The sequence below is a fragment of the Amblyomma maculatum genome, chromosome 4 (assembly GCF_055883805.1).
Source record: "Amblyomma maculatum isolate TAMU_Amacu chromosome 4, ASM5588380v1, whole genome shotgun sequence".
In the NCBI taxonomy this organism is placed as follows: Eukaryota; Metazoa; Arthropoda; class Arachnida; order Ixodida; family Ixodidae; genus Amblyomma; species Amblyomma maculatum.
Window position 1 is genome coordinate 119,240,463 of NC_139347.1, and position 72,089 is coordinate 119,312,551.

General features: G+C 46.0%; 2 protein-coding genes across 3 annotated transcripts; both read right to left on the reverse strand.

Moving 5' to 3' along the window:
• Positions 1 to 10,745: 10,745 nt before the first annotated feature.
• On the reverse strand, positions 10,746 to 34,664 carry Hmgcl (hydroxymethylglutaryl-CoA lyase). 2 transcript variants are annotated; one of them, XM_084602404.1, is made up of 9 exons: positions 34,438 to 34,664; positions 31,373 to 31,444; positions 25,445 to 25,552; positions 24,589 to 24,684; positions 20,917 to 20,975; positions 18,729 to 18,818; positions 17,146 to 17,320; positions 15,829 to 16,032; positions 10,746 to 11,741 (listed from the first exon to the last, which is right to left on the reverse strand). In XM_084602404.1, exons 1-9 carry the CDS (start codon positions 34,516 to 34,518, stop codon positions 11,640 to 11,642), a joined length of 987 nt encoding a protein of 328 aa, XP_084458530.1. In that variant the 5' UTR covers positions 34,519 to 34,664; the 3' UTR covers positions 10,746 to 11,639. The 2 variants fall into 2 exon arrangements, with proteins under 2 accessions (XP_084458530.1, XP_084458531.1); XM_084602405.1 differs by lacking the exon at positions 34,438 to 34,664 and adding an exon at positions 33,024 to 34,219.
• A 1,631-nt stretch (positions 34,665 to 36,295) lies between these two features.
• LOC146192240 (uncharacterized) lies at positions 36,296 to 43,902 on the reverse strand. The gene is made up of 2 exons (XM_084602403.1): positions 43,190 to 43,902; positions 36,296 to 41,361 (listed from the first exon to the last, which is right to left on the reverse strand). The coding sequence occupies exons 1-2, from the start codon at positions 43,754 to 43,756 to the stop codon at positions 40,927 to 40,929; spliced, it is 1,002 nt and encodes a 333-aa protein (XP_084458529.1). The 5' UTR covers positions 43,757 to 43,902; the 3' UTR covers positions 36,296 to 40,926.
• Positions 43,903 to 72,089: the final 28,187 nt, after the last annotated feature.

Consider the following 72,089-nt stretch of genomic DNA (forward strand, 5'->3'; position numbering starts at 1 on the left):
AAGCTGACGAGGATGATGACTAGGAAAGCGTCTGGCGAGTTCCTCCGGGGGAACCTCATGGCGAACATTGCCCAAGGCCTTGTCTATATCGACAGCCGGGAGATATGCAGAGCTTTAGGATGAGTTCTATTCAGAACTCGTCGCAAACGCCAAATACAGTCATGAGTCCCGAGGTTAGGGCGGAAGCCGACTTGGACTGGATGAAATCCAAGACTGACGTATTCGATGTAGTGACTAATTCGGGTACGCAACAGGCGCGCGATGAGTTTGAAGCCTACAAGGAGATCGCTACTCTGGGTTCGCAAGATGCAACTGCTACGGCGGACCATGGTCCCCCACCAAGTGTCCTACACCGGCAGTGCTGTGCGCTGCTACATCTTCAAGAACAAGGTGGAGGCCTGTCTTAAATGTCGCAAAACCGAACACTCAGAAGACGTTTGCCCGTCTCCCAAGCTCTCGACATGTCCTATCTGCAGAGTTCGCGACCCTAACGAAGACCACGAATATACCCCCACTTGTGTCGTTTGTTCTAGTCCTCACCAGACTGGTTCCCTCAAGTGCAAACGCCGCTACAAGTTGCCTCCCGCTGTAATGCAACGCAAGCTCCAGGTGACGAATTCAGGCATTCCGCCTACTTTTCATCAATCTCGCGGTCTCGGACCCGCCACGAAGGAGCTGGCATCACATCGACCAAAGATTAGAGAGATTTAGCTTACCGTGATCCGCGATCCGCCGCGGTGACCTTCTACCGTGCGTGGGCGGGGCGAACAAGCTCATTGGTCCCGACGCGGCAGGTCCATGTGCGGACATCCAGTATGTGGCGCCATCTATCCGCGTCGAGGGGGTTTGGGCATGCGCAGTGGAACGCGCGGTGGCGGTTCACGGTAGCGGATCGCGGATCACGGTAAGCTAAAACTCTCTATTATTCCGGCCGCGCCTCCTCCTCCTACCGGCGCTTCAGCCAGAACCGCTCCCTGTCCTTCCCACCCCTGTACTCCAAACTGCCTCGTCAACAAAGGTCCTCGTCCACAAATAATAAGGTGAGCTGGGCACTTCTCACTCTCCGCAATCTCAGTCTCATGATACAGAGCTGAAAGCCCTCCGTGATGAAATTACAGCCCTTAGAGCTAGTAATGCCCCGCGGGGTGGTGCAGTGGTAAGACGCCCGACTACTGTGCCCGAGTTCCCGGGTTCGAACCCGACGGCGGCTGCGTTTCGATGGAGGCGAAACGAAGAGGCGTCCGTGAGCTGTGCGATGTCAGCGTTGTGTTGTTGTGGCTGTAGGAAGAGGGAAAAGAAAATGCACGGGCCTGCTACTGTCTCTATGGCTGAGCCACCTCAACACCGTGTCGACTTTTACAAAGCTTGCTCATATCCTCCTCTCCCCAGCCATCTACGTCACGCTAGTCGTCCTTTTCTCCCGATACCGTTGGCGTTTGGACGGTACACCATCGCTCCTGTCGCATGGCGTTCCTTGGCGCGCATTCAAGTGTGGGATTGCAGATGGCAGGAACGCTAGACAAAATGAGACTGGTTGGTCGCTTCGATTTTGGTGGCTAGTGATGTCACTTTTCTGTCGACTAATCAGGTGCGCCGCTCGCCCGGACAGCTTTGTTCGACGACAGTATGAGCCAATAAAGTCTTTCTCCGAACGTTCCCGGAAACAGGTTCGAGCGAAAATGTTTGAGCAACTGAATATCAGCTTTTTTAGTCGTCGCTGCCTATACTCTCTTGGGTAGCTTTGATGCTGCACAGCTCCGCGTTGACGTTATTTTTTGGGTTGCTTTCCTACGCTCAAGTGTGCTTTCAATCGCGTGCACGCATTTTTGCATGTATCAGTACGTGCAAAATATTGAAGTGTGGCCAGCATCACCGGTGCTTTATACGAGGATATGGCGTTGCGCAGAAGGCTATACACTTGACGTGGTGTAACATGGGGTGGTGTTGTGTTCCTAGGTGTAGCGGGACCTATGACACTAGTCCCAAGGTGCATGTTCTCGCGTTTATAAAGGATGCCAGTAGGAATGAAGCGTTGTCCGTGTGTTTGTGCGTGCTTCTTATGTTGTGTGTTCTTACCTGCTCCGCTGTCTTCTTCCAAGAAATGAATCGTGGATTAGAGTCATCACCCCGCCGGGGTGGTGCAGTGGTAAGACGCCCGACTACTGTGCCGGAGTTCCCGGGTTCGAACCCGACCTCGGCGGCTGCGTTTCGATGGAGGCGAAACGAAGAGGCGTCGTGTGCTGTGCGATGTCAGCGCACGTTAAAGATCCCCAGGTGGTCGAAATTACTCCGCAGCCCTCCACTACGGCTCCTCTTTCTCTCTTTCCACTTTCATTCCCACCTTCCTCCCTTCCCTTACGGCGCGGTTCGGGTGTCCACAGAGCAAGTGTGACAGTTACTGCGCCTTTCCCTTCCTGTGAACCAATTTAACTTTATTTTATTAGAGTCATCCCGCGGAAGTATTTCACACCCAGCGTGCATTCAATGGTGAGAAACTGAAGCTTATGCCGTACTCCTCATGTCCCACGTGCTCGACCAGAAGGTCAGGTAGTGCTTAAATGATGTTTGACGTTTAGTAAATTTGACCAGGCTAGGGATAATGAACAGAAGTATGCAGTACTGGACTGCTTAATAACACGCAAATTATGTAATAGAGTGTCCATATACCGGCAATAAGTGACTACATATTTTTATGCGAAGCATATTAACGTAGGTTTCGGGCCTTCGCGCCACGTCCGGCGCTGGCCACCATTGACCCTGAAGTGGGGTCAAGTGACATGACGTCACGTGATGACGTCACACCGGCTGCAGACGGGGCCTCATATCGCGCCGTCGGTAGCCTCCCGGCGGTGGCCACCATTGACCTTGAAGTGAGATCACATGATGTGACGTCACGTGATGACGTCACACCGGCTGCAGATGGGGTCTCATATCGCGCCGTCAGACGTCGCCCGGCGGAGGCTTTAGCCTCCACGCTTCGGTAGCTTCGGCTCGCGCCGTCGCGCGCGACGCGGCGGCGGCGCCACCATCGCTGCATTACGTGATATGTGACGTCACGCCAGGGATGAAGCGGCGCGCGCCCGCCGTCGCGTCAGTCTCTGTGCCCGCAACCGCGCCAGCGTCTTTGCGCTGGGCGTGTATGCGTAAGTGACGTGCAAACCAAGAGTCATGCATTTACGGACCATAAGAGTGTGTTTGTAGGGCTGCAAAGAATAAAGTACGACGATTAACCTAAAACCACGTCTCCGTTACTTAGCCCCATCCACACTGAGGCAGCTGCTTAACATGATTCGCATCCACTGGGCTTAACCTTGATAAGCCTCCAATTTTTTTTATACATTGCGCAAGTTTGTGAACTTCCCTTCCAAGAAAAAGACCTAATGAAGAAGATATCACACACTGATGCAGCAACAGAAAAGACTTTGACAGTCGACAGTGGCAGGTTTCATCTGGTGTCCAATGACGTACCACCTATTTACCCGAACTGCACAGCTTGCTTGAACCAGTCCCAGCCCCGTAGGGCCACGCCGTTGTCCCCCACCGAAGTGGTGGCGGGTGAAATGACGGCCTGCAAGATACAAATCCGGTGGCAGGCTACCCTCGTAGGCATTTCATTTCTGCGAGATGCCGCCTTGGAAACCTGTAAAAATGGTCACACCAGAAACTCTAGTGCGGCATGTAGTGCGCGCCGCAACAAACGTTACTTTGAACAACTTTTGTAAAATGAGAAACGATCATATTCAAAGTGCAGCGCAAAAACAAATAATAATAAAGCTGAGGACAGAAAAATGAAGACGTTAAGCAAGAAATTAAATTGGCCGCTTCCAACTCTTCCTGTCAATAAAACCATTTGTATAAAACCATTTGTGACTCTATTTCAGAACGCTGTTTACAAGTCTAAAAGCTGCCTTAGATAATGGCGGTGCATGCCTCGGTGGTGCGAAAGAAAAATATACTCGAGTGTTAGTCAAGATCCTTGAATAATTACCGAACACAAAAAACCTGCAACAGACGCGCACCTGGGTGTCATTATAACAAGCAGCCGCGACAGATTCAACGCGAACGACAGGCGGCCGAAAGCAGCGTCCGGGGGGCCGGGGGCAACTGGCGTGACGTCACGGCCTCCGTGGAAAGGCCTTAGTCAAGAGGGTGTTGCACGTACCCACACAGGGGTCAGCTAAAAATTTGGCAGCAGAGTTTTATATGTATGTTTACATGCAGCAACGACGTAGCGCCGCTCACTTCTGTTTCGCACACCTGCTGCTTCTTAACATACCTGCCAAACTTGATTCAATTAAGGTACATATATCTCCAAATTGCCTGACACAAGGGCACAGCCTTCCAGTCTCGATATCGCATAGCGTACGTGGCTGGGAGCTTGCGGCTCTCGCGACCTTCACAGCCCAGCTAGCCCATCAGCCGTTTTTGTGCAGCCGGATCCAGCTGGACGCCTCGGTATCCCATTGCTCGATAGTTGGAGGGTGCGATATTCCCCACCGCACAGTTCTCCCAACAAAGAGGAAGCTGTCATTTGGAGACAATGGTTAATACCCAAACCTACAAACACAATGCACCCTACCATATACCCGGACAGATGTCCGTGGTGTGATGAAAAACCCATATTATATCACATCACATATGGGCCTGTCAAAATATAGACGTGCTCCCCAAAATTCGAAACCAGAGTGCGAAGCAATGGGAGACTCTGCTGTCCAGCGACCATTGCGAAGACCAAGGTCTGGTACAGCGAGCTCAACGGGCGGCAGTAGCCAGCGGATCCCTGGACTGAGGGCAACCGACACTTGTGTAGAAGTGGACGAGGTCGACGGAGAAGACTCTTGTGGATGCAACAAGCAGACATCTCTAAAGACGTGCCAAACACCGCCAAAATAATATAGGGCTAAGTAAAGTTTAACCTTCCTTCCTTAGTTGGAGGGTGGCTGGGGCCCTGAGCAAATGTGGAGCATATATGCTGGCAGTGGTTGATGAGACTGCCTAAGCAATTGCGCGGCTTCATCTGCGTAAGGCGGGGAGGAGGACAAACTTTATTTTCGTCGACAGTAAATATAGTAACTGGGTTATAACCACATCAAGTGGCCATGAGTTATGACGCTCGGAGGCTTCTATAGGGCTCTTGTCACGACCCAGATTTGAGTGCCCGAGTCGGAGCTGAACAACGCGGCCTCCTACTGATCTTGACTCGAGAGCTGCAAACCTGCGGGAGGGGGGTCCCGAGGGCACGGCCAGAGTATTGTGAGAGAGTGGCGTTTTGGCCGCATAGCATACAGGATGAGGAGTAGACAGTTCGTTTGAAGCTGCCTCCCCGAAACCTCTTGGTGTTTCGTAAGGAAATTATGCGCGGGGGAGGGGGATAAATAAGTCTACCTAAGCGGTAGTGCATCATGAAACGTAATCATACGATCTTTTGCCGTCCGCAGAACGGATGACGCCACAGTTCGGTCGACGAATCCTCGGGCGTAATTGTGGGCCGCCTCGTTCCTTGGGTGGGTTGAGTGCCTGGGACCCAGTTGAACTGGATCTGGCGTAGGTCGAATTGAGGTGGGATAGAACGATGGGGGAGACCCGGATGGGAGAAGCCATCACCAAGGCTTTGGCCGCCTCCTCGGCCTCTTCAGATGATCTGAACATGGAGCTTTAATCAAACCAGAAACTATGGGGTGAAATGTGTTAAAACCACGCTCAAGGCATAGACTTGGTTGGTTGGTTTGTGGGGTTTAACATCCCCAAGCAACTCAGGCTATGAGAGACGCCGTAGTGGAGGACTCCGGAAATTTTGACCACCTGAGGTTCTTTAACATGCACTGACATCGCACAGCATACGGACACCTTGCTTTTCACCTCCAGACTGGGAGTAGCATAGACTTGCATAGCAAGCATAGCATAGCATATATCAAGGCATAGACTTGGAGCATTCAGCAGTCCCCCCAAGACTACACACTGGTATCTGCTGATAGTGTTTGTGCAGCGCCGCGGTAGAGCTGGGTGGCAAAACACATGGACTTTTTTAAGGAGCGGATGAATTGTTCAAAAAAAATTGAATTGCTCTCGGGGTGGAGCGCATATAACTGAGGGAGTTTGTAGGGCTGAGACCTAGGGTGGAGAGGATATAGCCTTCCTGTAGTGGTGGCTGCATGATAGCCTTTCAAGTTGTGCTCAGCGAGTGGCTTCGAAAAGCTCGTCTTGGGTGTTGCGAGCCGCCATAAAGAGTAGATGAAAATTCGATATTTGTCTGGGGAGATTGAGGGCCGCTCTATGGTGGTAGTGGTAGTGGTGGTAATTTTATTTGATAGGGTTGCCTGATTAGTGAATTTACTGTTTTTCCTCCACCTTGGAAAGAAGCAAGCACGGAAGGGAGTACACCACTCGACTTCTTACGAACGCTTGTATAAGGCAGCGGAGGATGTATTCCCGCATTCCTCGGTGCCGGTTTGCAATTCGCCCTAATCAAGCTCATGGTTTAGTGGAGTGTGTTGATGGGCTTAGTAATAATTAGTTCACAGGAAAGAAGCTGTATCTGTCACACGTTTCTGTGGACACCTAACCCGCGCCGTAATGGAAGGAGCGTGGGTGTAAGCGGAAATAGAGAAAAGGGTGCTGTATAGTGAAAGGCTCCGCAGAAGGAGGGTGACTGCTGCTGGTCCTACGGGGCTGGGAATGGTAGGCCCCCGTCGTTTGCGGTGGGGACTCGCCTGCCACCGGCGGTTGTACTTGTTGTAGGCCGTCATTACACCCGGAACCGCTGCGATGATGAACGACGCCTGTTGCTGGCACGCGTCTTTCTCTCTTCTTTTTCTTTCATCTCTATTTTCTCCCCTGTCCGCACGAGGCAACAGAGGTGTCTCAGCTACAGAGCCAGTAGCTGGCCCGTGCATTTTCTTTTCCTTCTTCCTACAATTGCAACAACGACCACCTGGGGATCTTTAATGTGCACTGACATCGCACAACACACAGATGCCTCTTTGTTTCGCCTCCATCGAAACGCAGCCGCCGGCGGTCAGGATCGAACCCGGGTACTCCGGCACAGTAGTTGAGCTTATTAACACCTGCACCACCGCGGCGGGGCATGATGTACCTTAGTAATGGTGGCAGTATTCTTGCCGTTGTTCTGAATAATGACGCCCAGTATACACTTATCTACCCCAGGTGCTTACTGACCATCGAGTTGATGGAATGTTGAGAAGTGAACCTGTCTGTGCGGTACCTTGAAGGGTGTAAAGTAGCAATTCTGATTAAGTCGGTGAGCAGGCGAGACCCACTGCCGCGTGCATCGTGACGTCAGCACCCAACCTAGATGATTTCCACCATTTGGCCGTCATTGCCAGTGGATGTTCAAAGTGTAATGTCATCCACATAGAGCGAATGGGAGCAATAAACACATGTCGAAATCACCTTCACTCCTAAGCCAGGGAAACCTTTGGATCTCAAAAAATAACCTCCGACCGATCTCTGTTAACCTCCTGCTTAGGTAATCTTCCCGAACACGTGGTTTTGGAACACTTACAGGGACACATGCAAGAACAAGACCGTTTCCCCCACTCTATGATTGGACTCCACAGGAATCTTTTACCCGCGGCCTGGCGCCTCCTGGGTCGGTACTATATGATGGAGAAGACGAGAAGGAGCCCATGGTCAAAGGAAAAAACGACGAGTCGTCGAAGTTTTCTTGACTCCCAAGGAATGAGGACGATTGAGATATGGCTCTCAACCTCCGCATTCTGAAGAACCCGAGGACACCCCTAGCACAGAACATCTCGGTGTATATAGAGAGCCACCCAGTACAGAAACCCACGGAGATCAAGATCCTAGGGCAGTATATCCCGCAGGGGCGACAGAACACCACCACAATGAAGAAGCTTACAACATCCACCGAGCAAATCCTCCGGATGATACATCGTATCCGAAATAAACACCATGGCATGAAGGAAAGGGACACCATCCGCTTAGTGCAAGCTTTCGTGATCTCGCGGATAATGTACGGGACGGCATTCCTTAACCTCTCCAGGTCGGAAATTGAAAAGTTGGAGACACTCATCAGGAAAGCCTACAAGACGGCCCTGGGGCTACCGAACTCCACGCCAACGGCCAAGCTCATGGCTCTAGGAGTACATAATACCCTCGAAGAGATGTGGGAAGCACAATGGCTCTCACAATTTAATAGGCTCGCTCTTACAACACCCGGCAGAGAACTGCTCGAGAAGATCCATGTTAATCAGCCCTATACAATTGACCAAAGGGAAGAGGTCCCACGCGATGTGAGAAGACGCATCAACGTGTACCCCATTCCGCGAAATATGCATCCCGCATATAACATCGAGAGGAGGATAGCAAGAGGGGAAGCCCTGCAGAAGAAACGGGACAAGCAGACTAACACCCTTTACGTGGACGCAGCAGGACCACAGAATGGAGTCATGACTATTGTAGTCTCAACGCCTGCGGGGTCGATGGTGAACTGCGCCTCGGTGAAAACATCTAACCCCACTCACGCAGAGGAGGCAGCTATTGCATTAGCTGTAGCATTTAACCCCAACGCCTTTGTGCTCACTGATTCCCAGAACGCCTGTCGCAACTTCAATTACGGATTAATTCATAAGTCAGGGTTGTCATTGCTAACTAAGCACCCACGCAACCAAGCATCAATCATCTGGTTTCCCGGTCACCTGGAACTACCAGGAGGAAACGAAGCTGCTCACAGGCATGCCCGAGCTCTTCTATACCGGGCGTCTCCCCCTGATGACCATGAAGGGTGCCGTGACCTGATAGGTTTAGCAGTGTATGCTGACAATCTCGCGCCATACAGAACAGCCAGAAAGGAGTACCCAACACCACACAAATCCCTCAATAAGTTAGAAGAGAACATCCTTAGGAGACTACAAACCAACACATACCCAACACCAGCTAAATTACACCTGTGGTACCCTACACTATACTCTCCGCAGTGCCCACACTGTGGAGAGGTAGCTAACCTCTACCATATGGTGTGGGCATGACAATTTAATCCCTTAGTTGACCCCATTCCCAGCCCCTCGGAGGAGCAGTGGGAGGCTATTCTGCTCAGCGAGGATCCTGACCGTCAGCACTGGCTGGTGGGGAGGGCCAGCGCAGCAGCAGCAGCCAATGGACTACCGGACTAGGCGGCCCACCCACATGTTCTGACAATACTGAATAAATAAAGATGTTTTCAATCAATCAATCAATCGCCTGCAACCGGCGTTTGTACCTGCTGTAGGCCGTCATTGCGCCCGCCACCGCTTCGGTGGCGGACGGCAGCTGTTGCGACCACTTGCGACACGCGTCTTTTTATGCGAAGCATATTGCTAGAGGTAAACCACAGCCCTTCGCGACGGTTACACACCATGCAAAGAATGTGGAATGCTACGTCACACCACGTGATTTTCGAGATTACTGCAGAATCTGCACTGGAGAAATGCGTAAGCCTGAGCGTTGGTATGTTGTCCGCGGGATTCCGCAAGTGACAGATACATACACACTTAATTGGCTCTAATTAATTACCTAATTAGCCAACATCAACCATTTTGTCACTTGCACACCTTTCCTTGATGCTCTATTCGATGGTATCAATCTTTTTCTAACATATACCAACCAGTTCCTCTCTTATAGCTCTGACAAGGTCACGCCCATGCAAAACCCGCCTACATAGCCATTCAATGCTTATGCATTAAAGTGCTACTTACCGCGCATCCACTGGTGTGCAGTCAAGCTGTCGGGGTAGATCGGAGAAGAAAGCGTGTGGCGTGAACACCTAATGCCCCCCCCCGCGCTATATCTTTAGCAGTTTCAGATGAAAAGGCACAATGATCGAGTGGAAGAGGGTTATGCGCTTTTCTCGTACTGCCTTCCGACTTCCGACCGACGGAGTGAAGGGAAATGCACGGGGTGAAATTGGTTTGTAGGAAAGAGAAAGCGCAATATCCGTCATGCTGCTTCTAAGGTCACCTGAACCGCGCTTTAAGGAAAAGGAGGAAGGTTCAAAGTGGAAGTGGAAAACCACCTGGGGATTTTAACGTGCACGCTGAAGCACTGACATCATGAGCGTTTTTGCAGGCAGGTCTCAAACTTCCTGCCTGTCATGCTGTTTCCGTAGGCAGGTTGTTTAGTTTTGAAGCAAATGCTTCACTACACCATATCAAAAGAAATCAGCTGGGCATCTTGACCTTCAACGAGCCAGAGATTAGTGAATCTACATAGATTAGCCATGGTACCACCTATGCTACGCCACCACCACACCACCTTTGATGGCAAATACAGAATCACATGTTCCCTTTGTAGTAAACTGCGGTCTCAACTCGTCTCGCCAGTCTACTCACTGCAAAGCCATGTCTGCACATGTACAAACCTAGGCAATGGCAAAGGCATTCATGTGCTGTGCAGTTAAAGATTTTTCAGGTGGTCGAAATTACTGCCATGCCTTCCATTACCACCTTTCTTTCGTCCATACCTTCCTCCTTTCCTTGGCACTGTTCAGGTGTCCATCGATGAGTGTGACAATTACTGAACCTTTCTTTTTTTATTAACGAAGTTACATTTTATTATACAGCTTAATTTCTTGCCTCACTTTCCCAGGAGCCTTCATTACACTTTAAGAGATGCAGCTTCCCCTAGCAAAAGAAGAAAATGACAGGAGGGGGCGGGGGTACCTTGGCAGAGATTTGCACAAGGCATCTAATGTGGTAAGGCTGACCTTATAGTCATGAATACTCCACAAAAATTTTCAGGTAACAAGTTTTATTCATTAACAACTGCATTTCATAGCATACATACCACCTAAAGCTCCCTATACACAAGGCATACATAGGTGACATGATTGTCAATGCATGGACCATGTCCTCTTTTTGTAAGCATTACAAAAATGTGTAACAAAATGGCAGTCATGAATGCAATCTGACAGACAAAAAAATGCTCAGAGGAATGTTTGAGCTCCTAATTTTCTATGACCACTTCTCTATGGGCATTCTTTTTTACTCTGGAATTGCAGACAGTCTGGAAATTAAGTGTGATTCATGCAATGTTTACTGCATATGCCATAAACAATACTAAAGGAAATATGCAGTTTTGATATAGCAGAGTACAAAAAAAGTACAGTAAAAAAAAAAAAAAAAAACTGAATCTAAAAATATTTACTTTAGAAATAATTCCCTTTGCAATTTTTAACAAATATGAAATCTCAATATACAACATCTTTCTTTCCTTAGAGACGCTTAAGATATGCAAGTAAAAGCAGCATTCTATAAAAGTTTAAATAGACCACAAAGTCACCAAAATGACGTAGACTTGCAAGTGCAGTTGAAAAACCACTTCAACCGCTCAAACCACAAAAAATGGCACAAGTAATTGCTACACACCACATATGCACACAATTAACTTAAACAATAACTTATCGCGTGAGCATAAATATAGGCTACTTGAAAACAATAGCCATGTTATATATATATATAGTAGTTAGAGAAAGTGATGATGAGTATGGAGTCTGAAGCCAAGCTGACATAAGAACAGGTGCCCGTGAGGCTCTCATGCAGCGGCCAGTAGATGAAGCTGATGATGGCGATGATGGTGCAAGCGAGACTTTGGCTTCCAAGCGGAAAACTGAAATGATGCGTGACTCAGAGCCGGCTTATGGCACGTGACACCTTGGAGTTGTTTGGCCTGTTCAGTGCCTTGCAAATGAAGTCGCCCACACCGATCACCTTCTGAAGGTCGACACCCTGCAAACATGAAGAGGCAAGCTCCTTAGCTCTGCTGCATTCGCACACGTAATGCTGTCACACACATTTCCACTTTCATTTGGCAGCAATAGGTATTCGTGAGGCACAAATATGGATGCTGAAGTACCATTAGTGGAAACCAATAAAATGCTATGTTTACTTGAATGTAATGCTAGTATGCTGATTACAAAAATAAAATGATACCCCCAAGGGAATACAATTACTCAGTAACAAAATCTTTTGCGTCATGCATCAGCAAAACCATACCTCGCAATGAAATTGCAATCGTCCCATTTGGGCAAATACCAGTGGTTGAAAATGCAGAAGAAACCAAATGTTAGAATGTGAACTATGTGAACGAAGATTGTAAGCAACATGAATAAACTTATGCAAAATCAACACTGCACTGAACCCAGAGGATAACAGTTCAAGAAAGAAGCCCCGTTCAACAGCAGTCTCTAATTGCGCTGTTCACATGTGAACAAGTTGTCTACAGCTGTATATCATTTCAAAACCAGACACTTTACTGGCAAGGCGCCCGTGCGCTGTGCGATGTCAGCGCACATTAAAGAACCCCAGGTGATCGAAATTTCTGGAGTCCTCCACTGCGGCGTTTCTCATAGCCCGAGTTTCTTTGGGACGTTAAATCCCACAAATCAAAGAAAAAAAATTCAGTCTAATTCTTTGCTGCAATAGAATGTGTATAACACAGCTTCTGCTGTTGACCAGTCGGCCTACTAACAGAACGAAAAAAACTCTGGAGCAGCAGAGACTGAGACAGCAACATCATTAGCAGTGGTGTTTCACTTAGATAAAAAAAAAAGCTACATTGAACAGCTGGAACATTATCATGCAGAAGTGGACATTAGGTCACAACAGTAGCCTTTATGCATGAATTGCGTAGGCTCAAAATGATGAGTTTTACTTAATTACATGATAAATTTTTGGAGCAAAACCAAATATAGCTCTTTCCATTCCTGAATGATATTTGCCATAAAAAATACTTTGTTGCTGCAACGGTGATGGCTACCTATAGACACCTGTGGCAGCATTGTGAAGCTCTAATCATGAACTGGAATTGGTCACTGGTCAGTAGAGGACAAATATAAAAGAACAGCATAAATCTGGATACCACTCATAGCGTTTTGTGTACAGTCGAACCTAAATATATCGAACTCGAAGGGGACTGCAAATTAGTTTGACATAATGATAATTTGATATGCAGAAATCGGCTTGAGACGCTGCTTGTGATCACGAAAAATGATACCATATTTGTTGCGTAATCAATTCACTAGCATAATTAACACACCCTCCACTTTTCACACCCGGAATATAAAAAAAAAGAAAATGTTCATCGGTGGCGCGCCCCTCTGTTTCTACCGCCACATCCACAGCTCATTTATTGGAAGCGAGCCAAGATGCTGCACAATGATAACGTCGCAGCATGCTTATCTTTTGACTATACTTTTAATGTTAGCTCCTGGGGTGGTGGGGAGCGAACTTGGCAGAGTGCCCATGAAGGCTTGATTACACAAGCCTGGTTCAAATTATCCCGCCGCATTTTGGGCGGGTGGAGTCCACTGCCACAAAATCATTGGAAAGCATGATAGCTGCAAATGCCATTTCAAGCTAACAATGCTGAAAGCTGGTATAATGATCGCAGCTGACCACATGCTTTCATTGATTCATAGATGCAAGGAAGGACGACTCTCGGAAAAAAAAAATTAGAAGGATTCAACACTGCTGAACCAAATACTGAGCGAAAGCATTAGCTGCGGGTGACCGAGCGTTCTTCTTCTTTCCCAGCCCGCGCATAAAGACCCGCTTTAACCAAGCCGTATGAACGTGCCTTAGTGGCCTATAGGGGTAATGTGAATGACAGCCTGAGTCTGACATAACCATGTGAAACGAGAGACCCAAGTTGGCAGCTCCTGCCAGGGGACCACGGACACAACACACAGCGATGAGCATTTAGACATGGCGTAGTATTGCTTTCGCAACAAAAAAAGATCTGCCATTTCTTAACATCCCCAGCTGCCATAGCTTATGCTGCGTTGCACATTCAACACGACACACGACATGCATCGCACATCACCCACCATGCAAAGAGGGTTCACAACACACAGTGGAAAAAGTATCCGACGTTCTGTTTGCCACGGTTTGAGCTGGCTTGTCGGCACATGCATAGTGTGTGCTGCTGCGAATGAAGACTGGGAAAGCGAGCGGAAGGGGAGAGAGAAAGCTTGGCAGAAGAATGGGGCGCCCCCTTACACTTCACTCTATCACATTTTTTCACCTCTCCCGATTACTACAACTGCATTGGCTGCGTCTGCTCCGTACCAGCCATTACCAAAGTGGTTGCCTCTCGCTCCTTCCCGCACATGGCTTGTAAACGTCATGTGCTGGCAACGGCAAAAGATCACAGCAGATGCGCGCGCTTTTGGGGAAAAGGCACGGCGCTGCTCTAGACCAGCCGTCACTGAACTGTTCTCTCTCATTCCTTCCGCACTTGGCTTGAAAGCATAATGTAACAAATGGCCGAGGGTGATGCGACAGTCTTTGGAGAAGGCGCACCTTCCAGTGCGTGGTACAGAACTTGATATATCGAACGACTGGTAAAATTACAGTTCGATATATAAGACGCTGCTTTCCTACACTTTTAAGGTGAAAGCCTTTAATGGCTCATACTTTCGTTCGCAGGTGTCACACTTTGCGGTCACCCTGGGTCACGTGATGCCACTCAAGATGATGGCCACCATAGGTCAAGGTGGACAACACTGGGCCTATGTCCCCCAAAGGGCATGAGCCTTAAGGAGTGAGCCTTAATACGCTTTCGTTAAGTGGGAGGCAGTAGCTGGCAGCTGGCATGGCCGAGCACTGATGGGACGTAAGGCTTCCTGACATTACGTTTGGCAGGAGCTGCCAACTCGGGTTCCTCCTTTCATATGGGAAGGTGATATCAGAATCAGCCAGCCAGGACACTTGCATTCATGTTATCCCTAGGCCATGCAGGCACGTTCATACGGCTTGGTTAAAGTGGGGCTTTATATGTTGGCTGGTAGCTTACACTATTGCGTCATACCGATCGAGGCGTCCGTGCAGCCTTTCATTTGGTGCTTCCTCGAATGCCGCACCACACAGCTTACAGAAGCAGACGCAGTAAAACCAGGAACCAGCAAAGTTTCAAACAAAGGCTTTCCCTTATCACACTTTAGTGGTCCAAAGTGCCACACAATTTTAGCATGGGATTTTCAAGGCGACATTCCATGAGTTTGATATAACCAAAATTCGATATATCCGGGTTCAACTGTACTATGTTTGCGTGGATTCACAGTACATAATATACAGCAGTATTTCAGTGAAGCAATAACATAAAAGTTGTGCTAGAGGAGAACCACTGTGTGGGGTTCTGTTTTGTGAGCATATTACATAATCATGCACACTTTTCTGATTAGGTATCCAGTCACACCTCATTATTTCCTCTATTATTATTTCTTCTATTATTCTATTATTTCTGACACTGCTCCTTCTCACTTTGCACAGTCCTACGCATCCTAACATGGATTCCTCCTCTTTTACCTTGACATTTTTTCACAATCGCCCACTGAACGAACACAAAGGACAACTAAAAGCAAATTACATTCTTTAGAAAGCTTTTCATCACCTCTTTACGGCTACGTCAATGCATGTTCACCAAAAAAATATGCACTCAACACTGAGAAAATCAGACCTAGATAAAAGAACACCCTTACCGACAGCTCAAATCAGGGTCTGAGAACAACCCTGCAAATGGAAGCAAACAATAACGCAGCCTAGCTTCCACAATTCACAGCCCAAAAAGAGTGACCAGACGACACCACCAGAGTTTGCTCACAAAAACTACTGATCCTGGCTGCACATGCATCTTGTTTTGCTTTTTTTTTTTTTTTTCCTTTTCTACATCACAAGGGCTCCATTTCCAGAGAGAGCCTCATTGGTGTCATTACAAACCCACAACCTATCAACCAAGCCAAGTTCGATTTGTTCTCAGAGTCCCTTCAACTACCACTGCATTATACACTCCTGTGGCAATGGCCAGGTCACTCACCGTAGGAATGCCCATGCCATGCAGCATGTAGAGGACGTCTTCAGTGGCGACGTTTCCCGTGGCGCCGCGGGCGTAGGGGCAGCCGCCGAGGCCGGCCACGGAGCTGTCCACCACGGCAACGCCCATGGCGAGTGCTGTTAGGATGTTGGCGAGCGCCTGCCCATATGTGTCGTGGCAGTGTACAGCCAGGGCACTCGCTGGCACCTGCACAAGGACACACAAGGGTGCTCGTGAGCAAAAGCACTCCTGCTGCACAGACTACCTCAACACTACACACAAAAATACTAAATGAAGAACGACAGTGTTCACTAAGTAAAGTAGTCAGAAAGAAGGAAACATCAATGGAGGCACATGCAGATAAAGCAGCGCTCCCTGCTACGACATCCAGCAGCATGAGACGTGCACCATATACGCAGTTTGGGTTGCCCAAAGAGCACCTATGATGTTTACAGTTTTGGTTACAAATTACTGCAACGCAAGCAAATTTGACACAGAAAATATGTTAGTCAATTTGATTTTTCAGGCTCCAGTATGATTCGGGCTTGCCCAATAGTACTTCAGACTTAACGGAGGAAACGTCACACACCTCATATCAACATATACGTACTGATGACTGACCAAATGGAGTACAAAAGTTTTATTTTTCGGACTGAAATAACACCAATACTGCAGGGATTGCTTTTGATTCAGCGTTCGTTTCTTTTCTGCCCAACCCAGCCAAGGCGTCTCTCATAGCCCGAGTCGCTTTGGGACGTTAAACCCCACAAACCAAACCAACGCAGCCGAGAACAGGCTCCGCTGCCACAACCAACTGGGCTTTGCCACAGTGAAAGGCGCCATGGTGCCAGTCGAACAGACTGGCTTGGATATATCTGGCCACTTGTTCTTCATAGTTTCTGCTCGAGTTAATGCGCCCCTTTTGCACTCATTGAAGGTGCCATAGTCTCAACAAAGAGTGCACAAGCTAGCGTGCACAATCGCGTTAAAAACCCCTGCCGCCCCACCCTCTGGCCTGTGGATCAGGCCAGAGGGTGGGGATGGAACGGATATGAGACAGAAGCTAGAGGCACTCGCTTCTCATGGGCTCCTCTCTCGGTCTTCGTGACTGACTGCAGGTGAACGGTATCATATTGGGCCACTTTTTAAATAGCTGTCAAAAAAATAATACAGTGGGCCTTGCGTCAAATTACCCAAATGGTTGAGATCATACCTGGTTTGTCTCGAATCACCTGAACATGCACGATGTGATTCTTTCAATAATTGAACAGGAAGACATTTGACTCGCTATTGCGCATAAGAAGAGCACAATGGGCTTACTTCTTTGAGCACAGCTTGCAACATGGGTCGCATGGTGCCTGGTGTGCCAACACCAATGGTGTCGCCCAGGGAGATCTCGTAGCAGCCCGCCTGGTACAGCATGCCTGCCACCTTGGCCACCACATCGGGGGAGACGGCACCCTCGTAGGGGCAGCCCACCACACACGACACATACCTGGAACCGCAAAATAGGAGTCGCTCGTTAATCCAACCCTCATAGTTCTCAGCGAGGCCCTTGCACACAGAACGCCTTATTTTTTGGCCAATGCTCGCAGCGATGGATGATTACAGTCAAGCCGTCAGATGTCAACTTAGCTGCTTACAATGAGGCCTCAGTTGTCATTTTTACAAATCCCTCTCCATCTAATTATGACAACATCCCATGCATCATGTTGAATGGCCCTAGGATTGCCCAAGGCACGCAGCTTCAGCCCATTTCTTACGCTAACATTAACACAAGCCCTGCAGTAGTCCAACCTGCAAACAACATCCTCGGAGAAACACTAATAACAAGAGGAGCGACAAAAGTCCCTTGCAGACATCGAAGCAATCCGCCTTTTTCACAAAATGTGGCGCCCTCTGGGAGTGGTTGAAAATTCGTTTGCTACTGGTTGAAAACGTCCTTGGGAGATGCAGCCGCGAGCGAAACGATGGTGTGTGTTCTTGACAGCTACCGCCATCTGTAGTATACGCCTGTCACGAATATTAACTACAAATGGCCTCAGCGATCGGCGCAGCCAGAGCCAATAGCAGAGGCCAAGAACTGCGCATGCGCAGCTGGGGTTGGTGGTTTGTTCTCAGCCAGGGGAGAGGCGCACATGCGCAGAGCGACCTTGTGAAAAAGGCAGATTTAGGCAGCTAGGGTGGCAAGGTGGCCTTGCCTTACAGCTGAAAGTCTGCTTCCTAATCAAGAACAGGATCAAAAGTTCACTCCATGTCCTAGTTAAGTGCAAAACAGCATTGCATTTTATTCCCCCATCAGAATGAATGCAAAGTGAACACTCTACAGGGTTGCATAGTTAGGTGAGTCATGCAAAACTACATAGGCTAACAAAAATGTTGCACCAGGACCATTTTGGCACACAACAATGGGAAAATTTCACTCTTGTCATCCGCATGAACGAGGAGTCCTTCTTGGAGCGAGTCTCGCTGCTATGACCCTTTGCAAAAGAATTCATGCCAACAGATTTGCATCCCACCAATAATGTTACACTATGGGAGCATCTATGCATAGAGCACTTATGCAAATTACTGAACCACCTTGGTACTGAGTCAGAGCAAAATGCTGCTGAGCCTACAATACTGACCCACATAGCAAATGTAACACCTGCCTTATGCTTTCCACGAATTCACACCAAGCGACCTCGTGACTATGCTTCAAATTAAACAAAAATGCAATCTAATAGCCATGCTGGCCTTACAATGGCATCTTGTAGACAAAAAATGTTCACAACTAAAACTGCATGTAAAATTCACTCCCATTAGGTAGTAGCACCATTTTCAAGGACCGTTTCTTTTGTAATATACCTCTGGCTTGCGTGCAGTGCAATTCAGACCTCCAAAAAAGGGGCAAACAAGCTCACCCTCTAACTTTGATGTCGTTAGCCTTGGCAGCCTCAATCACGTCGTAGAACTTCTTGATGCTCTCTTCAATGCTGCAGTTGATGTTCTTCCTGCAAGATGAAAACGGAGGAAAACAATATGTGAAATAAAAGCATCACCATACTTCAGTGGAGGCAAATTTTTCAGAATAAACAGTCTAACCTGTTGCAGTCTTCATGAGAACGAAATATCAAATTAAGCTTTTACCGTTACATTTAGGGGAAGCTTTCACACGGTAACACCCAAAGCGGTAACAGGACGACGCATTAAACAGCATCACTGTGAGAAAGCACCTCTCTTACGCAGCATAGTTCCAAGCACACTGTTTTGTCTACTCCTGGTGACCAGCCCTAGGTGAAAGTTGTGGGACAACCGTGCGACTACAGTCAGACTACAGCCGTCCCCACAGTGCCATTTCGAGGCCTGCACAATATTTTATAAAAGTATTCTACATCCAAACCGAATATCTTACCATTCAAAACGCTCATGTATTTGTCTCAAGCTATTAACGTTTCTCGCATGTCTACTTCTTATGATAGTAATCCGACACTTTTCCTTCGAAATGGCACCAGCCAGAACTTCGACTTCCTAGAAGCTTGCTACAAGTGTGCCATGCATCCGTGTGTATGCTGTACGTCCGCATGTGTTCGTGTGCGCGTATACGTGCAGCAGAAGATGCAAGCTGCTGCCGCACGCGACCTTCTGTACCCCGTTCGCAACTACGATGAACTACAATACAAAAAATAAAACAAGAAAAAATCTAATAACCATGAAGTGCTTTAGACGGATGAACATACACACAAGTACTGACCAACAAATGTGTGTGCAGAGCCGTTTAGAAACAACTTTACACACCACAGCAAACTGTCGCCCGACTCGGCTGGCAATCGCTCAGCTTTGGCAGTGAATGGGTTAAGACCAGTTATCAGGGATCACCCGCATCACACCCCCAACACGCACGTCAGCTCCACATGTAATGACTCAAATTTTAAAAGGCCATTTTTTACAAAAGGCTGACATTACTTCAATGCACTCTTTCTTTCCTTCTTTACTGCAACAGCCTTGTGTGTAAAACGAATTCACAACTTTGAGAATGTTATGGTGCGATTCAACTGGTTTTGTGCACCACAAGTCTTCGAAATATTTGCTCTGAAGTTATTTGAAGAAAATTGCTATTAGCTTCAAATTAAAAAACCACTATTAACGCAGACCCAGCCTCGTCCTTTTCGTTAGTACAATACAAAGTTTCTAATGAGCTCTGCCTTTGCACATTTTGCCCAAACACAGCACGGCTGCGTTTTAACGATTAATGGCTTGGGAGACAAGCTTAGCATGCAAGGAATGCCTGCATGTGGTTGGTCTGAAGACTCTCCTTCCCAGTCCACTACCCAGAGTAGAGGTCTATTCACACTTGCGACTAGATGAGGTCGCGCGACTACCAGTCGCACGACCAGAGGAGAGGAGCTCGCCACTACCGATGTTCACACTTGTGACTGTTGCCTTCTCGAAAAACGAGTTGGGAGTAGGAGAGCTGCAGGACGATGACAGCGAACCTCGGCAGCAGCCGCTTGCCAGACACTTCAGCTTTTTCAGGCGAGAACGCCAACGACGAATAGACTGAGTCAATCACCGTGGTTTCAATATAAAATGTTGCGCCTGCGTGAAAAACCCATTTCTCAAAAGTTCATGGTACCTACCGGATAGTCCGAATATCTTTCCAATCTCCTCCCAGGCCATATCCTTCTCCCTGCCTTTGAATTCCGGGTGCAGTTTGTTGAAAAGGTAGGGGTATTCTTTAATTGCATTGAGAAGGTGCTCAATCGAGTTCTCCGGGACCTCGCTGATTGGTGAAATGGTTTGCGACTAGTAGTCGCGGGACTAAAAATTCGAGCAGTGCCCGATCGGCCCGCGGCAGTCGCTTTTCGACCGATGCGACCATTTGCGACTGTCGCTTTTCGACCAAAACGGTCGCGCAACCGCTGCTAGTCGCAAGTGTGAACGGGCCTTAAGCCCTGACTGAGACAGCTTTCTCAGCCTCCTAAACGTTTGAACAAATCAATGAGAGCGGTGGGCATTCTGCTACTGGCATCCTTTGCTTAATGCGAACATTTTTGAAGTGTTACTGCATTAGAAAGAAATGCCTTTCTGCAAAGGTGAGCAATCACTTACTGTGTGAATGTTTCCGATGCAGCCCCAAACACAGCAATTTCCTTGGCACCTGCGGCGAGCTGTGCAAGCAAAAGAAAAAAAATAAATAAAAAGGCTGCACTGTGTCTGAACATTTGGCAACAAGAGACATTCCAACCTGACCAACCCATTGTTTATAACAAAGCAAGAATAAGCAAAGCAATGTCCAGAGCTGGAGACCACATTGTGTGGGGCCTGGGTCATCTGGCACAGTTTCCATCTTTTTTTGTTTTTCTACATGGCAGACCACTATGGTTTTTGTGCACAATACTGGGGAATCCATTTGTAAAACTCAAATTGCTACCAAAAATTACCTCGGGTCCGAGTCTACTTAAATCGACTAGGATGTTCAGAAGCGCTGTTTGGCAGTTTAGCATCCAGAGATTTGTACAGAGTTTGATAATGTTCGTTTTTATTTGACAGCACAAACCGGATGTAAATATGGCACCAGTTCAAATCCCCATCGCAAACTAGATCTTAATTTGACAAGCAAGCAGATAGCTGCTAAATGGCAAGTGAAATGGTATGACACCACGCTAACCACTCTGCAAAGAATGGTTCTCTTACAATTTTGACTTGAAAGAGGGGACATCTAGCATCACATGGAGCTCCGTTAGTAATGTCGTACAAGCAAATGAGAAGGGCCCTGCCACAGGGGATCTGTTGTGCACGCAGTCATCCCACTTGCCACTTTAATAGCCGCCGCCATAGTTGCAGTGGCAAACAGCGAGGCGCCATCAAGCTTTCTGCACATCTCTGACGATCATACAAGTGCTTTTGTGCTAGAATTTCAGCATTACAATAGCAGACACTGCCTGGCTGATAGTCTTCAGCGCATAGCCCTCTCATCCCCAGTAAACACCTCACTGGCCTTGATACGAGCATCTCTCCACAGCCCTGCATAGGATTCACACACTATTCCTAGAAGACTTGCTAAGCACCGCTATTTCCCCAATCAATGAAATCGGGATGTATTTTTTTTGCCCAAAAGATATAAGGGCATGTAGACGTTCGAGAATTTCCAAACAGTACACTTAATACACTTCTTTTCAATTATCCAAACTAATAAAGTAGTGTATGTTCGAACTTATTCGAGAGGAATTGAATATGTTCCGATGTTTTGAATACTCTTGAAATAATCTGCCCTAGGGTTAATATAGCGCCTGCCACATTGTTACTTCATGACTGTTGCACAAACAAGGCATACATAAATCCCGCATACTATAAGGGTGCGACGCATATGCGTGGAATAATGAACATAGCTCTGCGACGTGGTACATTTGCATGACGGTTTTCATAATGCTCTTACATGACCTGTAAGACTGAACCACATGAGAGGGCTGAGAAAAGTACGGTCGACGACCGAAAATTCCGACACCTGATTTTTTGGGCATGCTTGATTATTTGGAGTTTTTCGGGGCTCCGCGACATGCTCCACATACAACTAATGTGCATGAGCTCTCGAAATTTCGGATGCAATGCGACTGACTGCTCACTTTTTCGGACCTAATTCGTATTCAAAGCGGTAACACTGCCATTAGCCAGCCTCCATATTAGCATGTATTGTGGAAAGTCATTAATCCGGGCTTTAATGGGATTGACAATGTGATTACATAAAACAAATTTTAAGCTACAAATATGGGGTCATGTACGCAGTGCGATGCAGTAGCTGCACATACAGCCCTGCCGTGTTTCAAGGATGCTTCAATGCACGGCAGGTGAAGACTATGCGGTGAAGCATCCTCAAAACACGGCCATTCAGCGAAATCGCAATTGCAGATCAGCTTTTGCGTCTGGACTTCATCTAAGACAGCCTATTCACCCTCAAGGTGCTGATGGCATTACAGCCGTCGAAATCTGGTTGCTGTCCTTCGACTCAGTAATCACTGTGTGCTGAGACCGCCAAGCATCAGGCTGAACCAGTAACCTCTTCCTCTGCCACAGTGGCAATCAGAAGGTCATGTACGGTGATTTTTCGGACTGCCCGAATTTTCGGACGTTTTCACAGCCCCAAAGCTCATAAATAGCTGTCGCTCACCTCATGTCCAGAAGCGTGGCTCTGGCTTATTGCATTCACCATAAATACCAAAAGTGTAATTTTGCTCCATGTATTATAACAAGACTGTCATAAAGATAGCATATCAGCTTTGTGTTGTGACCCATTAGTTATTTCAGCGTGCCACTGTGTCGCTGCGGCGCTCCAATGTTTCACGATTGCTTGTTTTGTATGAATATCTTCAAGAGTAGCAAACATTACTGCTAGTACTCGATTTGTGTTCGATTTGGTTCTACTACTGTTGAATTCCTATCAAATTTGAAAAAACCTGGCATTTGAACAGTCCTAGTAAAAAAAAACATTACGCTTCACAAACATAGCACCATACAATAACAAGGATCTTGGAATGCGAGGATACTCGCCCATAATTTTGCATGTCAACTTTAACACTGTGCCTGTAACCGCAATGTGTCGCTACAACTTGTATTCAGACAGCACCAGTAGCCATGAAAATTTTCAACTCCACACACGGGGTGTAGATTTTCAGTTTTGAAACTGGTTTTGAAAATGCCTTTGTGAACAGTGTCCAATATGCATTGTTCATAAGCAACTGCTATGCATAACAGCACTTAGTAATTAAGTAACGAGCCAAGAAATGTTGAAAATGCAGAACGGTAAGGGACTGTCCATGGAAACGTTTCGCATTCTTCCAGATCACTTCTTAATGACTTATCTTCTAAATGCTAACATTTGCGAAATAATTTCCAGAAATAATGAGCGCTCTGAATGTTCAGCAAACTTCCTGCATACACTCAAACAAAGCCTTGCACAGAGAAGTGTCTATTTTTACCAGAATGACTGAACGGTTATATACTGTGACCACTGACGACATTTGTCCAGGCAGATTTGACCCCACTCACAGCGTGGAAGGATACCTACCAGGGGCTGTGTGTGAGTGACGTTGATTCCCCACAGTTAAAAATGATTCTTCTGCAAGTTCACGACTGAAGTGCTATTATTCAATTACAATGAACTTATTCGAAATAACAGGTGGTTCGCAGACAACAGTGAATGTGGTGGGTGTGTCAACCACCATAGGAAAGAATGCAAGCAAAGAAATTACACAAAATATTGCAGTAAGCCCATAAAATACCGCAGGTGTTGGTACTACACAAGAAACATAATGAATGCTCCAGGCACACAGGCAAAAAAAGCAAGAAAAGGGCAATATTTTCTAAGTGTTCGTTAAAAAGTGAAATGGGAAACACAAGTTTAGTTACACTGACAGGAATCTGAAACCGATTTCACATAATGCATTTTTCTTCATTAACAGCATTGTTTCCTCAAGGGACTAGTGCATGAATGTACAATCCTCACCCTCAAAGTTTCTAAACACCACATGACAAAGGTGTCATGCTTCGTTGACACCACACCAACCCCAAAGTTTTCAAACATCATCGAATTTCACCACCTACATACCAAGTGACAAGTTCTGGTGCTCCCATGCAACCTACGAATTTTCTGAATAGTAGTATGTTTAACCATGTTTAACCAACAGTGACACACCTTGGGCCCCCATACTATTAAATCGCTGCTTTATTCTTTATGTGAACCTATTAATACAAAAACAAATTAATTAAACAGCAAGAGGTACCTACCGCATCCTTGAAGCCCTTCATGTTAGGTACAAGCACTGGGTAGCTGACGCCCCTCTGCTTCTCGATACCCTTCAGCACTTCTGAGTGGTCAGCCATCTGCAGGAAGGGGGGAACCATCCCTAACCTTGTCATTCAGTCGATTGCCCTGTAGACCACCAATTCCAGTCTCCGCACCAGTTACTCAGTTCATAATCATTTCCAGTTCAAATGCATTAGAACTTGAAATGCTACTTATAGTCAATTCTAACATTTTGTGCATCCTCAAGGAAAAGGCAAGTTCTCAATGGCGTATGCGTGCAACATAAATTCTTCACTTAGGCCTACGAAGGCAGAAGCAAAATTAGGCAAATAACAAAGGCTGTGTTGCCATATGGTTAGCATACAGTGAGGAACAGGCTCAAAAGAGCCAAGAAACAATCTGGCTGGTCGACTTTGGCTTTACGGTTAATATAATGCAATAAAATGTGAAGGCGCAAAGTTCAGGCAAAGGTAACATTTTAAGGCGATGTTTATTGCCTCAGGGCATAAAGATGCATTTCACAACGTAACAAGGAAAATGGCAGTTTAATGAATGAAAAATTTCTTAATAAGCTTAACAAGCATGCGAAAAAGCCCAGAACGAAAAGGATAAATGGAACTCTTACCGACCCTGCCTACACAACTCAACATGCCATATACAAACTCACTAGGACCTTAAGGTATGACCGACATGGTAATTTTTATCTATGTAGACTAAAAACTGGATGCACCTTCGCCAGTGGTAACACACAAGCTTTGAATGTGACCTTGACAGGTGACAGATATGCGAATGAGGCGACTGCATCAGCTGAGCACTACACCCCTTATCACTGCTCACCTGAGGGACCCACTTGGGAGACACGAAGCTCGTTGCTTCCACAACAGGGAGGCCCGCACTCGCCAGCCGGTTGATAAGCTCAATCTTCGTCTTTGTTGGCACTATCTCCTGCAAGGCAGTTGAGGACAAATATAGAAAACACTAAACTGGGCGACTCTTTTAAACAGCGATGGCATTCTCAGCTCACACTGCACACTACAGTTACAGCAGCAGCACTTGAGGTGAGGTGCCCGTGAAGGGTAAAATAAAAGGCCTAATAAAAAGAAGGCCTCCCTCCCCCCCACACCTTCCCCACTCCACAAAACAATTCCAGTAAAGCTGTACTAAATAATCATGACAATGCTAATTCCAGCAGGTCAGGCGCACACACGGGGGAGGTGGGGGGAACCAAAAAGCAAAAACCATGAGAAGAGATAACCATCTGCTTCTCCTGGAGAGAAGACCACTAGTGTGTCAAGGTGAGGCAAGGATTGCAATGTAGGGCAGCTGAGTGATACAAAGTGCAAACAAGTCAGCGACAAGGGGTGACGAACATCCTGCCCTCTCAGCAACCTCCAGACTTACACACTGACATGCGGCAACAAAAAAGAGAACTATGAATGACTCTTAAATTAATTTGCCACGTAAATCAATGGGCTATCCATTTCAAATGGGTAACTATAATATATGCATACCGTCAAACACAACTCGCACCTTGCAATAAGCTATGGCAGCCTAAACAATCCACTGAAACCATATTTTTTCGGTGAGGTCTGCACGATTTAGACAAGTGAGAGTGCAAGCTATATCTTGGCCCCTTCACAGCATGAAGACTATATTAATATGCAAACGCTTCCACTGAACTGTTTCATGACTTATATGCAGCTATAAAACATGCAGATAAAGTTGAATAGAAAAGTGAAACTTCTCAATTCAGGAAAAAATGCATTCAGGGAAAAGGCACAAAACAATTGCTGCTGAATAGCTACTCAGAGATGTGCAAAAAAGACATCAACAGTAAAGCAGGAGCTGTAGAGCATACAAGTAGCATCATTTTCACAAAGATGTCAAACCAAATCATCCAGCCATATTTGCCCCGAGCACGCAGCAGATTAAAAATGTTTTACCAGATCTCTGCACACACCCTCAGTTTCTGCTGGTGCCTAATTATGGGCCTTGCTTGCGTTGTTGGGGAACTGTTTTTCCAAACAAACGTTTGTGGATTTGTGGAAACCTGCTTTAAATTTTGCATTTGTAGTGAAATTTGTTGGAAAACAAAGTGGAAAATAGATCCCTGCATTCATATTTCCAAAGTGGAAAGCAGAACCCTCAGAGGTTTTTTTATTTGTTCTCTGGGATGGTACAGGAGTGATTTTTAACCAGGAGTGCAAATTTATCTACTATCTATGCAGCTGCAAACCAATTTATCAAGTACTTTTTACCAAGATCTGCTTTTATATTATTTTAGCATACAACTCACTTCAGAGTCTAATAATTTAATAGAAAAAAAAAAACAGTTGCACCACGACTTTTTCAAAACGTTTTGCTTCAATGCAAAGTAGTACTATGATGGTACAAATGATATCACTGAATGCCTCGTAAGAGTGAGAAATATGAATGGCCTATTTGAAAGTGCTTTTCTAACGGGGAAAAAAAAATGCTTCGGAGCTTGCCCAAAAGTTTATGAAGAACTGACCCAAGAGTTTCCAAAGCAAACGTGACATGCACCCCTTCTTCAACCTCTTAAGCCTTTTATTACTTTTTTCTCCCGTTTTAGTGAATATGGCATTAGTTTTTGTACCTCACACCAGTACTGGATTAATGAAAGCAATATCGAAGATGCCTTTGCCCTGTAGTGGGCAACGTTTATAGATCCTTTTCAGTTCCACATCTCCTCGGCACGCCTGTAGGGAGCAGGCGGCCCGCCGCTGTTCCCACCACCACGGCGCTAATGTCAATATTTGTGTCAGGGAAGAGCGTCGCCTGCTACAGAAGCGCCGCGCTCCACTCTGTTTCCCGAACTGCTCTGAAGTGTTGCTCGCACTCTGTGGCGTCGCTATCTGCGCTTTATATAGGTTTATGGACTTGAGTTCCGTGACAGTAAGAATGATTGCTTCTTAGAAAAAAAAAGGCGTCTGCAATAATTATCGCTTTGGACAGAACAGTCACCTTTTTTGCATGTGCATTTTGCCATTTGGTTTTAATGCCTGCGTACATATACATGCACAGATACGTGCAAATAATGACGGGTGCCACCGCGTGCTACAACACTCAACGGTGCTTCAGTCTTGCCAGTCACGTTAGGTGTTACGCGATAGGTTATGCAAGTACTCCGGTCGAAAATTCGTCGCCGTAGTAGTTGTAGTCCGCACCGTGCTTCGGAAATAATAGGGGGCCCGAGTAAAAGAAATCATACCGTGGTAATCTTTAGTTCTAGTGATTGATGACCAATTGGTTTGTGGTAGACGATAGTGAGTTAACGAAATCGCTGAAGGTAATTGAGCGGGGAATTAAAGGAATTGAAAAGAAGTATGAAAAAGGGGGTTAACGATGTCAGGATGCTCAGAATGAAAGCCAATGCTCTATGATGCTAATTAAGTAAATTTCAGTGTGCAATTGATCAATTAAATAAGTGAAATAGTTAAAAAATGAAACCTGCATTAAAATGTGTACTGCACAGAATGGAAAGACAATGTTAGCAGATGCTAAGTATCAGTGAGTAAAAATTGTAAAATAAAAAAATGAAAAGTGACAAGCATTGTCTGTATGTGCGAAACGCTATAGCGTCTTAGCAGCGGAGCATTAGTGTCACCCTTATTTTTAGATTTTCCAACGTGATCTAGGTAGGTTGCCTTGGAAGCGAGTGCGTGCTCGCTATGGTCACTCTTTTTTCATTGCGTTCCGTACAAATTAACGTTTTCCTCGCCATTATTGTTTTGAGCAATAGCCTTGCATAGTTTCCAAAACGTGCACAATCGCCCCTATATCTCTTAGCAAAGTAGTTGCAGACCTATATGGGCAACGTCGACACCAGTTGTCCGCAGCTAGATCCACAACTAATGACTTCGCGAACTGCGGCACTAGTTCTTAGTAATATTCCTGAATAAAAAAAAAAAAAAAAATCAACCTATGATCCATGCACATTTTCATCTAGAGCTTCCGATCCTTATGTAACCATAAAGCAGAAATTTTTTTCCCAATCAGTTGATTAAATTTTACTCGTCTGATTTAATCGGTATCTTTCGCACATCGTGTTGTGTCACTGAGTGCATCGTTGGTGGTACTTATTTTTAGATTTTTGCCATTCCTGATGTAGACAGATATAGATGATTTAGGTCATATTGATACAAGCTATAGTCGACGACGAAGCGGAGACAATCAGTGGCTAGTTGGCGTAGACGATGAAGTGGTTGCTGGTTGGCGAAGAAGACGAAGTTGGTTGCCTGGAACCGCGCTCAGACCGCTGCTCGGACCACTCTCGGACTTCGGCAGTCTTCTAGGCTCAGGGCATTGCCTGGATGTTTGGCGCAATACCTGTTACAGTCTGGTGGAGTGCGCTGGGTACGCTTTCCCACGTTTACACGCTTCACGACGGATCCGACTCCGGTCCACCAGCGACTCAGTCGCCGCCTCCGCGGACAGTCGCCTGAGGTTTGTACCCCTTTCCACCTCTACGAGGATCACGCAGCCGCAACTCTCGAGCCACCTCGACATGGCCACTGATCCCAGGCTCTCAGATTCGATCCTTTGCCACCCGCCGCGAACACCGCCATCTTTTCACGGCGACGTCTTCAAAGACGCTGAGGATTGGCTGGCAACCTTCGAGCGAGTGGCTCGGTACAACGGCTGGAGTGACGAGCGAAAGCTCAATAATGTTTACTTCGCCCTAGAAGAGTCTGCGCGTACGTGGTTCGAAAACCACGAGGGCGCCCTTACCACCTGGCAAGCATTTTGCCGTGAACTTCTGACCACCTTCCCCAACTCCAACCGCCGCGAGAAAGCTGAAGCTGCACTTCAGTCCAGAAACCAGCAATCACTTCATCGTCTACGCCAACTAGCCACTGACTGTCTCCGCTTTGTCGTCGACTATAGCTTGTATCAATATGCTAGGAAATGTATGACGCCTGAGGGACCATGCCGTGCCGGTCGCTAGTTTGACCACTTCTTCGGTGAACGCATGTTTGTAGAATTTAGTAATATAACCTCTTCCCAGAAGTGTGTGTTGCACACGCTTCATGTTTTTCGCAACAATTTGGCTCTCCGGGATACCGTTGTCTCCCAGTTGCATGACACACGGCCATTTGGCAGCGGAGAGAAGTGTCTCTTCTCCCTTCTCCCAGTTACGGCAGTTCCTGCTGAAATATTATGGCTCAGAACGCATTATAGTGTTTCTTCGGTCCTGACACATTCCGAAAAAAAGAACTGAAAATCACCACCTACCCTCTGAATGAATCATCTCAAAATTTTGCGCTCGATAAACATCCGGCAGCGCGTGGTACTTCTAAATCGATGAATTATTCATGACCAATGCCGGCGCCCACATTGAACTGCAGGGTAGCATGTGCAGTACAGCTGAGGATTCACAGACACTAACACAGAAAAACAAGATTATTGTATAAAAAAAAAAAAGAAACGAAAAAAAAAAAACACTAAATTGGTGCACGCATGCTACAGCAGCATCGGCCGCGCTGCCGTATAGGCGCGTAGTCGGCATGGAGCAAACTTCGACCGCAGCGCCATCTCAGTGCCTAGGCGCAAAGCGCGACAGCTTTTGGAGGCGCAGTTTCAAAACTAAAAAGGATCTATAAACGATGGTACTGGGTGTAGTCAGGCTGATGGTGATGATGATGACCTCACACTACCAATATACAGGTAAATGCTGCAGTGTTGGTGGGATGTTGCCTGTGCCACAAGGGCAAATCAATACCCAATTTTTAACACCATGGGGTGAAAGTCGCATGCACTCATTTTATGGCCCTGCCTTATTCCACTCGCAACCCACTGAAGTCCATACATACACAGAAGACACAGAAGCAACCTTTCATGTAGGAAAACGATTTACCATAACCTTCAGTTAGACAAAATGCCTTTGCTACGCTTTTTTTGCAACCGACACCACTTGGTTACACAAACCATCATTTTGGTATTAGATATGAATATTACTGATGAGACTTTTTGCTTGTGAGCACCATTTATAATGTGCAAAGAATTTTCTAGTCATCTTCAGTGGTTATAATTAATGTGGCATATGAACACCTCCAATCTCGACCTTGTATTCCAGCCCTGACAATAATGGCATTAACAAAATTAAGGCATTATGCACTTACTGTTGCTACTTGTGCATAGGCGACATGGATAGCTGAAGCTATCTGCTGAAATGTGAAAAGTTTGGTCTGGTTTATACAATATAGCATATTAAAGCGACTGAACTATGAGGGACACCGTACAGCGGGGTTCAGCATAATTCTGACCACCGGTTTCTTTTTTCTTAACATGCACTGACATCACACAGCATGAAGAAAGTGCCTTGCATTCCTGCTCTATCGAAATGTAGCCGCTATGGCTCGAATCGAACCTGGGCTACCAGCTGGCTGGGTAGTTGAGCGCCCTAACCACTAAGCCACTGCAGTGGTGTCCTGAAAGTGTTAGTATTTATGTCGAGAAGGGTGAAGGTAATGCACACTGCCAGAGATCATCAGAAACAGAAGGACAATGTAACATGTATGAGTCTCTTGACCCCACTCAGTTCAGATCACTCGTATGCAATAGTAAAGCAGTTTGTTTTCCATTAAGAACAAGCAGCTGTTAATGAGAATACATTGTGAGCATGCAATACACAAATACACTAAAATACACAATGCAGTGACCAAAGCAAAACCAGTGGTGGTGAAACAAATTATCTAAGTTCAAGAAGAAGGACACAAGGAGCCACTGGTCCTATCCGCCTACCTTCTCATTTTGAAGCCCATCCCTGGCGCCCACTTCGACCACCTTGACATAGTCTGGGAAGCTGCCAATGCTCTGTGAAGCAGGAGAAGGACAGAGGTAAAAGGCAGGTCATCAATCAGGCTTCGACAGGCAGATTTTCTGAACTACTGTGACGCAGGTACAATCACTGCAGCTCTGGCTATGAAATGCAGAGGTTAAGTGCTTACTTTGAATAAAAATGACATTGTTGCACACACCTAGTCGATTGAAGCCGTCTGTGATTACTAAAGAGCTAAATGAACAGCAAATGCATATGAAGGTTCTGGAAGCTTTCAATGTAGCACCAATGCTCTGACATCATTAAAAGTCACAACTTTGCTTCCGTACTATGTCACTGTTTGGCGTCCATGGTGCTTTCCACTTAAGTTTGGTGCTACTGATGCATGCTACCAATTCATGCGGGCACCTGTTAAAGCACCCAGTAAATATGTGCCGAAAAAGTCAATGCTGACATTGTTGGGATTACTTTACCACTGGAAGACACCGGCAGTAAGGAAAATAATTTCGCCCACTATGCTTAGCTCTGCAGTTGACTAGAGCACTTAGTAACAATAAATAATCTCCGTGTAAGGCTGGCAGGTACTGTTTGGCAAGCTGCACACTTCTCAGCCGTTGCACTGATGGATTAGTGATTCGTTCTTCTGTCAGGCAACTTACATCTGCCTGGTGCAACTGCGGTCTTTTTCGTTTTTTTTCTTTCACAGGCACTATTAAAACTTTCGAAAAGACGCATTGACTCGCTCAAATTTCTGTTTTGCTAAAATACATATGGATGTTGCATAGTGGGAAGTGTTTTGTGCACTAATGATACTTTCATCATGCACTGTTTGAAAGTGCACACAAGAAACAGATGCACAAATGCAGTCTAGTTATTCGAGTTTTCGAGCAGCTATGCTGGTAATAACTCAGTATTGGAAACTTGAAATAGGTTCGCAAGCAACTTTTTGAACACTTTGGAGACACAATTTCTATGCACAGTGTAATTTACAAAGCCGTTCTTTCCAAGAGTGCACTGTAGGCTGCAAAGAATGCGACGACTGCCGTGCATAAAATGCAGCAAAAAAATATCACTGACAGTCGCAGGAAGCGGGCTGCAACAAACACAGCTACACATCAACAGATGGTGCGTCTGATCGTTTTAGAACAGCTGCGTGCTACACGTGGCTAGAGATACAGTTGTGAAATGCAGTTGTAGTATGCTGCCCAAGGGGATGCAGTAAGCCATTTATGGTGAGCTCCATGAAATGTTCGGCACGAATATGTTAATCTTAGGTGATTTTCCTCACTGGCAAATATTCATGTGTTTTAAAAGTGAAATCCACCAATGTGAATGATCCAGTTCTTTTAAATGCAAACTGAATGGGAATAGTATGCCAGCGGGACAGCATGGTAACTTTATCAGTTACAAAGCACAAGTAAATTCTGTTCAGACCATTTGCGCCAGAGATAATGCAATGTGTTATCTGTATATACATATCGACTGAAAAGCATACACAACTCCAAATGAGCTATGATAGCAAGAAGTGCATGCAATGATGCATGAATGCCCAGTTGTTCAAACCATAAAGTGCAAATGAAAAGTTCATCCTGCAAACCAAACGAGGGTACCAACCTTGGGATTTGTGAATGGTCCGTATTCCAGAACAACCATCCTTTCTAGTGAACAACTTCCAACAAACCGCGCGCACACACAAACGAGAAAAGTATGTCGTCCGGTGTCAAAGGAAATGCAGCTCTCCTCTTTCAGGAACGTGGTTCGCTCGCGTCTGAGCAGCTACAAAATTCGAGCCTGAACTCAAATACCCCGAACCCTCTCCTTCGCCCGACGTGTTGTTGACGTCAGATGAAAAGCCCGCTAGCCCAGCCAATCGCTGGCGCCTTTAGGTCACGTGGCCTAGGGACGTACATCGCGCGACACTCTTCCCCGCGATTTGCGACACGAAGCGAAACACAAACCTTCCGACTCGCTGATTTCGGCAGTTTCGCTTCTTTTTAGCTTTTCCTTTTGCGGTCAATGGTTTGCGCAAGGCCCCCCGCGATGATGAGCTACAGCGCTTTTCTTTTTTCGTTTATCGTCTATGGCGCGATCGCGAAAGGAACAGGTTTCTGAAACAACCAGACGACTTCTCGCGTGACGAACGACCGGTGCACACGAATATGCGCGATCTGATTTGCACCGCGCAAGGCGTTGTTCCGAGCATTTCGTATGGTTTACGAATAAAGAATGCATTAAAATGCTGCATCTCCATACATGCCATCCCGTTAAACAGAGGAACAAACCTACCAAGGAAGAAACCTTGGAGGGATATTGCGCTAACGGAAAATTTCTGTTCTTCGTGCGTCCTTGATTGGCGCACAGAATAGCCCCGTAATTACGATGTGCCTTCGCTACGCTAATTTGCAATAAACTTTCATCAGCAGGTAGGTGCGCAATGGTATATCCCTCTGGCGACGCAGCGCGGCCTTCCGTGTTCAACTCGATAGCAAGATTGGTAAAGACGGCCAGAAGAGGTTTCGCAATCAGTGGTCATAATCATCAAATATAAATAATAAATAACGCAACTCCCCACTCAAGCCTCTCCTAATTTCCGTCTGAGGAGAAACAAGGCGTCAGGCGCTACCACGGAGAAAAGAACTTTCGGAAGGGGTCAAGGTCAGTCGCCTTTCCCTTGTGCTCTTTTTTTGTTTCGGCTGCTCTCGCTCGTTTAGTCTTGCTTAAATTATCTGCAGTAACTAAATAACGATTCACAAATTGGTTACGATCGGTTATAATAAAAAAAAAAGAATATGTGAGCAAAACTTGTCACCGTTTTAGCAGCAAACAGCTGGCCAACTGCAAAGGAAGAATATATGAGTGCACTACAAATGAAAAGCTCCCCAACCTGCACCACACAAAATTCTCGTTGAAATTGCACGTTCCTGACATTTACCATTTCAGAATTGCTAGACAAAGTTTGGAGACAACTGAGGTGGTATCCGGAGGCCACGACGACGTCAGGCACGAAAACGAAAGAAGCGAGTCTCACCTTTGCAGTGGCGTACGTACGGCACATGCGGCGAGCCAATCCGACGCCCAGGTTAAAAAATCCACCACAAGACAGAAACATAGTACTTCACTGAATTACTAACAAGTACGAGCTTTCGGCCGATCGCGAGCCCTGTATTTACAGAGATGCACGAGCTGACAACTTACAGCAGTCACCAGCACGCGCGCGAGCTCACCGGTCGGTGCAGATGGCACCACGAATGGAAGGATGAATGGATCAGATGTCCTTGAATTGCTTGAATGTCGCGGCGGGTTGCGCCGTCTAGCTGTGTCTAATATTATAATAATAATTTGCAATTAAACCGGCAACGAAAATTGCGCCTTTTTCGCCTAAAATACGAGCCGTACCATGTTCACCTCCGGATAAATTTTACTCTTACCTTGATATTGTTCACCACTGAGATAGCCTTCATTTCGAACAATTGTAGTTTCGGTTTTGACCAGCGCTGATCGCTGTGCGGAGAGTTGTGTGTCGGCGCTGGCTCCACATTGATGCGATTCGAACAAATGCGAGTGATCGACGTTGCTGCTTGATTGTTTTGAATTCATTTAATGCATTTTACACGTAGAAGCAACGGGGGTACGAGAAATGCCAGAAATGCCCATTCAACGTTACGTTGAGATAAACTTCGCCTCAGCGAAACACGGCTTCTACACGATAAAAGCCAAACTTACGGATTGACGCTCAGCATATCTAAGCGCAGGCAGGCACTCAACAGCAAATTTATTCTTGCATCCAACTTATCGAAATGGTTTGGATTGCAGGTTTGACGTTCGGTTCTTTTTTCCCTCTGTCAAATATGACGTGAGTGCCTTAAATTGGTCATTCGCGCGCTTCATCATTACACAAAGCATTCAATGGTTCCCGCACTCGCTTTAAGCAGTAATCAAACTGTAAAACATACCTTGTTCTTGCTCCATGCTACATTTACCACGGAGACAGGTAGGCATTGTTTAGTTGCAATGTATTTGGAAAGTGAACGCAAATTTACATGGCACCAAAGAACGGAACTCACTTTTTATTGTTTTAACAAACCGGAATAACAAACTGTTATCCTAGACAAGCTTTGAATAGGAACTTACTCATTCTGTGGAGAAGGGGTTCTAAGAGACTTCATGCTCAAGTTGAGCATGGAGCAAGCTGGGAAAATGCACTTCATAATAATGCTGCATGAAACACTGCATAAAACGTGGCTTTTCTGCTATTTTCCCTAAAGGAAAGCGTTTGCCTTTAATTGCCTTCCATACGTCTACATGCATTCATTCCTTATGCACTGTTCTGCAAGAAAAAAAAATACACAGATGATCATCTGGTGTGGTACAACAACTCTGCATCAGAAGTATTGGTTGTTTACTGCATTTTTGCAGTGATCGCCTTCCCATCGTGAATTGTGTCCCATTGTGCCATCATATAACCATTCCACTGCTGTGTAGCTTTCTGGTTGGTGAAGGTTTCTGGAGGGTGGCGGCAAGTAGAAGCTTATAGCAGGGAGGGGCATTTACACACATGGGTGCCTGTAGGCACACCCACTAGAGGGTGTTGTGACGTATGTACGCATCCACATGCACATACACATTACAAATGCCACTGCCCTTTCATCAAAAGGGAACTACACTGTAACTGCATCAATATTGTGAATAAACTAGTCTAAAACTGCAGTGCTCATTGTTTCAATGCAGGTCAATTATCGTGGAGATGGTATTCATCGCAGGTTTCACCTGCGTTATTTATGTCCCACGTTTGCTCGCGACTGAGCAGATGGGTTAAAGGAAATTAACAGCTTATTATGACATGCGTGTGAAGGAGGAAAGCAATCTGTGACACCTAGGAAAGCATATGAGAAGATATTTTTTATTCCAAATTAAATTAATAATCTGTGGTGTTGATGGGAAATCAATAATGTAATTTTATAACTTAAAGATAATTCATTAAAAACCAGAAGAAAAAACAAGCGTATGCCAATGGTGCATCCAGGCCAACAACCTCCAAAGTTTTGCGGATTGAATAAAGTAAGACTGATTTGCTACAAATTAAAAACAAAATGCCTTTCAGGGCTTAAAAATGCGATTTTAATTATCTTCTTTCTGACACATCAAATACTAACATTACTGTAATTCCCATGGGAACCCAGAAGCAGCACAACAGTTTGAAATGCTACCAAGAAAAAGGCAATTATCCCAAAATCATTCTCAAAATAGGATCTATTTTTACTTTTTATTCTCATAATAAGCATTCTTCAACAATTTGCCCAAGTTGCGTGCAAATGAGTGAGATCTCTTCACCTCATGATACAATCACTAAATGCATTTCAAACATGGAAACTTCTTTCAAAATACTTTAATACTTATTCCAACCTCATGATAGAAAGAGGCTGCAAGATTAGCCTAGGCGTCTGATTTGATTTTTTTTTCTTGCATCGTGACAATCAGCTAAACTGTGAAAAACAGTTCCTTCTTCGCCTTGGCATTTGCGCAGACAGTAAGATGCTTGACGTTGTGATTACTGCATTAGTTTTTTAAAACCATTGTGGTTGTTTACCTGTATGAGGCTTTTTTTACCCTGTTAATCAATATCGGCATTTCAGTTGCCAATACAAATATTGAGAAATTGATTATGTTCCGTGCGACGCTTTAAAATGATAATTCTGTGCCTGTGGCCAAGGTCCCTTTGTGTTCTACCATATATGTATAAGTCCCATTGCCCATGCAAGTACACAAAAGAACTGCATCATGAATGACATCAAACATATTCAGGTTCTTGGATGTCAGGAGGTGATGAAGGCACGAACAGTGTATATGTTTTATTTTCCCTATTTTCCTCCAGTGCTCCCTGGATACCCGATTCATGAACTAGTACATCATTAAGAACAATGAACACCCAAAAATTGGAAATAAGCAAAAACCATTGTCTTTGACGCACAAGGAAACCATGCTGTAAATTCACTGCCTTTTGTATGACCTTGTCATTGTAATAAAGTGTTTGCATTTGCACTGCTATTGTGACCGTAACAAGACCTGGCTTCACAAGTTGTACAGTTCCCTATGTTTTCTATTGCTCAGTTGGCAAGGAGGGCAGCACTGAATGAGACTACGCACAGTTTTGGCATGGCATTAATAAATGCATTCTGATCTGATGCACCCATCCAATCATCATGCCTGCCATGGAAGCACTGACCAAGAATGGCACCACTCAGCTCTGCACACCACTGCCCCACTCATTGCACATGTGTCTCTGTACTTCACTGGCAGACCCATATCTTTTGGTTTGGCTTTCTGAACCCAGTAAATTTGCGTCACCAAATAAAAACGCATAATACACTATATCTCAGCGTCAGCTCACACAATCCTATTTGACGACATTGCTCACTCAATTCATGTTTTGTACAGACACAAATGTATGTTCAGATACCACTTCGAAACCTTCAAGATAGTATTTCTTGACTACCATATTCAAGACAAGTATTTCTTGGCTAACATATTCAGGACAAGCACTGCAGTACAAATCAGGCAATGTGTCCAAAACACATTTTATGCCAGCAAAAAATGTTAATAAGTAAACATTGTATGCCTATTCTATAAAGAAACGTTTCTTTCAAAGTGCAAGACAACGTACCAGTGCATATGAAGAATAAGAAGAGGGTAAATCCCATTCAGGCACGAAAAAAAATTTTGGAACACAAAAAATATCTGAAGGCCGTTTTCGGTTTTCCACGCTTCAAATGACGTGTCCTAAAGAAACTGAAAGAAAAATTTTATTTTTTAACTGTGTTTTACAACGTCCCCATTCAGGGACTCGGCGCCTCAATACAGAAAAATTAATGCATGCTACTAGCAGAAAGTGCAATACCACCCTTAACAAGATATCTGGCACAAAATATGATTAACAAATTATTGCTTGATTTCTTTATTAAATCAATCACTTCAGAGTATTATAAAAAAAGGTAAAAGCAATTGCTCTGAGCACATATGCATAAAAAGATGTGGCACTTTGGCAGCTAGTCCAACACTTCGCTGTGCATCCTTCATGATGGCAGCGCTGTTAGTTCGGTGTGTTGACATGCTCTGGCCAGTGGTTGTAGCCATCATACCTAACGGTAGCTGTCAGTAGCAAATGCGGTCTAGCATTCATCGCAACAGGCTCCGAGTACTCACTACATGGCCTACCGTGCTATTTTTGAGCTGTTCTGCTGCACGCGATTAGACTGTTCACGTCAGTTTGGAAGGCCGTCATGTCCAAAATACTTTCTGTGCAAGATTCTCAGCCTTTGTGTCTCAAAGGCACTCTGTCCAGCTGTCCAGCACAGCGCAAAAGATAGAAAATGAAAAATTACCCTTGGGGTCACTTTCTGGTTCTTGCCCAAAAAGGGCACAGTGACATAAAGAAGTCGAGTTTGTCGACTTTCAAATTTGGCGTGTTTTGAAACATTCAAAATGGCACCTTTTACTGCGAAAGCAATACTCCGACAGCCAAAGCGAGACCTCGGGCGCCCGCAGCTATGTCGTGAAGATGCATAGCTACGGTCTCCTCATAAAAAAAATCAGCCTGCCATGACATTTGAATTCAAGTTACCCCTACGCCACGGGCAGGAGCTGCCAACTCGGGTCACTCCTTTCATATGGGAGGGTGATATCAGAATCAGCCTCCCCGAAGCGTTTGCATTCTCATTGCCCCTACATTCAGGCACGTCCATATGGCTTGGTTGAAGCGTGACTTTATATGTGGGCTGGTAGCTTACGCTCTCGCATCATACCCTTAAAGAATGAGCTTAAGTGTCCCTAATAATGTAGCACCTTACATTGATAGGTCGTGATAGGGGAATAATGTAGCAGGCAAAAGAAGCTTCCACCATTGTTTTCGCAATTCAACTAGGGTTAACTACAGCTAAACCACAACTAATTTTTTGCACAGCAGGGTACACAAAGTAAGAAAGTGACGCCAAACGTTCAGAAAAAAAGTACGCTGGCAGAGGTGGCTTTGAGGCGTCCAGTCCCCGAATAAAGATGCTAATATTCGGAAGTGCATGCAAGGCTAAATACGCTCGTAAAACAAGGATGATAGCCATTATTTCACAGTTACGGGCCCTTCCTCCAATAACAAATGCTAACATTTTCGTCAGCCCAAATTCTTGACAGTCCAAAATGACAAAAACAAGAAGAAATTACGGTAAGCTACACAGAATGTAGCTGTGTCCATTTTTACTACTCTATTTAGCAGAATTTCTTTTGCTTTGCGTAAAATGGTGCCAATTGTCCAATAAAGTGGCTCAGCGTGCATGTTTTGAAACATTCAAAATGGTGTTTTTCATTGCCATTTTGTACAGCAGGCTGCACAAAGTTTATGTCCCCATACAGGGACACGGCGCCCTTTCTTTCTGTTTAGATACAGGAATATGTGTAAGTATAATTGAATAAGTTCAACAGTGAAATGCGTCAGAATTGAACCATAACAGAAAACACTGTTGTATTGTATGCTACCTTGTTGCCTCTTCTTAGTGTGCTGCTGTTCATTTGTATTTTTCAAATTTGAGTCTAGGCCACATAGCCCAACTCTAACCTACACATGAAGTGACCTCTTCCAAGAAATTAGATAGCAGTCTTTGGCAGCTGGCACACATGTCACAATCCATCTATCATCTTCTTCACGCTCTACTTCCCATCAATCACACATTTCTCATTTGCCTAATCACACGCATTTCACACATTTCACAATCATTTCTCTTTGGTCCTCCAATTCACAAAACCAGCATGAGCGGGGCCTCGAACGCCAAAGTTAGAGGGAAACCTAGGCTCTGCATTTAAGGATATGACGCTTCTCTTGCAGATTCTTGCTTGCACTGTCCACTTTGCTATCTGCTTCTCAAATCCCTTAATTTGTGCCTCTATTGTCCCACACATATTCATTAGCATACAGTCCCAAGATACCCAGTTATGTGAAAGACCACCTAGCACAGATATCTATTAAGCCTAGTTTTAACCAACTGTACGGATATGCCTGTACAGCCTAAGAATAGCATAGCTTGCTCATCATCCAATGTACCTGGAAGGTTCGGCTTTCATCTCACCCTCCTGCCTCAAAGTAGAAGCCTGAATCAGCAGCTCTTGCCATGCCATATGGTCTTGTAATGTTGCACGATCAGTCAATACCTGGTCATATCACCTGACAACTACCACTTGCAAGAGCCATACCCGCGATGTTTTGCTCACAACAACAGACTTTCTACAGAATGGGTCCTTCAACACTGTCGCTTTAAAGAGCTCACACGTAATGGTTCATTATGGTGATTGAGTAGATTCCAAGTATAAGCAGATGAAGCCAAGGAGCTTCTGAGAATCATGCAGACGGATGAGATTAGGAAGCTTGCAGGTAAGATAGTCGCAGCTTGCATAATGCAAGAGACGCCTTTGCCCTGAAGTTGACATCGTTAAGATGCTTGACGAATTCACAACCAAGGTTAGCAATGAGTACTTCCTAGCAAGCATCCAGGGCATACTCGAGCTTGTTTTTGAGAAACCACTCAGGATCCTTTATGGTGCCAGCTCCAAGCATGGTAGTTCCAAAGAGAGCCAGCCGAACCATCTGGCCAAATGTCCGATTGTACCGGCCGATGTTCGACACTGTCAACGGCCCGAAAGTGTCCGATGTAACTAGGTAGTCTCGGTGCCTGAAGAGCAGGTGAATGGCAAAGTACTGCCGCCAGTCAGAGTTGCACACCCCGTACAGGAGGTGTGCCACATTGTGCACACCAAAGTCGTAAAGCACACGGTGAACGAGATGCGGCCGTGGCACGAGGATCATTTCAGTGGGGAGGCGCCCTGCATTCCAGTACCACAGCTCGGGTCGATAGTACCGGTATGAGTCATACCACAGCTGGAGAAATCGGGCATTCTTGTGGGCCACAAGAACCTGGAGTCAAGAAACAAGGACAAGAACCCACAAAGCATTTTTAAGACATTAGTAAATTTATACTTTAATTCTATAAACAGCCTTTTCATGAGCTACATCACTTTGACTACTGCATAAACAAGGATAAAAAAAATTATTGAAAATTTCAATTTATTTATACAAATATAAGTGTACAGCGTGTACTAACAATAGCAAAAAAGTTAACAGGATGTGAACATGGAAAAACAAATTTACTTCAGCCTGGTTATGCAAAATGTTTGCCTGAAACATGTCAAGAAATGAGGGGAACGTGTATGCTTCACGTACCGGCAACAAAATTATGCAACTCAAGATCAAGAGCCAGGGTGGCAGTTTGCCTTAACATTTTTCAGATAGTAGTGCACCAATTTCCTACACAGTCTCTTCATTTCAAAAGAACACTTGCTTAACTGGGTTACAAACTCACACACGAAGGAAGCTTTTGGTTGGTTGTCAAGCCACTTTTGTGCTGCTTACTGCATGTCTCTGCAATGCGCCATCTACAATGCATGCATGTACAGGCTATACTGGACAACTAAACAGAAAGAAGGAATACCACCACCAACAGCGTGCGATCGAGAAGACTACAGGTGAACAAGCTGAAGCCAGCAATTTGCACCAAACTGTGAGGCCTAGTTGGAGAAAGTGTTGTTGCTGCATGACAATTCGCACTGCTGCGTATCGCTTACCACATAATGTAAAACACCGTCAAGGTAGGTTTTTAGGAATTGCAGCAACGTTCCTACAGTTTATATCTTGCTCCCTGCTACTTTGTCAACTACCTGGGTGGCTCAAGGACTGTTTGCAAGGTTGTCAATTTTCTGCAGACTTAGATGTGCAGGACGCGGCATGAAATGGCTTCACAACCAATTAAAAACATTCTTCTCGGAAGGAGCATGCAAGATCGTGCCTCGATGGATTAAGTATCAGATGAAAACAAGTCCCCTAGTCGGAATGTTGGCTTGGCTTGCGAACTGAGGTTTTCCCTCAACCCTATACCAAGACTGAAGAGATGTTCGTTTGGCAAGTACTCTGAGACCATAAACTTCAGCTTACCAGTGTATCTTAAAAGGAAAGTGTATAACAGCTGTACCTCACTGGTATTGACCTAATAGAGATGTGCAGGCTGAAAAAAACAGTTCAACTTAAAATTGAGGACAACGCAGAGAGCTGCAGAAAGGAAAATCACATGTGTAACATTAAGAGGCGGGAACTGCACTGAGTGGATGCAAGTTACTGCTATTCTAGTCAAAATTAAGAAGAAATGGACATGCAGTATGAAGGCACGACAACTGAGAGTTGCTAAGGGTAACTGCTGATCCCAGGAGAAGGTAAACATAGCAATGGGAGGCGGAAAGGAGTGTTTGCAGGGATTATGTGGATGCAGCTGGTAAAGGACCAGGCTAATTGGATGAAAATGGCGGAGGCTTTTTCCCTGCAGTAGTACGGCTGATGATGATTATTTACCAAGGTAGTACACTAAGATACGGCACAATCAGCCGGCACACGTTTTCACAGCTTTCAGTAATAAAGATAAAATGCCATATTTTGAGCCGGCATGATCTTAGTCTGTGACATCGCCTTTTACAAAATGAAATGAATTTAATGAACCAAAAGATATGTATACATTTCATAATAAGCAATCATTTTAGCGAAAGCCAGCACCGCTTGCTCACTACCGAGCATATCTGCAAGTCCATGCACAGTTTTGCCAACGTTACTTTGAAGAAACCATAGCACAGTACAACAGAAGGTGTCCACTTATTGTGTCAGGTACTGCCAGCGGAGTATGTGCAAGCTATGTGCTCACCTGCGTCCCTAAGGCTTGCTTGGGGAACCAGCCCAGGGCCATCTCGAAACGGCGGAACGTGTCGAGCGAGCGCACCAGGTACGAGTCTCCATCGAGGAAGATGCCGCCGTACTTGCGCAGTATCCGTAACCGCGCTATGTCGGAAGCGTGGTAGATGGAACTAAGGCGCTTTCCGAATATGTACCGGGGCCTCCGGATGGTCTCGAGCCGCAGGCCCGGGATGGCGGCGATGAGCGGCCAGTGCGGACCGGATCGCGTCGACTCATCACAGCGGTCACAGTGGACAACCAACGACTCTGGTCGCTGTTGGATCCACGCTGCCCGGATGCACACAGCCTCGACAAACGTGAGCGATGCGTTTCCAAGTCGCACAAAGTGCACAACGTTGGGCACTACCGGATGATCAAAGCCCGTAACGTTATCGGCACCACTGAAGTCCACGATTTCCCCGGCCCACCAGTTCCGCACGGAGGCGGAAAGATGATCCGCGCGCCTGTAAGCGAGAAGTAAGAAGAATGCTGTAGCGGCAGCAGTCACCAGGAGGATCAGGCGGCGCATATAGCGCATCGCAATGCGATGACATTATACAACTGTGCACTACTGTGCACAAGCTGAGGCAGAGTTCAACACTAAACCGACCAAACCCGCGCCCAAAGCACCGTACCCAAAGCAGAGGATTCCAAGTAGGATTCTACCGTCTACGATTCTACTACCTACTAGATTAAACTAGAGAAATATTCGGGTAAACGCATTTGAAGCATTTCATAGAGGCCGCCATGTTGCCCGCCAGTTAAAACAGTTAAAACACATTTATGCTTACCACGATTTAGGCCAGCTTCGCCACCAGTTTTGCGTGATTATTTGGTTATAATAAAATGAAGAATTTGTGTGTCTCGCTTGTATTACATATGTGCTTAATTTGGCTGTGCCAGCCTGTACTTAGTTTCTGCACCAGTTCAGACGGTGCAGAGGTGCAGACGTTTTAAACTTTCTTAGATATTGGTTTTGCAGCACTGCGAAAGGCAGTGGCACCCCGATCCAATCAGGTTCACGCGCACTACAATAGGCAATTGTGCTCCTACGCGCCTCTCACCCCCTAAATTGGCGGGGTGAGAGTAGGAGCATAATTCTCCATTTTAATTCGCAGGGGCAAGAGACACTTAGGAGCACAATTACAAGGGCTCATCTGCCTTTCGCAGTGCTGCAGATATCTTATGAGACGAAGTATAGAGCCATAGAGTGCACTTCGGCACTCGATATCGGACCGCGTTGCACGGGTTCTGCTCTCGGCACTAGCCTCCCCGTAAGTGCTCGTGCAAGTAGTGCGAACTGCTTGGCGCGCTATGTAGCAGCAAATGAAACATTACATTACATAATATCAGGGTGTCGAACCGAAGCCGAACCCGAATTTTTGCCCAGAACCGGAACCAAACTGCACACGAATTTTTTTCACAATCTAATTGGAACTGAACCCGAAACGAAACAAATGGCAGGAACTGTTCCGAACCGATTCGCGGTACGATTGGTACGATTCCGACCCACTTTTGCTGACAAATTAACTTCAATATTTTTTTTTCCTTTATTGTTGCTTGTAAAGCGCTGTTGCTTATTATTTCCAAACGCCACTGCACACTGCAAATATCACAACACACTGAAAATTCGTTCCTTGCAAACAGATGGCAAGAACAAAGGAAGATGCATAGCCACATGCATATCACCAGTCTCTAGTGTGGGGTTATCGTTTCATCCCGAACACGGGCGGCGCTGCACTGCGCATTGGCGCCGCTCATGGGGAAATAATAAAATAAAGTTGCCTTATTCAAAAGCTATAGCTTATTCACGCGACGTCATTGCAGCTTTACTGGCAACCATGGCACGCACAGACTGATTGACTGATTTATAGGAAGGGAAGGCACGGTAACTGTCTCACTAGTTTTGTTGTGGCTGTAGGAAAAAGGAAATGAAAATGCACGGGCCTGCTACTGGCTCTGTAGCTGAGCCACCTCCGCTGCCTTTTTTTTTTTAGATTTATTTATAGGAAGGGAAAGGCGCGGTAACTGTCTCACTTGTTTGCTGTGGACACCGTAACCGCGCCGTAAGGGAAGGGAGAAAGATGGGAGTGAAAGTGGAAAGAGAGGCCACCTCCGCTGCCTCGTGCAGGCAGAAGAGAAAATAGAGAAGAAAGAAAAGGGAGAGAAAGACGCGTGCCGCAACAACAGCCGTCGTCCACCACCGAAACAGTGGCGGGTGTAATGGCGGCCTACAACAGATAAAAATTCTGTGGCAGGCTAGCCCCCACCGCAAGCGGCGGTTACCCATCTGTCCCAGCCATAGGTCCCAGCCCCATCAGGGAAGTGTTTTCTGATTAAAAAAAAAAAAAAACTGGGGCCGAATCCACGAAAGAGTTCGCTTTGGAACGCGTTCGCGTTCTCTCTCGCCGCCTCGCTCCATTGGTCGCGTGTCGCCACCGCTGGCGGTGACGCCATTTCACGAAGGCGGGACCACGGATTTCGTTGACGTCACGAGACATGTCAATCAAATGAAAGCGAACGCGTTTGGTCGCTGTGTGTGGAGCTCGGTAAGTGGCGTTCGCTTCAGCGCGAGAATCATGCCGTACGTGCCCCCCCTCGCCGCGCGCTGTTGTTCGCAGAGCTCAGCGAATTTGATCGGTGGCTTCGGCGGTCGCACGCACATGACGATTCTTTCTACATGCCTGACGATGCCTTCCGAAGGCACTTGAAATTGTCGAAGGGGCTTGTACGCCGGCTTTGCGAAGAACTAAAACTCCACCTTGGCCCAATGAGGAAAAGCACGCTCACAACAGAGCGGAAAGTGCTCGGCGCGCTGCGGTTCTTCGCTACCGGAGGCTTCCAGGCGTCAGTTGGCAGCGAGGCAACTATACGGCTCTCGCAGTCGTCGGTGAACCGGGCAAATTTGGCCGTCGCTCAGGCAATCGTGCGTGTCGGCACGGAGAAAAACTAGGTGTCATTTCCTCCGACTCCCGAGGAGAAGGCCCGCGCCAAGGCAGAGCAACCGAGATGGGACCGCCCAGCAAAGCCGATTGGCTGTTCTCTGCCCCCAGCGTTCATCCCACCCTTCTCCCCCCGATGCCTACGTCAATTTGACGTCACAGCAAAGCGAACGCGTTCCAAAGCGAACTCTTTCGTGGATTCGGCCCCTGATTTATTTATAGGAAGGGAAAGGCGCGGTAACTGTCTCACTTATGTTCTGTGGACACCGCAACCGCGCCGTAAGGGAAGGGAGGAAGATGGAAGTGAAAGTGGAGAGATAGAAAGAGGAGCCGTAGTGGAGGGCTACGGAGTAATTTTGACCACCTGGAGATCTTTCACGTGCGCTGACATCGCACAGCACACGACGCCTCTTCGTTTCACCTCCATCGAAACGCAGCCGCGGAGGTCGGGTTCGAACCCGGGTACTCCGGCACAGTAGTCGGGCGTCTTACCACTGCACCACCCCGGCGGGGCAGGAGTGTTTTCTATCGCACGCACACACAAAATCAGAGGGGAGAAAAAAAGAGAGGGAGGGTACAAAGCGAATAAGAACACCGCTTCGGTAAAATCCGTGCTCTGGTTGGACGGCGTTGCAAACGGCGTCTCAAGTGTTCGACAAATGAGCGGCGCGCAGCAAGAACACCGATAGACCGGCGCCGATGCGTCGGAAGAGTTTTAAGGCGATAGCCTTTAATGGCTCATGCTGTTGTTGTTATGGCTGTAGGAAGAAGGAAAAGAAAATGCACGGGCCTGCTACTGGCTCTGTAGCTGAGCCACCTCCGCTGCCTCGTGCAGACAGAAGTAGTTGTTGTTGTTGTTATTGGTTCACAGGAATGGAAAGGCGCAGTATCTGTCACACTTGCTCTGTGGACACCTGAACTTCGAACCCAGGAACTCCGGCATAGTAGTCGGGCGTCTTACCTCTGCACCACCCCGGCGGGGCAGAAGAAATTGATTGATTGATTTATAGGAAGGGAAAGGCGCGGTAACTGTCTCACTGGTTTTCTGTGGACACCGCAACCGCGCCGTATGGGAAGGAAAGAATGTGGGAGTGGAAGTTGAGAGAAAGAGGAGCCGTAGTGGGGGGCTTCGGAGTAATTTCGACAACCTGGGGATCTTTAACGTGCGCTGACATCGCACAGCACACGGACACCTCTTCGTTTTGCCTCCAGAAAAAAACGCAGAGGCGTCCGTGTGCTGTGCGATGTCAGCGCACGTTAAAGATCCCCAGGTGGTCGAAATTACTCCGTAGCCCTCCACTACGGCTCCTCTTTCTCTCGTTCCACTTTAACTCCCACCCTCCTTCCTTCCCTTACTGCGCGGTTCAGGTGTCCACAGAAACAAGTGCGACAGTTACTGCACCTTTCTCTTCCTATGAACCAATTATTAATTATTATTAGCGGCGGAGGTGGCTCAGTTACAGAGTCAGTAGCAGGCCCGTGCAATTTCGTTTCCTTCTTCCTACATTCGCAACAACAGAGTGCTTTCACACTGATGCGTTTCGATGGAGGCGAAATGAAGAGGCGTCCGTGTGCTGTGCGATGTCAGCGCACGTTAAAGATCCCCAGGTGGTCGAAATTACTCCGAAGAGAAAATAAAGATAGGAAAGGAAGAGGGAAATAAAGACTGGCTCATGCTGTCGTGGACGAAGTGTGTCCCGCTATTGAGGCGTTTGATTGGCCGAGGCGGGATGCGTGTCTGACGTCTACAATGCCACATTTGAATGCACGCTCTGTGAAAGGTGGCTGTTCTTGGCCCGATGGGGCTGGGACTGGTAGCCTGCAACCGAATTTCGCGGCGGCTTCCCCGCAGGTGTGGCGCAGTGGTAAGACGCCCGACTACTGTGCCGGAGTTCCCGGGTTCGAACCCGACCTCGGCGGCTGCGTTTCGATGGAGGCGAAACGAAGTGGCGTCCGTGTGCTGTGCGATGTCAGCGCACGTTAAAGATCCCCAGGTGGTCGAAATTACTCCGTAGCCCTCCACAACGGCTCTCTTTCCACTTTCTACCCCACCTTCCTCCCTTCCCTTACGGCGCGGTTCCACAGAGCAAGTGTGACAGATACTGCGCCTTTCCCTTTCTGTGAACCAACCAACCAACTGTCGCGTGGCGTTCCTTGGCGAGCGTTGAAATGTGGGATTGCAGATGGTTTGGTTGGTTTGTGGGGTTCCACGTCTCGAAGCGATTCAAGCTATGAGAGACGCCGTAGTGGAGGACTCCGGAAATTTCGACTACCTGGGGTTGTTTAAAGTACGCTGAGATCGTACAGCACGCGGGCGCCTTGCTTTTCGCCTCCATCGAAAAGCGGCCGCCGGGGCAGGGATTCGATCCCGCATCCTTGTCAACAGTAGCCTAGTGCCGAAAACACTGCGCCACCCCGGCGGGACGGATTGCAGGTACGCTAGTGAGGATGATATTTCTGGAGGAAAGGCGCAGTATCTGTCACACTTTCTCCGCCAAGTGTGAGTTTGGACAGTACACCATCGCTCCTGTCGGGTCGCGTTCCTTGGCGCGCGTTCAAGTGTGGGATTGCAGATGGCAGGAACGCTACACAAGAAACGAAAGGCCAGTATCTATCACACTTTCTCCGAAAAGTGTTCATTTGGACGGTACACCCACGCTCCTGTCGCGTGGCGTTCATTAGCGCGCGTTCAAGTGTGGGATTGCAGATGACAGGAACGCTAGACAAGAGACCTCTGGAGGAAAGGCACAGTATATGTCACACTTCCTCCAAAAAGTGTGGGTTTCGACGGTACACCATCGCTCCTGTCGCGCGGCGTTCCTTGGCGCGCGTTCAAGTGTGGGATTGCAGATGGCAGGAACGCTACACAAGAAACTGGAAAGGCCAGTATCTATCACACTTTCTCCGAAAAGTGTTCATTTGGACGGTACACCCACGCTCCTGTCGCGTGGCGTTCATTAGCGCGCGTTCAAGTGTGGGATTGCAGATGACAGGAACGCTAGACAAGAGACCTCTGGAGGAAAGGCACAGTATGTGTCACACTTCCTCCAAAAAGTGTGGGTTTCGACGGTACACCATCGCTCCTGTCGCGCGGCGTTCCTTGGCGCGCGTTCAAGTGTGGGATTGCAGATGGCAGGAACGCTACACAAGAAACTGGAAAGGCCAGTATCTATCACACTTTCTCCGAAAAGTGTTCATTTGGACGGTACACCCACGCTCCTGTCGCGTGGCGTTCATTAGCGCGCGTTCAAGTGTGGGATTGCAGATGGCAGAAACGCTAGACAAGAAGAGACCTCAGGCTTTCGCCTTTCACTAATTTAGTCGCTAAAGTCCCTCGTAAAGCTAATGATTGGGAAGCCTCTCACAGAGTCTACGGCTGGTGTTCGCATCGGTTTCTGGGAGATCTACTCTTGCTACCACCTAAGGGTTCAATTTCATCCTATACATTTTTTTGCGTTTTTTTATCGGCATCAATCGCCTGTGGTGAGCGGAAAGTCCTGCCTCCGTTGGTGCAAACATTTGAATGAATATAGAGCAGGAACCAATTGCCATGTCCGCAAGATATGAAGTGAGGGAGCGTTTAAATTTGTAGGTGGCTTAGTGGGAGGCATGGATGGAGAAGCGGTAGTCATGTTTAATTTTTTATTGTGAAAGCAATACAATACGCCAGATCTAACCGCTCGTCGCTGTGTGCCGCGTCCTTGTCCGTGGTACCCCTTATAAGAAAATCAACCTGCCATGAAGTTTGAATTCACGTTACCACTATGCCACGGGCAGGAGCTGCCAATTCGGGTCTCTCCTTTCATATGGGATGGTGATATCAGAATCAGCCTGCCAAAACAGTTTGCGTCCTCGTTACCCCTACGACACGCAGGCACATCTATACGGCTTGGTTGAAGCATGACTTTATATGTGGGCCGCTAGCTAACGCTCTCGCGTCATACCCTTAAGGGATGAGCTTAAGTGCCCTCAATAATGTAGCACCTGACACTTATAGGGCGCGATAGCGGAATAATGTAGGAGGCAAAAGAAGCTTCCGCTGTTGCTTTCGCAACAGCGGGGTTAACCAGGGTATAACCAGGGTGCTAGGGGTTAACCAGAGCTAAACCACAACTAATTTTTTTTTTTATTTTTGCCATCGATGTATCGTGTAGCACTACCAATATATATGACTCTGACACTCACGAGAAAGAGTGCAAGCAATTACAATTCACTTTACAAAATGACAAAAGTCGTAATTATGAAGAAAAAAAATGTTAAAGAGTAAGGATTCCATAAAATGTGACGAGAAACTTCTGGCTGCAACCAATAAAAAAACGCCTTTCAACACCACGCGCGTACCAAAAGAAAACGCTGTACAGGACACGCAGATTTGGACTGCAGCATAACCGATCAGCACAGTAATTAAACACACACCAGGAGCACACGACAGTCAGGGCGGGCGTCATATTTGTCGTAGTTTCTTTCGTGTGGAAGTCGTGGGGTCTTCCGTCACAACCCAGCTATGGACGATGTGTCCTTACGTGTGCATATCCGTCTTCCGGCACTATCGGGCAAAATTCCCCGTTGTGTGTAAAAAAAAAATATATTCGTTACGAATCAAGTGGGTGTCTTCAGAAAAACAAGAGGGTCAATTCTTCTCCGTAACAATATGACATTTTTGGGAATACTTCTACCTGGACATAGGGACATAAAGGACCGTGGGTGAATGGCACACTTGCAGCCTTTTTTTAGTCTTGTCATGCCAAAAGCATTCCGGAATAGAGGAAAAACTGCTCTCTTGAAAAAAAGAAAGAAAATCCGAGTCATTTCCTTGCAGAGGGCTGTCTTGCTTCCTGGGAACGTTTTCCAGTTACTCAAGGGAGAGACGTCTCCTGAGGGAAGGCTTCAGCGTGCCGGGGTATTTCTTAATTCTAAGAGGTATGTATTTCAAAAGGCATACCAGTCAATGTGCCGAAAGGATCGGCAGTTATCTTTCGGAATCTGCCGGTATCGCAAAGCGAAGTTGCGTCGCCTTCGGCACGTTCGCACCTGACCGCATATTTTTGGCGACCTTGAGACGAGCACCTGCCATTGCCGAGTGTGGCACGCGAGCTGTGTCACGGGCAACGACGGGCACCCCACGTGGTGACACGGTAGCTGTGGTCTGAGGTCACGTCGGCGACGAGGCGTTCTAATATAGCGATCGCCGCCAGGGTGATTGAAATTTAGAAAGCTGCTAGCTCTCCGTGCCTGCTACCGTGATGCGCCTCATCTTTTGTACCAGGCGCCAGTCTAATCTACACATCGTTCTTTTTGTAGGATACGCATTTCCAGTCGAAGCGTTATCACAGAATAACAGTTTTTGATAAATAGCGAGATGGCCTTTGCGTACCGACCGATCATATCATGAGGTAAAGGCGAAAGAAGTATAGTTACCGTTACACTATATATCTCGGATTTGCCTTTGAGGCGGCAGAAATGTACGCGTGGCCATGCCAGTTTTTTTTTTTTTAATCTAAAATTGTCTGAGGGATGGGATTATTTAGTTCAAGAAGCATTCGGGTTGTATATTTACTATTTCAGAATACACCTCAAAGGCCTGCGTAGGCTATATTGTACCAGCAGAATGTTTTCTCGAAATCGTTCCGAAAATGATGCGGAGTGGAGTGGGCCAATGACTTCGTGGTAATATAACAATATCACTGCAGTCTTTTACAGACAGGGAAAAAAAAAAGAAAATATGCGCAGCAGTATTGGCAGGCGCAGAACAAAACAGATTTTGTGTGGCAGACACGTTGCCAAGTCCGATCTCGGGGCACTATGACGGAGTCGTATAGCTGTCAATTATAAAATGCATGTAAACGACGAAGCCGAGGAACCTTACGCCGATGAAAGAGAACCGGCAGTTAGACGATTCTCTTCTAAGTAGATGCAGAACTGAATTGTCACTGTAGTTTGAGCGAACAAGCCGAGTAGTTAGATTCTGAGCTGATTCGAACGTGTCAGTAAGGAATGATTGATGCTGGTTTCAAAAAATGCAGGCGTACCTTAAATTTTGTTAAACGACGGTTAGATCGGCAATACATTTTACAGATCAGGAGGCTGTTTTTTATTTTTTTTAACGCTGTAGAAGAAAGCCAAGCATCGGCCAACATCGTACACGATGGCTGATATACGATCCGCATCAGAAATGTCATTGGTCATGTTAATGCCTTGGTATTTAAAGCAGAGAACACAGGAGATTACCGAGCTGAAAACGACGCACGGTTACAAATGTTTTCGATGGACGTATATGACAGAGGTATATTGATGCTCATTAACTGTTTCTTTCACTATGGTGCAATGTGATATACACATTTCGTAATGCCGGTATGTATTAGTAGTTCTATGGACAGGGCGGAAGACTGCACAATCATTGGCATGCAAATGAATGTTAGAAGATACGTTATTTGTCAAGTAAAACCAGGAAGAGTAAGGGGCCTGGGACAGTGTACAGTCGAGCACGATTTGGATGTTATCGCGCGAGCGTCGACCAGCCTAGCACTCCAGGTACCTGGCGGCCGAGTTTGGAACAGGAAAAATCATGATATCGCAATCTTCTCTCCCTCGTTCGCTGTTCCATACAACAGCCAACACCCCCGCGACAAACTCACCACCCTTTCTCTCTATTCTCAGCTTTCCATTTGTTGCGATAAAGTGTCCAATTTCAGATAATACCGAATAATACGTCATGCACACAACGATCACTGCCTGTTTGCACAACAAAAAGAAGAAAAAAAAAAGGAAGTGATGTCCCAGCAGGGAGTGATGGCTGCTGAAGGAACAGCAAAAAGAGTGAGGGAAACTGGCTTGATACCTCCCTCGCCTCGGCAGAGAATTCTGGGCCATGGCGCTGTTCATGTTTCCGGTCGACGCTCGCGTGATAACCTTCAAATCGCGCTCGACTGTACCTTGAGGCACTCCGGAGACGAAGGGGGACATGTGGGATGAGCACATATTGGCGTTTACGGATTGCTGACGGTTAGTGAAAAAAATAATAAGAAATCCAAATCAGAACAGGAGGGTAATATTGAAGAACGAAAGTTTTAAAAAAAAAAAGACATTTATTAGAACCTTTACTAATGCGTCTCGAACTCAATCGAGACTGCATCTTATTATGTCTTCTTATCAAAAGAGGAACTTAATTAGGTGATTAACAAATAATAGTAGTTTGATTACGTGAATTAGTCGCTTCGAAAACCATGTTTAACCAGGGTACAATAGATGGGTAAATGTTATGAATCTGATTCTGCATGCATGAATGAGGTAAGGTGGGCTCAGCGCAAAATAACACACCCCGTGTGACGATCTCGAAGCACTCGGGTATCAAGGATAGTTATTTTCACATTTCATCTGAAACATTTGCTCCTTACCAAGCGCCGAAAAGGAAGTTTCGCTTCTTTCGAACCGAGTGATTTGTTTACTTTTTCCCCCATGCGACAGTTTTGTGTATTGAAGTGCCGCCGCTGCAACAATAATCAGTCCTGAATTTTGCGTCGTAATCTGCCGCTGACGTTTCAATTTTCAGTAACTGTCGCGCTTTGTCTCATGCCATATGGCCATCGAGATCCGAAGCTTTATGTGTCGCATCGGGCGTCTTTTTTAAGCCGTTAGCTCTTAATGCCAAGATCACTGGGTCAAAGCGTATTTGTCATCGCCATCGTATAGTAGCCAAAAGCGTCCGTGTTAAAGCAGCCATATCACTAAAGGTCTATTCACACTTGCGAATCGCGAAGGGCGCGCGACAGGCTGTCGCATGCGCCCACGGAGCCGCGCAACCCACGGGTCGCTTTCCTGAATTGGTCTAGTTCGAAATGAGACTTGCATACCTTGACTGCTCACCAGCAACGAGAAGCCGGATGTAAAATTAACTGCCGTTCACTTCAGCTCAGCCGCTGGTTGGTCACCGGTTTGCGACCAGCAGTCTCGAAGCTACGGAGTACCACTCGCTTTTCGATGAATGCAACCATTTGCGACCGTCGTTTTTGGGCCAAAGCGGTCGCACAACCTCCCCGATTCGCAAGTGGGAACGAGGCTTAAATGTGTAAGGAAACCATGAAATGTTGGCATATTTTAACATCGGACGCATAAGTGAAACGTGTGCCAGTTGCTCTATTTCTGGAGGGGAGTTTATCAGAGACCGTCAGAGAAAGAACCGCTTATTCATTGCTTCTTTTGCTACATACTTGTTGGATGTGAAGTGGATGTCCAGATGTCGCTATTAAGTGTGCTACGTGCACCAGTTCCCGGTGCGCTGCAGCGCGATCTCCGGTGTAGCTACGATCCCGCGTACAATGCACCCATTGAAGCAAATGTTTTGCCCCCAAGCTCAGTTGACATATAGGTCACGAAGACGGTGCTTGACAGCTCTCTAGAGCCAAGCACCAGCGACATCAATGAGGAATTGGAACTGAAGCTCCAAAATCATCAGTGAGGACAACTCCAATTCATGAGTGACTTGCGTACGCACATCACTTCGTTCACGCACAAAAAAAAAATATTTCTATTAGGAGACTTCAATCTTCTAGGAGTTAATTGGGAGAATAATGCTTCTTGCGCTGAACTTACTCCCCATGTCAATTATATGCGTGATATTGTAGCGCCCGAAGAAGAAGAAGCGCGATCGCTTGGGAAAAGACGACGCTGCTGCCGTGACTCACGTGCGGGCTGGTTCCGCTGCTGTTGTGCTGCACTCTGCCGTTGCCCTGTCGACCCGAGGTCTCTGCTGTCGTCGTGTCCCTATGTGTCAGGACGTGACAATATAATTCTATGCCACAATTTGCATAAAGTTGTAACTTTACCCACGCGAGTGCACGGATCTTCGTCATCAATACTTTGTGTTTGTGAATAGAACTGACGAAAAGTTATCAGTGTCTGTTGAACGCGGCATATCTGATCATGAAATGGTATGCTTTTCATGCTGCTTGGAAAAATGCGATCCCAGAAAAGCAGAAAGTGTTTTAGTGAAAGACTTTTCGCGTGCCAGGGATGAAACTTTTAGATTATCTAGATTTTCACCTCAGAAACTTTAAAGGAAACGATATTATAGAACTTTGGGACAGGTTTAAAGAACTTTGTACATACTGTATTCAAAATTTTGTACCAAGCAAAACAAAAAAAAAACAGCAAAAGTTAATCCTTGGGTTACGCGGGAAGTCATTCACTTGAAAAGAAAGATTAAACGCTGGATACGAAAGAACGCCCCTATAACACAAATTCAAACCGCGCGAGATAAATTAAGCTCTTCTATTGGGCATGCTAAACGGCGATATTTTAACCACTTTCTGCCCAATTTTATTCGCACCGCGCCACAAAAATTTTGGACATATTTGAGTAAAAAAACAAACAAACCAATTGAACAAAAAGTTGATGGCGGCATTCTTATCGTTGAAAAGCAAAGTATTGCGGAGCATTTCAATACATACTTCCATAGTGTCTTTGCAAATACAAGTGATATTTCGATTCCCATTTTTGCTTTGTCCGGTGCAAACTCGGAGCTTGTATCTGTACCGGGCGTAGTTTCCATGCTTCTTAACTTAAAAACCAAATCAACCCCTGGTCCTGATAATATATCGAATGTTTTTCTGCGCCGATACGCAGAAATGGTGTCCAAGTTTCTTGTGGTCATTTTACATGCTTCATTATTCATAGGAACTCTTCCTACTGACTGGCGAACGGCAAGCGTAGTACCTGTGCCGAAGAAAAGGGACCTAACACTGATAAGTAACTATCGCCCAATATCGCTAACGTCAAAATGCTGTAAGATGCTAGAACACATCATAGCTAACTACATTACTAAATTCTTAAATGATAACAGTGTACTCTCACCTGAGCAACATGGTTTTGGAAAAGGTTTTTCTACTGTCACCCAGTTAACATCTGTTATCCATTCTTTTGCGAATATTCTATACAAATTCAGCCAGGTATAGGTAATACTTTTGGATTTCAGGAAAGCATTTGACCTTGTTTCACACTCCAAGTTAATTGAAAAACTTCGATTAATACCTTCCTTATTTCATTGTTAAGTGGGTTTCAGCATACCTCTCTAACCGAAAACAGTTTGTTAGTGTGGATACTTACCATTCCAATGAACTTCCAGTTACCTCAGGCGTCCCTCAGGGTAGTGTTTTAGGGCCTTTATTATTCCTAATTTATATTAATGTCATTGCCAGCGTTGTCACAGAACCAGTTCAAATAAAATTGTTCGCGGATGATTGTGTCCTGTTCAGTGAGGTAACCGGTCGCGATGATCAGATAACCCTGAACAATCATCTTCAGAACCTTCTTTCTTGGTGCAATCGTTGGAACATGAAGGTAAATGCTAACGAAACAGTTTACATGAAGATAACTAAAAAAATAAATAGCTTATCTTTTCCTTACACTCTTGGGTCTCAGCCATGCACTAACCGAGGTTAGGGAATACAAATATCTTGGCGTCACAATAACTCATAACCTGAAATGGAACATTCACATTTCTAACGTATGTGACTGAGCTTTTCGTAAACTCTGCCTTCTAGGTCATAAACTAAAACAAGCTCCCGCTGAAACTAAACTTTTAGCCTACACATCAATAATAAGACGAAAACTGGAGTATGCCTGCATAGTGTGGGACCCTTACACAAAAACGAACATTGATTCACTAGAAGGAATACAGCGTAGAGCAATCAGATTTATTTTTTCGAAATACCGTATGACTGATTCCCCGACAGAAATAATGAGACAACATGGCATTCAGACATTGGAAATAAGAAGAAAAATACAACGGCTGAAATTCCTTTTTCTTCTTAAAAATAATCTCCTCACCCTCACTCCTGAGCCTTATGTAACGCCAATGGCAGCACGCCGAACACGTCATCGCCATGCAGACTCTCTGACTCCCTATAATGCCAGAACTAACGTTTTTAAATATTCTTTTTTTTCCACGCACAATAAATGATTGGAATAATTTACCTCAGTCGCTTCTAAACAGTATTGATTCCATTGGCCGTTTGAATTACTGATTCTATTTTCTTGTCAATTAGTAATTACTCAAATTGATCTTTGTGTTATATTTCCTTCTCACTGCTTAAACTGTACTGACGGTTCATTTGTACATTTACTCTTCACGTTTTTGTTTTGGGAATTGTTTGGTTACAAAACCGAGCGTTCTTTTTACCCATTTTGTTATCGCAGCTGGTAGGCTGCATTGCTATTGTGCACACTATTAATTTGGTCCTTTTGTTCTTACGTCTGCTAGTGTACTAATTCTGTACTTTGTATGCCTCTCCTGCCTGGGCCGAAACGAGGCCTGCAGTAATGTACAGATAAATAAAATAATAAATAAATAAATAAACTCAATAATTGATGGTACATTGCGGTTTTTTAGCATTTTAGACAACACTCTTGCTTATTGGTGTTAAAATGTCTTAATGATGCATAGTTTGCTGTAAGGTAGACCGCTTTTCTTAAATAAGTATTTGCGCTTGCGATCTCTGACCGCACCAATAGGAATCATCACCCTTGTGTCTTTCACTGCTCCTGAGATGTGAACCTCGAGTAATAGAGACATGACTTCCCTGCCATTGTTGTTGAGATGCTAGTAAGATAGCGAAAGCAGGACCATGCGCACGATTGATCCTGTGCCATAGTGGTACATGCACATAACGATCCGAAGCCGCCAGCGGAGCCCTGGATTAAAAGCACCGGCCATCTATAGCGCCTGCGTATTGTTATCTTTAATAAAAGTTTTCTCTCTCACTTTCCCGCTCTCACCTGGGCGCAGTCATAGTTTGGCCACAGCGAACGTGCAGTTGTAATTGCTTAATTGTCTGAAATAGTGCGCATCGCTTGCATGCCGTAGATTAAGTTTATCTATTTTGCACACGTGCTTCAAATTTCTGTATATCGTGAGGAACGCTTTGGAAAAATTTGTATCCGGTATCTCGCAAAAGTCAACTCTGCCATGGCAGACTAAGAATGTTTTCGAGCTTTCTGTTATTTTTTTTTTCATAAGAATAATTGCTGAGCCTTTCTTTTCAGCTATGAGGCAGTGCCACTAAAAATATTCATCATCATCATCAGCCTGACTATACCCACTGCAGGGTGAAGGCCTCTCCCATATTTCTGCAATTAACCCGGTTCTGTGCTAGCTGCATCCACTTGACACCTGCGACCTTCTTAACCTCATCCGCCTACCTAACCTTCTGCCGCCCCCTGCTAAGCTTTCCTTCCCTTGGAATCCAATTTGTTACCCTAAGCGACATCGGTTATCCTCTCTTCGCCCTACATGTCCTGCCCATGCCCTTTTCTTCTTAATTTCGCGGCCAATTACTGCACCAGGGTGCAGTAATTGGCCGCAACCTCTCATGATAAGTTCAAAATATTAGGCTAATCGAAGATGTCAGTCAGCCGTCCAGGGCACTGATCTTATTCGAAACTGCCCATTTTCTAGTCTTCGATTTTTGTGTGCCTCACGGAGTCGACTGACCACCCTCACAAGGGAGTTGCTGAGAAAATCTAGATGAGGTGGTTCTAGCACATAGTTTATGTACGTGCGCTAAACGTTTGTGTCAACCACCCACCTTTACCTCCAATCCATCGACAAAACATCCATTAATGTTGTCGCACTTCCGTGTAAAACCACCTCATTGCCATTTCATTTCTTTGTGTGCGTTTCATATTTCCTCCCTAACTGTCAGTAGGAAGACAGTGCTTGCTTCATTCTGTTGGTGTAGTCCTCGCCTTCTTGCGCTGACAAAACAGAAAAAAAAAAAGACCTTGAAGTTATCGACAGAATCAGCACAGTTTGGCAGAAATGACAATGCTTGGATGCCGAGTATTCGCGTGCGACTCACTCATCTTTCCTGGGCATAGCAGAAGTTTTTGTCTCTGTTTCGTCTTCCGACATGCAACTTGCACTTCGTGAGAGTGACCGTTCTCGTTGCATATACAGCAACGGCAATGAGACAGTTACGATAACCATTAGTGGTTACATTTATTTGCACGGCAAGTGAGAATATTAAAATCGAATGGTTCATCTGCCAAGTCGAGTAGCAGCGTTTGTGGACTGTTTCAGCCCGCAAGCTCGCTATTGCTCAGACTTGCACAAGGCTGCAGGCTAAAAGAGGGAAATAAGAAGGCTACACAGTACCAAAAAAAAAAAAAAAAACCGCGCAAGGTTTGGCGGATAGACTCAGTCCACAATTCTCGCGGACTGAGGCTCCCTCTCTGCCCCTGCGCTATTATCTTTGATATAAAGTTCCCCTATATTGATGTGCGGAAATTTAGAGTTGCTACAGACACACGCACGCCTAATAAACACGCCGTTACCCACCTTATTCATTATATCGTATATAGTCGCATGAACTGGTTCCAAGGGACCGAAAACCTCGTGCTTTCAAGGCTCGTGTGGAGCTCCTGGTTCTTTGATTATCCTGTTGCCTACATGTGGTTCGTGGTATTGCAGCACGCAAGCTTTGGTGCTATACAAGTCATCTGTGTACACCATCGCGTCGCACGAGGCTGCAGCGATGGGAAGAACAGCGCCAAATGGGAGATAAGTGTTGCCCGTGACGACCTTAAAGGAAATAGAAAGCGGGGTTTCCTACGCGTGGGTTTGCCAGTGTTTGCCTTCTGAACACGAAGAGCCTTGACCGGCTACCTGCCCGCGGCACACGCGTTGTCACAAGAGCGAACCGCTCGCGACACGTGTCCCACAATGGAATTAAGGGAGGGCGAAGTGTAGACACGCGCGGGCTCTTTAGGAGTCGGGGACCATGCCGCCATTTTAAGCTGGCGGGCAAAAGGAAATCACGCGCTCAACGTTTTCCTCTCAGCAAAACGAACGGCCCGAGTGGCACGGCCCGAGCGATTCTGGTGAAGCGTAATCAATGAAAAATAAATACCAGGCATTTCTTACAGTCACCTACACCATCCATTGAACGTTATCGCACAGAGGTGATGGATGGATGGATGGATGGATGGATGGATGGATGGATGGATGGATGGATGGATGGATGGATGGATGGATGGATGGATGGATGGATGGATGGATGGATGGATGGATGGATGGATGGATGCATGGATGGATGGATGGATGGATGGATGGATGGATGGATGGATGGATGGATGGATGGATGGATGGATGGACGGACGGACGGACGGACGGACGGACGGATGGATGGACGGATGGACGGACGGGCGGACGGACGGACGGACGGATGGAGTAAGTGGGTGGCTAAGTAGGGTGGGGATGGATAGATTAATGAATTGAAAAAATCTTTTTTTTATTGTCACTTATTTGAGGTGTTCTGGACCCTTACGTGCCGCTGTTGTAGCTTGGCCCAAGATGCCACACTGCGACTGCCATTGTGGCTCAGCGTACGAGAAATCGTTTCGTTTCCTCGTCCTTGCTGGCCAAGAAGTGCTCCCACCGCGTCACATTTCGGCTGTCTGCTAACGTGTAAGTATGCTTTAGACTAAGTGGGAGTGAGATGGCATGACACCACTCTGAACGCTGTACAAAGAATGTTTGCGTCACAGTTTTGCTGCTTAATCGCGTGCATGTCTTTTTCGAGAAGTATTTTTTCAGTTCTGGGTTACGGCGACGCAGACACCTTTTCGACCGAACGTGGAGAAATCTCTACCGCGTACTACTTTTAATGTTAACTACAATGCAGCTGCCCTTAGTTCAGTAATAGTTAAGAGCGCAAACAAATTAATTCATTATTTATTTACTCTCTAACGAAGCTACTAGCATTTCCTCGACATGAGGTATGTTATGTGCAGTGTCCCCTGTTTTCAACCGTGTACGTTTTCAGTTTTGGTCATTCGTCATCACGCATGTTAATGTATAATGTCTAACAAAACTTTTTCGAAACACCAGCGACTCTTTGCTAGCTTCTTTCCTGACTTGGGCATATTTTTAGCCATTGCTCAACACTCTTTGCACCCGAGAGCGCAATTGCGTCTCTGGTATCAACAGTGCACGCGGAAATTTGCTTGTCCTTTCTTTTCTTACTCTTGACTGTACTGAAAAATTTTGAATTTTTATTTTATGCTAATACGCTGCACATCGTATATTCATCGCTGTGGGTTTTTAGTCTACCGAGCAACAAATTTTTAATAATATTTAGTGCATGCATTGTTTTACACTCCGTCGTTGCATCCGTGTATTAAAGAAATTGCTGTTCCTCGCTGTATTTATACTGCAAACGCTATTTCTGCCTAAGACCTCGCGTTGAAGGCAACAGCGCCTGATAAATAAATAAGGAAACGCATGTTTTTCTCCTTGGTTTGGTTTTGGTGTTGTGGGGTTTAACGTCCCAAAGCAACACAGGCTATGAGAGACGTCGTAGTGGAGGACTCCGGAGATTTCGACCACTTGGGGTTCTTTAACGAGCACTGACATCGCACAGCACACGGGCGCCTTGCTTTTCGCTCCCAGCGAAAAGCGGCCGCTGAGGCCGGGTTTCGATCCCACGTCCTTGGGAACAGTAGTCGAGCGCCGTAACCACTGTGCCACCCCGGTGGGCGCAGGAAACTGCTAAAGAAATTTGGCGATGCTATATATTTTTTTAAACGTTCATCGAAGTTGACAATTTTCGAATTCGGGAGCATTTTAACACGCCGCCCTTTAATGGTAGCAGTAAGAATCGAGCAATATGCAGGAAATATTCCCACTCGTCTTTTTAATACAACTTGTCCCTCTATTGTTCTAAAGAAATGCACTTTATATAAAACGCACCTTTTCAAGCAATGTTCGCTATTCTCGCTGCAAAATTTCAAGAGAAGAAATATGTTCAGTGCGGCTTAATCGTAGAACCTTTACATAGGTACGAAAGAAAAGCTCAGGTTTAATAAAATTTCATGTTTCGGCCTGAAGGGGTCCAACTCCTTAGGTCGCTGTAGCGATTTTTCAAGCTCTTGGAACATGCAGTTTTCTCACGAAAATTACAGCGTTTCTCGGACACTGAGGTCGTGTGCGTTCTATCGACACACGTTCCATCTTATTTAAAAATATATTTCAAAACAAAAATGGCGACATAAGGCTGCGACTACCGTCATTACTTGAACTCAGTCTGCTTTGTTATCACTGCTGGCGATGGTAAAACGAGACGTCTGTCGAAAAAAATAAACGCTCTCACAGCAACAACAATGATGTGGTAAATTTTGCTGGGGATAAAACTAAATATGTGATGTGAAGCACGATCCTCAGGCGGCGCATTCTTCGACCCGCGTCATAAAGCACTCGTTACACGGCGGTCACACAGCGGGCTTTTCCTCTGGCTTCCAACTTCCGATTGTGTCTTCTGCAGCTCTCGCCATACTTCCAAACACGGTGGAACTCCAAGCCACTAGTCACCCATTGCCTCTCCCGCTCCTTCCATTCCTACTCGCTCTATCTTACTGCACTAAATATCACGAGGGTCGTCCTGAATGTCCACGCATTGCAGGGGGCGCTTCAATCTGCTACTAACTGGAACAGGAAGAGCGGGAGGGAATCTTTCTTTGGTGGCTCTATAAGCAGTGCTCTACTTTTTGAAGCTGGATCTGGGTCTCTTAGTACCCGCAGCTATAGAAACTTAACCAAGAAGATGACACAATGTGCAGTGTGTAGCAAATCCATAGAAACAACTGGACATCTCATACTCGAATGTTATGGTATCCATCCGGACGTTGATGCAGGCGCAGTTACTCTCCTTGAGTACGCCTGCGGTCGGTGAATGAATCTGTAGTGTAAGTTTGCAAAAGGCGATTACAAGATTGGTGCCTGAAAAGCAGAAAGGTGACGTAAGGCTAGAAAGATAGAAATAAAAAAAATGTAACACAAATAAGGAAACCATTCGTGGATTTATAACTACCTTCTAGACATATAAAAAAAATGTCGGGCGTGGTAGGAAGTGCCACCACCCCGCTTCGAAAGAAACGCTCTTATAATTCATCCATCCACGAGCCAAAGCTTACGGGTGGCCGCTTACGCCAACTACTGCGCCGAAAATGACAACGTTAAGGCGCTATCCAGGATAGGGTGTGCAAAAGCAGCGCGCTGAAATTAGACGCGCCCGGAGTCCTCTAGTGTTTCGTGGTGGTAGCACACTCGCACCAACTTCTGGTTGCATGGGTTGACGGCGGAGGACAATGACACTTATTGGAAACAGCATACGGCCGTTAACCTTGACTTCTTGCTTATCGTTAACGTCGTATACGCAGTTTATCTCTCTAAACCGGATTAAAGAAAACTTTCAACTTTTGTTGGCACATGTAATGAAGCAGGGTTCTGATATCGGCCACAGGCCCTTTGATGGAATCTTCAAACGTGGCTTCGGTCACGTAATGTTCTTCCTTCTGCGCTAGGCAGCGTCGCTATTTTGAGGCAGGAGCTCTGTGCCTAGCGGCCCAGTCGTCATTATCGTCTTTCGATTGTCCGTGATACTTTTTCAAATCTAAACCACAGTGGGTATCAAATCAAGCCTTAAATTTAATTCAAAGAACTCCGATTGCGTCGGAATATTCTATGATAATGTTTTCAGATATCTAGGAGAGAGTTTCAATATCGTTGCTGTCGAAAAAACAAAACACTGGCGACCATCAGGCGTGCGTGGTGTATCTTTCTTTATTCTGCCTCCTTTATCTCACGACAACCTTCGCATCACTTTTCTGATCTTCTAGTAAATTATAGCGAAAAGCGTTCATTTCGGTCAACCACAATTCCATCTATAGGTCTTGGCCTAATGCCAAAGCTAAGCAATTGCATTGTGTGATTGTTTACAGCCGCCCGTTTTCGGGCCCTTGTATGTGGTTACGTATATGGCTCGTGAATGTTAAACACTTTTCTCCTGGTTTGTTTTATTTACTCACCCCATGCACTCTCTCCCCTCATGTGCACACACGCTCAAGCCTACATCTAAACGAACTAACAGAAAGGCAACAAACAGTAATGCCAGCTCGTTGTGCAAGTTATGTTTTGTCCAACTTGGTTTTAAGTTCAACGCAACTCATAGTTACGCTCTAGTATAGGTTGCATTAAATCGAACTCGTTTTGAGGACTGTATAAGAATGAAACAGCAGGTCGTATAAACTCATAATAGATCGAGAAATGGAACTTTCCTTCTTCAGAAAAGAAATGCATGTAGTTTTGGTATACCTGCTCAGTTTTTTAGGGCTGCTTTGCAGGCATATAAGATGTATTTCTGCCTCGCGTGGCACTGGAAAGCTCTGTGCTAGGGCGAAAACGGCTGTCCACCATGGCCGGACTCGATCCCCGCCGCAGCCGCTTGAGGCTGGCTGTGGTCTCTCGCAGATGATTCAGCAACGTTCACAGATGCGCTGAGGGTAACCTCATATCCTTCCGCTCTCGGCACGAAGCCAGTGGAGTACCGAAGACAAGAGTTTTTGTTTTACCAAAAAGCTCAGATATGACAACCAAGATGTGAAACCTTCCTTGCCTTATCTCTACATACATAAGACGACAAGAATATGTATGAATACTAGGTGATTTGCCTTTCCAAGGCGAAAATTTAAAGCTCTGCGCTGTTGCTGCTAGAACTGTACGCACTTCATATAGTTAACCTTAGCGAAATTAGTGCCATTGTTCTGCGGTTTATGACGGGCAGTTCCGTAAAAGGCGGCATTCTACTTTTGTTCTTTAGTTGCTACGCGATAAAAGGAGTTGCACTTGCAACCATGCAGTCTGTTTAGTTTAATTTCTCGTTACTCGCGCAAGAAAGGGCGAAGAGGCGCTGGGTTTCCTCTGATTAAGCAAACCAAACGCGTCTCGTTAAGCCGCCCTGGCAGCGTAAGCATAAATGGGATAAAAATGGCGCAAATGAACGTCAGCAAGAGCTGCTTATATATTCCACACATGTCATCGCTCTTTTTCCTTGTGTCCGCAACTCCCCTGTTTTTGTGCCTTAAGGTTTCTGGATATGCAAGCTGGGTACAAAAGAGCAAAAAATCATAGTCCCGTGAGAAAAAAAAAAAGAAAAGCAAGAAAACTAAGGCGGCACACTCTCAGTGTTCTATTTCTATTTCCGTGTTCGTCCGTGTGAGGCTCGGAATTCCCACTCACAAGCAGCCCAGTGGATCTTAGAGCAATCAAGAGTTAAATAAGGAAAACAAACCCTGCGGCAAAGTAGGAAGGCTGTCCTTAGCGCTGTGGCGCCAGGCAGGGGCTCCTCACTTTCCATAATTTCTCCGTTGGCGCGTTGACGTCATAGGTGCAGCCACCCCGCAAGGGAGTGTGAATGAGAAAAAACGCCGAGCGTAGGTAGGCTGGAAGCCTTGGCCTAAATTTCACCCATATTAACATTATCAATTTGTAAAGTTTGACACTATATCGGAGCGAGGGAGCGACGCACAAGAACGAAAAAAAAAAAAGAAAAAAAAAAACAAGCGAGAAAATAAAGACACACTGTAATGCACGAAGGCTACCTTATCGCGTTGAGTCTGTTTTCGTGTGCAAGCAAAACGGTGGCGCGTTCTTCCTCGCGCGACTGATAGGCGCGGCGAAGCAGTCTACCCTGCTTTACGAAATGCCAGTCGCCGGAGGCGCTGACCTCTTTCGCTCGCACCCTGGTATCGCTGTTACGTAACCTGTGCGCTGTTACGTAGTGTGTGAGAGCGGAGAGGTGGGAGGATAGAGAGCGGAGTCAACGGAAGTGGGGCCGATGTCGACTGAAGGAAGTGCGGCATACCTGGTCCAATACGCAACGCTGAGAAAGTAGGGTCAAGGAAGGCCGTTTTGAAACCGGCAACTGTTGAATGAACCCCGTACTTTTTGAGACTAGGTTGACGCTGGGCGTCGCCGTCTTGCGCCCTCATGGAAGCGCTTCGCTCCACGATAATCGCAAAAAAAAAAAAAAAAAAAAAAAAAACACTGCACGCGGGCACACATAGTACTCGACCATTTTCGGCGCACGAGCACAAATAGTTTAGTGCTGAAGAAGTCCCGTTGTGGTGGCTTTATGGTTATGGCACACGGCGGCTGAACATAAGGACGTATATTCAATCCGGGCCGCGGCAGCCTCTTTTCTGTGGAGGCGGAATGCAAGGCAATCGTGTATTGTGCAATGTTGGTGCACGTTAAAGGACTCCAGCTGCACAGTTTGTATTCCGAGCTATCACGAGCGTGAAGCCACAGCCACACGAGCACTCATTCATCGGGCTTTCCCGTTGGCTCCTGAGCAGCTGTAACTTGAAGGTGGCTACTTACTCTTTCGAAGATATCACATTCTATCATTAGGATAGGCACTGTCATTTCCCAGCTTCTACAGAAAGACTCTGGAGAGCAAATGAAGCGCTCTGCTTCGATTATTCACCAGTACAATGCTGGTCCCGGCAGTGCTTGAAACAGTTCAATTCCGCGTTCACTGGCAAGCGCCAAAACTGTGCGGTGGTGCCTGGCACCTACCAAAGAGTCTAGTAATGGTTACCAGCGCAACTTAGCCCTCTTTCCTCCACCCTAACCTTATCCGACAGGAGTTGGAGGTCGCCCTGCTTGTTTCCGATCCTCGGACCTTTATAATAATAATGATGCGGACCTTTGGCCAAAATACCTTGGTCAACAAGGATAAGCTGATGGATTCGATCAGCGGTGTCCCGGAAGATGACTTCATCCATCGCAGCGCTCTCTAAAGTTCGTTGCCCGTTTATTTTGACTCAATAGAGGCTTTCCACCACTACCTTCAAGTGGTCGAAATTTTCAGAGCCCTCCACCACGGCGTTTATTGTAGCCTGAGTCTCTTTTGGACTATGGAAGCAAAATCATGCAAACAAAACCAGTTTAGTCTTGAAGCAAGCATATATAGGTCGAGGAAATTCGTACTCAATGCAAGTAAAAGTAGAGCGAGGAATTTAATTTCATCGACGAGACAAGCACTCGTTGAACATGGTTCTTACCGGATGCTTTGCAACAATCGCCGATCAGTGGTGCATTAAGTAGCAAATCATCATCATCAGCAGCAGCAGCAGCAGCAACAGCTGGACAATACCCACTGCAAAGCCAAGGTCCCTACTATTTTTCTGCAGTTAACCCGGCCCTATGCTCACTGCATCCAAGTGACATCTGCAACTTCTTAACCTCATCCACCTACCTAACTTTCTGCCGCCCCCTGCTACGATTTACTTTCCTTGGGATTTAATTGGTTACTCTTAAATACCATCGGTTATCCCCTCTTCGCACTACAGTCTTCATACTAAAACTATTCCATTCCATCGCCTTCTCTGCCATTGGCCGGTTAAAGTTTGAATCTGTGCACTATAGGGTGGCGTTGAAGGACGTCACAGGACGTCAGAAGTAAGTTCACATAGTCGTCACCTCACACGCAATTTTGACGTCATCGCCCATGGAATGGAATAGATTTTGCAATCGCTATGCACCAGGCAATTTATCTTCAATAGGTGTAGCTGCTTCACACATCATCGTGCGCCACAAAGCACTCGGCCTAAGCGAGGCTGCCCTATCCGTGTCGGCGTCTTTCGAATACCAATTGAGAGTGCTGGAGCGGGAATGTTCCTTTCTGCTGTGCGCGCTTAGGAGTGAAAAATTAGAAAAAGTTCTACCCCACACTGATCCACACTGATTCTCGACTCTCGATTCTCGAGAGACGGACTCTGCTTGCAAGAAAACCCGAATTCAAAGCATTACGAGCTTGAAAATACAGATACACGCAGTCAAAGCCAAATGCTGCCAGAAGTACTTGACTGCGAAATCTTCCTTAAACTCGGTATCCCTGAAACGGAGCCAAGTACGGTTTTGAGCACTTTGCTTGCGACAGACATACGCTCCAATATTCCAAATACCAGATGGTAGCCGGCCACAAACACATGCTTTTAAAAGAGGTTAATAGGACCTTTTAAAACTGTCTATATTACGAGCTCTATAGCGACTTTATCGTTCACCCCAGTGTCTTATCTTCTTCCGAAGAGGTGTAGCGAACGCCTGCGGGGAAAGTGTCTTATTTCGGACAAGGGAACCTCAACCCCATCAAAGTTCCAGACCTATAGGGGGGCTTGCTACAGGGGAAAGATGGACGGAAGAAGATATTGTAGCAGACCCATACAATCATGTGACAAGAACTACACCCACTGATCAATGACTCGCAAAGCAGAGAAATAATACAGAAACACGGGGCTGATGTAACCCGCGGCAATGTGGATATTGCACGGCGATATTTTGGTGCGAACAGAATGCGTTCGAAGGTCTTTTCACGCAAAAATATGTTTTCACAAAATGAACGAAGCTTTCAGTCTTGAAATACACTGCTTGTAGAAGTACTGCTTTACGAGCAGCGTTGATAACGTTACCGGCAGATGGATGCAGATTTTACACCGGTTTGTGGCAGATAAATAGTGTACACCAAAAAAAATTCAGTTGCGCCAAATGCACATGGTCCTCAATATGGTGCGCGCCGTACGATACGTATTGTGAAAGTGAGTGAGTGAGTGAGTGAGTGAGTGAGTGAGTGAGTGAGTGAGTGAGTGAGTGAGGCTTAAACAAACAAGAAAAAACCTTGCCTATGCCACTTTCGTGAAAACTTTTACAGTAGAAATAAAATAATAACGCCGTATCGCCGTATTTCCAACAAAAAGAAGAGAAGAAATGGAAATTATCGAAGAAAGATAATAAGAGAAACGGAAAAGGGTGTCCCATCATCAGCGGTGAATCGACGGCTGAGGGAACGGTCCAAAACTTTTTCTCGCTAAAATTAATAGTAAAGAGTACATGGTCTTTTTTTTTTTTTTTTTTTCATATCGAATTGGGCGAGACCGACATTCTTCTACTGGCGCGTCTTAAAGCTATATGGTATCTTACCTGCCACAGGCTCATCAAGGAAGAACATAGAAAAATCGAGGCAGTTAGGCTTAACATAGGGAGGCCTGCTCTTTGGCTATCAATGTGCACACGCAAGACAGCGTTCCGTTTACCGGCATGGACATTACGCTGGTTAAAATGTTTGACGCGCAGAAAGCGAGCCAATCACAGCTCCTGCGAGAAACTGTGCAAGGCTGCAACGTCCTTGCATGCCTCTGCCACTTGGTGCCCGAGTCTCGTGTTAACTAAACAACTGAACTCACCCTAACGAGCCCTCCCGAATTATCAAGACAGCAAACAACTGCGTGTAAAGTGGGTTCAAAAGCTCTGTGACAGCCGAGAAGACACGGGCCTGATACGCATGCATGCACACCACGCCGAGATACTGAGCCGAAAGAACTGCGCCTGCAGCGACCGATGTCTCTCTGGTACTCTTAGAAGTATTTCTTGATGAACGAGTCGGTAACGGTTCACTTAAATATATTGCATGAAAACATAAACACATATTCACTGTGTTTCCACTGTATCGAATCCGAGAAAGGGGCATGTGTAAGCGACCCTTCGGTCACCCTTTCGAAAGAAGAAAAGAAATTCCTGGAAAAATAAAAAAGAGACAAATGATTTTTTTGTTTTTTTTTTTTTTTGTGACAGATGTATCGCGGTCACCCTTGATACGATAAGTACATTGCTGATTTGTGATGTTTTTATGTGTAACGTTACATATGTGAGTTCACAGCAATAAACTTTCAGCTGATAGTTTGCGCTCCTGTGTCTCGTAGCGTTTTCTACGTCGGTTTTTTCTTAAGCGCAACGATGTTTGAACATGTCAATCACCAACTAACCCAACTAGAAACCCTCTTGATAAACACATACACAGGTCGCTCCCAATCCGTATGCCTTGTAAACAGCCTGCACTGCTCTTCGCGACTGAACTTCACATTAGCAATCCCTTAGATCTCGACTTTGTCATAACAACGGCTGCAATGCAGCACAGTGCACGTAAACAAATAACAGGAGCCACTCGGTAACAACCGTCACAGACTTTGAAGGAAAATACATGCAGACGCTACAAACAAGGCAGGCTCATCTCAGCATGTGACATGCGCTTGCTACTTCCGCTTGCTGTTACCGCTTTGCCTGTGTGCCAGGGCACTCGGATATTTCTGGAAAACAGTGCGCTTACGCGCTCCCTGCGAACGACAAAACGAGGTTGTCCCACTGACAGGTGTTTTGGGCTGATTGCGGGACATGTTTATTTACCTCTTACGAGCAGAATATGTACGTAGGGGCCCTGAACATGTCGCATATCCCCCCCCCCCCCCCCCAACTCACCGCACAATCATAAGAGAAGAAGCTTTTACGTAAATTAATTGATGTTATGCAATAAATCATGAAAGTTGAAGTGCTCGTCGACATACTGTCCCTCTTCTAATATGCAGCGTTTGTACATAATAACCACGGATACGCACTCGATGCGTGGTGTGGATATGTACGAGCACCCGTTAACCAGCCAGTCATTAACAGCTTAAAATTCTCGCGGGGATAACTTCCCCTCCCCATCCAAGGCCATCAACTTTTGCTAGTCAGCCATGCGCGGAATATCGCAGCCGGACTTTGATACCTTGACAGCATGGTTATCAATAACTTTACTAACGCGGTAGTGTTAAAGGCCGTGTTCTCCAGCAAATCCAGTTTCGGCTTTGTGAGCGAAAAATCACAGACATTCCTCAGACAACGCTTTAGTCGGTGGCTGGCAAGGTCGGGAACTGATTGTACGTACGGCTGTGAGGCGTCACGGGAACACATGAAATGGCCGTGTTGACAGAAGCTTCCAACTCGGGCCTTTCCTTTCAGACGGGAGGGTGAGAGCAGAATCAGCCTTATAGAAGAATCTCCTATTCTGAGGCACACAGGCTAAACCTAACGCTACAGTATACGCAGACACATTCGTATGGCTTGGTGAAGTGGTGTTTTACATCTATTCGGACGGACTTTCACATAAGAGGTTATTCTAAAGAATGTGTGTGAGATATCCTCCTGAGACCCGGCTATGGGGATTTGTCCAATATATTGGACACTAAGTAATCAGACAGTACTCCTATGCCAAGGCATTCCTCCTCATAAAACCCTGCAGTCCAATATATTGGACACCTGCTAGCGCCATCTATGCAACATAGATGAAAACGCATTGTTCAAATTCCCGCCAAAACTTTTCAAAAGGGCGACATTCAGCGGCGCGGCGTTTGATGGCACCTGTCGGCGAAGTAAGTCCTTTTTCTCGTATTTCTACCTGCTTTCAAATCATATCTTTGATTTTATATTAAAGGTAATACAACAGCGAATGTGCAGAATAAGAAATTTAAACTGTTCAAGCGCTTACTTTTATTCATGCGTCCTTTGATTTCGCGTGTCCACTGTGTTGGACGCTGGGACTCAACCCGGTCATTTTGACCGCGCTTTTGCCACAACCTACAAAGAAATTACTACCCACTTCAAGAAAGAAAGACAAATCTTCCCAGAACCACATCGATCTCTAAGTAAAACACAACAAGTCACCTGGCGCCAGCTTCAAACAGACACTTTCTTTAATCCGTACATGTACTCCATATGGTTCCCAGAGCAGTTCAGCCCTGTCTGTTCTCTCTGTGGACATCAAAAGGCAGACACACCACACATCCTATACTCATGTAATCAAGACAAGCCATCACAGAGTCTGCAGCTCTCTACCCAATCTCAGTGGGGGGCCGCGCTGCTCAGCTCCGACCCGGAGGTTCAACTCCGAGTCACGGAGCGAGCCGAAGAGGTCGCCGAACGACATCGTCGGTCGGCCACCTGGCGTCCGGCCTAGAAGAGGAGCCCACCGCGGGGACGGGAACGCCAACCCACCCCGCGCCTACGACCTCTTCTTTAATAAAGTTTACCTCCTCCTCCTCCTTATGAATAGCAGACGAGTATTGTTGCTATTTATCGGTTTGCGGACAAAATCGCCTCTATTTCTTGTGTAGCAGACCGGCCTCGCATGTCTGATGAGACAACTGACGCAAGTTTATAATTTTATAATTTATAATTTTAATTAAAAATTAAAATTTATAAATTATAGCATCATAAATTATAAA

Coding starts and splice junctions, on each gene's coding strand:
- Hmgcl (XM_084602404.1), bottom strand. CDS start 34,518: ATGTTTCTGTCTTGTGGTGGATTTTTTAACCTGGGCGTCGGATTGGCT. Junction 17,321..18,728: donor AACGACATCAAAGTTAGAGG/GTGAGCTTGTTT, acceptor TTGCGGTTCCAG/GTATGTGTCGTGTGTGGTGG. Junction 16,033..17,145: donor TGCAAGCTGTGCTCAAAGAA/GTAAGCCCATTG, acceptor GTCCTTGTGCAG/GTGCCAGCGAGTGCCCTGGC.
- LOC146192240 (XM_084602403.1), bottom strand. CDS start 43,756: ATGCGCTATATGCGCCGCCTGATCCTCCTGGTGACTGCTGCCGCTACA. Junction 41,362..43,189: donor AGCAAGCCTTAGGGACGCAG/GTGAGCACATAG, acceptor TCTTGACTCCAG/GTTCTTGTGGCCCACAAGAA.